Source organism: Capsicum annuum, chromosome 2 (assembly GCF_002878395.1).
Source record: "Capsicum annuum cultivar UCD-10X-F1 chromosome 2, UCD10Xv1.1, whole genome shotgun sequence".
Taxonomy (NCBI): Eukaryota; Viridiplantae; Streptophyta; class Magnoliopsida; order Solanales; family Solanaceae; genus Capsicum; species Capsicum annuum.
This window is the reverse complement of record NC_061112.1, coordinates 145,150,627-145,222,715: the sequence shown is the minus strand read 5'-3', so window position 1 is coordinate 145,222,715 and position 72,089 is coordinate 145,150,627. Positions and strand designations below refer to the sequence as shown.

At 34.1% G+C, this 72,089-nt stretch overlaps 5 protein-coding genes across 5 annotated transcripts; 1 reads left to right on the top strand and 4 right to left on the bottom strand.

Moving 5' to 3' along the window:
• Window positions 1-38,557: 38,557 nt before the first annotated feature.
• LOC107860245 (cyclin-D3-2) lies at window positions 38,558-40,672 on the top strand. Its single transcript, XM_016705522.2, has 4 exons — window positions 38,558-39,333; window positions 39,601-39,802; window positions 39,912-40,042; window positions 40,154-40,672. Exons 1-4 carry the CDS (start codon window positions 38,857-38,859, stop codon window positions 40,427-40,429), a joined length of 1,086 nt encoding a protein of 361 aa, XP_016561008.1. The 5' UTR covers window positions 38,558-38,856; the 3' UTR covers window positions 40,430-40,672.
• A 3,991-nt stretch (window positions 40,673-44,663) lies between these two features.
• On the bottom strand, window positions 44,664-46,334 carry LOC107860244 (ADP-ribosylation factor 2-B). The gene is made up of 6 exons (XM_016705521.2): window positions 46,090-46,334; window positions 45,900-45,970; window positions 45,690-45,809; window positions 45,412-45,530; window positions 44,957-45,038; window positions 44,664-44,870 (listed from the first exon to the last, which is right to left on the bottom strand). Exons 1-6 carry the CDS (start codon window positions 46,235-46,237, stop codon window positions 44,865-44,867), a joined length of 546 nt encoding a protein of 181 aa, XP_016561007.1. The 5' UTR covers window positions 46,238-46,334; the 3' UTR covers window positions 44,664-44,864.
• Window positions 46,335-47,896: 1,562 nt separating this feature from the next.
• Window positions 47,897-49,560, bottom strand: LOC107860243. The gene is made up of 2 exons (XM_016705518.2): window positions 49,375-49,560; window positions 47,897-48,519 (listed from the first exon to the last, which is right to left on the bottom strand). The coding sequence occupies exons 1-2, from the start codon at window positions 49,384-49,386 to the stop codon at window positions 48,037-48,039; spliced, it is 495 nt and encodes a 164-aa protein (XP_016561004.2). The 5' UTR covers window positions 49,387-49,560; the 3' UTR covers window positions 47,897-48,036.
• An 816-nt stretch (window positions 49,561-50,376) lies between these two features.
• LOC107860242 (microtubule-associated protein RP/EB family member 1C) lies at window positions 50,377-53,803 on the bottom strand. The gene is made up of 6 exons (XM_016705517.2): window positions 53,591-53,803; window positions 53,344-53,499; window positions 53,069-53,175; window positions 51,159-51,402; window positions 50,974-51,087; window positions 50,377-50,875 (listed from the first exon to the last, which is right to left on the bottom strand). Exons 1-6 carry the CDS (start codon window positions 53,696-53,698, stop codon window positions 50,603-50,605), a joined length of 1,002 nt encoding a protein of 333 aa, XP_016561003.1. The 5' UTR covers window positions 53,699-53,803; the 3' UTR covers window positions 50,377-50,602.
• Window positions 53,804-54,500: 697 nt separating this feature from the next.
• LOC107860241 (probable LRR receptor-like serine/threonine-protein kinase At4g37250) lies at window positions 54,501-58,149 on the bottom strand. The gene is made up of 2 exons (XM_016705516.2): window positions 56,239-58,149; window positions 54,501-55,424 (listed from the first exon to the last, which is right to left on the bottom strand). Exons 1-2 carry the CDS (start codon window positions 57,908-57,910, stop codon window positions 54,730-54,732), a joined length of 2,367 nt encoding a protein of 788 aa, XP_016561002.2. The 5' UTR covers window positions 57,911-58,149; the 3' UTR covers window positions 54,501-54,729.
• Window positions 58,150-72,089: the final 13,940 nt, after the last annotated feature.

Below are 72,089 nucleotides of genomic sequence, written 5' to 3'. Positions count from 1 at the left end.
ACAGTCCTTACACGAGTTTTGCCCCCTTGTACATGTCCCTAATCGAACGAATGTATGCCACAAGGACCCTCCTCACCTCCAAGCATCTCAAAATATGCCTTTTCTAAGTCAATAAACACCATGTGCAGGTCCCTCTTCCTTTCTCTATACTGCTTCACCAGTCTTCACACTAGGTGAATTGCCTCAGTCGTCGAGCGACCATGCATAAAACCAAACTGATTCTCTGAAATCGACACTATCTTCCTCAACCTCCACTCCACCACCCTCTCCCAAATCTTCATCGTGTGACTCAACAACTTAATACCTCGGTAGTTGTTGCAACTCTGAATATCACCTTTGTTCTTATAAAGAGGAATCATCGTGCTCCATCTTCACGCCTCGGGCATCTTAGCCGACTTAAAAATGTTGTTGAATAAGTTGGTCAACCACCTTAAACCCGTCCCGCTTGCTAACTTCTAAAAATCCACCGGAATCTCATCGGGCCCCGTCCCCCTGCCTCTTCGCATCTTGCGAATAGCCTCACAGACCTCCTCCACCTTAAAACGTCGATAATAGCCAAAATCTCGATATTCTTCGGTGTGCTCCAATCCCCCAGTACAATGCTTCTGTCCCCCTCATCATTTAGGAGCCTATGAAAATACGATTGTCATCTTTTCTTAATAAGAACGTCATCTACCAAAACTCTGTCATCCCCCCCTTAATGCACTTAACCTGGTCCAGATCCCGACCTTTACGCTTCCTAGCTTTGGCAAGCCTATACAACCTCTTCTCCCTGCCCTTCTCCTTTAGTCCCTCATACAATCTCTCAAACGTTGTTGTCTTAGCAGCGGTGACCGCTAACTTAGCCTCCTTCCTAGCTAACTTGTACTCTTCCCTATTCACCCGTCTTTCCTCTTCATCCTTACTCTGAACCAACTTTACGTAAGTTGTCTTCTTCGACTCCACCTTCTTGTTAACTTCTTCATTTCACCACCAATCTCCCCGATGCCGGCCAGACCAACCCCTCGAGGCACCCAAAACCTCTCTAATTGTCTCCTTGATGCAACTCACAGCCGTATCCCACATACTATCCACGTCCTCCCTACATTCCCAAGCTCCCATCCCCTCCAACCTCGCCCTTATCTCCAAAGCTGTATACTGCCGGGGTCAGGTCACCCCACCTGACTCTAGATCGATCCTCCCTACCCCTTCTCTTTTTTCCCTTCTTAATAATCAAGTCCATCACCAAAAATCTATACTGAGCCGAAAGGTTCTCACTCGGAAGGACCTTACAATCCTTACAAATAAATTCAGATTCTTAAAATTCTACTAAATAATACTCTCGTTATTAGTAGTTTTTACTTTTCACTTTTTGACATAACACACTTATTAAGATAATAATTATGGATATGACTATTTTATTATACTATCCTTATTAATTGATGTTTAGAGTAGTGTGTCGTGAAAATGGTTTGAAGAATACGCAATTAATGTTAAGGGTAATAGAGAAAAGGAAATTTCTCTTGATATGTCAAAAATGATAAATAAAAATAAAAATTAAATTAAAAAAATTATGAAAGATACTAATCCACTCTGTTACTATTAGTGAAAAAGTATCAAAGATTTTGCAATATTTCGGATATATTAAATATATCATACAAATTGAGATGAGTTGCGTATTTGGTGTGTTTACATAAAGGTAGGGGGAAAGCCTAATTGAACATCTGTGAGGCCATTGAAAATCGAAAATTTGTCATATTGCCATCGAAGCTGCAGCATCAATTCATAGTGCTGAATTATACCTAATAATAGTTTTATGTAGTTTTCCTTGGTGGAAGATCTTAAAAGTCATTTTCCACCTATTCTTCCTAATAATTAATTTGCTTTTGGAGAGGCACTAAATGGGCTGATCTAGTCCAGCTAGTGGTTAATGGCGTGTATTAAACAGTTTCTTTGATGATGTAAAGAAGGTTTAAGACAAGACAAGAAAAGAAATTCGTTTTTTTCATACAAAGAAATAAGAATCAAAAAAATAAGAGTTGATTTTCGGCGATGATGATTTGGTGAAGAATCTCAATAAAAGAAGGTCCTCGAATCGAGTTATGATCAAGCATATTATGAGATTTTAAATTTAAATTTAGAGAGATAAAAATATTTTTTTAAAAAAAAATTATCAAAAAAATTATAATAGATAAAATCATTATATGCTTATAATAATGAGAGATAATACATATCTCATTAAATTTGTTAAGTACTCTCTTGTTTCAAAATAGTTGACCCTTTTATGTTAAAATTTTGTTTCAATTTAGTTGTCTCATTTATGAAATCAAGAGAATTTTATTATGTTCTTTCAAGATTATCCCTATTATTAAATGCCTAAATAAATGAAGTGTATATACTCACATTTACATTTTCAAAGCATAATTAATAAGTAAAATTTGATATAATAAGCATCTAATTAATGTTTTCTTAAGGGAAGGATCAAATCGATAAAAGCCAATTATTTTGAAAAGGAGGATGTACAAGTGAGTATTGGGTTCGAAATCATCAAAGTGTCATCTGAAAGTTAAAAGTTACAAATAAATTATTGTGACGATAAATCAGAAAACACATAAAACTATACTAAAAACATAATATTGTTAATATGGTTTGGCAATTGACCTATACTAAAATTTAATATAAAAGAAATAATAAAACTAGAGAGAAAATTGGGGTGGAAATAATGAAAAATACCCTCCCCTCCCCCTCCCCCCCCCCATCAAAAAAAAAAAAACTAGAGAGAAAATCTCTCCATAAATAAATTTTATAACCACTATGAAACTATTGTGTTATGATATGAGAATAGGGATGTTTAATTTTTATAAATACAAATCATTTTCTATAAGAAAGAAGGTTAATCGAATATGGAAGAGTTTTATATTTTTTTTAAAAAAAGATAAATTAAAATAAGTATGATAATACTTTTACTTTTCTTCACAAAAATTCAAATATGACAGAAAAATCAAGACAAAAATGCTAATAATAATCTAGGCTGAATCCAACAATTATTAACTTGGTATTGAAGAGAAAATATTATCCACGAGGGGCGGAGTAATGCGCATATACAACAACAACAAACTCAGTTTATTCCCACATAGTGAGGTCTGGGAAGGGTAAGATGTACGTAGTCCATACCACTACCTCCGGAGAAGTAGCAACGCTGTGCAGAGTAATGTGCATATAAGAGTAAAATTATTTTTCCGTGTATATATACTATAGCAGATATTAAATTCTCCTTAGTAGTTATTCCTTCATATTTTAAATAATTTTTTAATGAAAAATTTAGGGTAAAAGATTAAAATCATCCTTCTATTTTCATTAATAAGCTAGATTTATCCTTAATCATATTTAGGACTAAATTTATCTCTACTATTAATAAACTTAGCAAAAATATCTTTTTAAATATTTTCCACGTGGATTAACATTTGATTGAAATGAATGTCACGTAGCATCCTCAACACATGATCTTAATTTTTATTTTTTTTCTCCCCTTTCTATTTATCTATTTACAAAATCTCAAATACAAAAATAAATTTTTCTTCCATCTTCTTTATCTTTCCCTCCTCAAATCTTGGCGATTGCTACTACCAGACCAATTCTTCTATTTTTTTTTTATTTTTCATTCGGTATTTGATGTTCGTATTGAAATCCCGACTAATCTGGATCGCACATTGCAGGATCTATTAAAATGACAGCGCTCCCAATAATTTTTTTTTCATACCCCAAATCGAACCCTCAACCTCTAATTAGAAGTGAAAGCAATCCCACCTACTACACCATAACTCATATTAGTACTAGACCAATTCTTCATTTCTTAATTAGAGCGGAGACCGGGGAGGTGGAGGATTCCTGATTTGCGGCCGGTACTTTGGGTGACTTGGCCACCTACTATTATTATTATTATTATATGGTGGGGGGATTAATACAACTTTAGGTATTATTGACTAGTTCCCCATGTATGCCATTACGTGTCTTTTTTGGGTGGACGGAACCCACAATTAACACACACCAGTGCATACATCATGCCCCTTTTTAATTTGTTTGTCCTCACCATAATGGACCAAGAAGCCTTATCTAGACTCTTAACACACTACAAACTAAATTCCTTTACGCATTTTCTATATCCTCATTCAATTAAATTAAACTTGCACCAAACAAATATATTACTAAGAATAAGTTGTTTCTTATTGAAAAAAATCAAATCCAAATATGAGGATCACAATAACTTGCATATTTTAAAAATAGATAGACTTATTGATTATAGGTATTAATTAATTTTGAAATTATTTTATTTCATTATACTAATTAAAGTGATGGTTCATATATATAGAAGGTCATGCTAATCCTATGAAATATTCGTAACGCATGAAATGAAAATGTGTCTATTCCATTTCTGGTACCAAGCGACCCCTAAATGTATCACAAAATTTATTTGTGGAGATCGTTTCTCTTGTCATTCTCTTTCTCGTTGGCACCATATGTTTTTTTTTTCCTTCAAGTTAGGCTATGAACCAGTCCACAGAGAACATCTCATTTTCTAACGCAACGTGATATTCACGTCTTTTCTAAATAAAAGAGAAAAACAAAGTGTACTACCTCCGTTTGGTTTACTATATACTCCCTCCGTTTCGAATTATTCGATCTTCTTTCTAAAAAAAAAAAAAAAATTATTTCAATTTACTTGTTCAACTTATCAAATCAAGATTATTTTACACAAATTCTTTTCATTCCACCCTTAATAGGTATTAAATATAACTACACTTTTCAAAATTTTTGAAAATAACACTTATATTTTCAATACAAACTTTATTAAACTTGACTTTTTTTCTTCTTTTCAAGGAGTACTACTAGTATTCCTATAAGATTTTCAATCCATGCATGATTATGCTACAATTTTTCATGTTTAATTAATTATTAAGTCCTACAATGTTAATAAGGGTAAAAAAGTAAAATATACTCCTAATTATTGGATTTTTTTAATGGATGTGTCAAGGTTGAAAGGGTCATCTAATTCGAAACAGAGGGAGTAGATGTCTTATAATTGGAATGAATTACTATGTTACGACTTTTACCATGGACTTTTTGAGAAAGATAATGAAGACAATATCATATACTAGTTGGATAAAATGAAGGGACACGCCCCCACTCTACTGTATTAAATCTGACCTAATAACTCTATATATTAATGAAGCCTTTCACAACGTGAACCTTGTTATCAGTGGACACGCCCCTCACTTTACATATCCATCCAATAATAATAGATAAATCGTGTTAATTTAAACCTCTAATTAACACGAAAAATATATCTCAACTCAACCTGATAACCACTTCCCTTTTTCTCCCCAATTACTATTTTTTCAGTACGTTTGACTAAAAGAAGAAGAATTAATAGGGCTAGAAAGAAAATAAGTATACGGAGACCATCTAGCTTAATTCCAATTCAGTGTTCTTGGACCATCTAGTAGTTGGAATATAAATATTACTCGTAGAACAGAATTAATTAATATATATGTCTCGAAGCAATCCACGATTTTGTTTAATAATGGTTTGAAGGCGTCGGACCAGAGAGAAAATTGTAATATATTGTCTGTTTGACGAAACTTTTAAAATAATTTATTTGAGAAGTGTTTCTTATCAAAAATATTTTCGGTGAAAAGTAGGTTATATTTGGTCAATTAATTTAAAAAGCGCTTCTGAATAGCAATTAATAGTTGACGACGCTTTTAAAATTATTTCTAATGTGTTTTCCCAAGAGTGTGTTTAAACTTTAAACAAAATACTTATTGGAGAAATTATTTACGCCGTTAGTGTACTGTATATGCGTTAACTCCTATTGTGAATATGACAAATATTGTAGGAAGGTAGCTTAGTCTTTGTAGCAAATAGTAGTACTTTTTAAGTTCTCGCATCGGCCCTATAGAGATGGAATGACCTATTTATAAAGGTCTTGAACATTAATCTTCATTCATGAGTAAGATTTTGTGGTTGAGTTAGATTTAAGAGTCGTTTAATTTCTTAATTATCAAATACACATCTCATATATGTATCTTATTCGGTGCAGTTAATTTAGATGTTAAATCTTGATTATACATGAAGTATCGGCATTATATCATTGTTTGATTATGATGGGTAGACATCACAGTTTCTTGTTTGACCACCCTTTATCCTAACAACATGTTTATGTGCTTGAGGTTGAAGGGAATACTTCTTGGTAGTACTTAAGTTGCCGGTTTGATATTTTCTTGCTTTTATTTAAACGATGAATATTGTATTTTGGTTTCAACATAAATTTGGTGGCAAAGTTTGGTCCCAAAATGTTGGGAAACAATAAGGGGTGTTTCCACCGACTTTTTTAAGTTTAGAGAAATGTCCTTTTCATCTCTTTGCATATTTTAGTTGTACCATATATATATATATATATGTTTTGAGTTTGATACCAGCTACGACTCAGTTAATTTGAATAAAAAAATATCCCATATGAAACTGTTCTTGGTGTTCATTATTAATTTATGTAGAGAAAATGTTTACATTAGTTACAGATTACTTAAATATTACCAAGTCACATACAATATCAAGTTGTCAATACATAATATATCAACATCGTTAAAAGAGACCACATAATAACAAAGTCAAATTCATCGGTACCTCATGAACTTTCACTTAGACACCTCAACTGGACATTGTTCGCTTTAGACACCTCAAGTAATCATAAATTGTGTCATTTTGACACCTTTGAACATCAGCACGGGTGCGTGTGTCTCACTCGCCGCCAGCATGAATAAAACGGTCAATTAATTTGTGTCAACTCATTTAAATTGCCACATCACTATATGCACCTAAGTTTTTTCTTTTTTGAAAAAAAGACTAAAACACATGAAAAGGGACCAATTATAAGAAGACATTTGTCATTTTTATAAAAAAAAAATTATATAATTAATTTAAATAAAAAAATATTAATAACCCCACCCCACCTTATATTATCTTTCTAATCACCCCACCCCACCCCATATCATCTTCCTTAACCCACGCCACCCCCAACGTCTTTTTTTCCTTTTTCTATTCATAAATTTTTCTTCCATACCCACTATCAAATTTTCATTACCACCATAGCATCACAATCACTAAATTCCACACAACCTTAATCTCCATTAATGGAGGTTGAATTTTTAAATCCATCGTTTTGCGCTCATTCTTTATAGAAATTTCTAGAAACTTAAATTCTTTGAATGATTTGAAAAATATAAATAATTTACTTATCTTCTTGAAGAAAGAAACAAATACACAGTGAAATTTTTGAATTCGTTTTAATTTTTTTCTTTTTTTTTGGCTTGTCTTTTTTGTTTATGAAACAGTAAAAGAGAGAGTGAAGGAGAGAGGATAAAGGAGAAGAGTGGAGTGGGGTAGGGTGGGGGCTGCCAAATAGAGAAGAGGACTTGGGGTGGGGTTGTCGGGGAGATGGGTGGTGTGGAGAAGATGTTTTGGGGTTTGGGGGTGGGGGTGGGAGTGGGAGGCCAAATAAAATTAAATAATTTTATAATTATTTTGGAAAATGCTACGTATCATCAATTAATTGGTTATTTTAATTTAATTGTGTATATATATTAATTAGTTGGATAATTATGTCATTAATTGCTATGTATATATATTGTTGCTGATTTGGAAACAATTTCAATAATTTAAAACAAATTAAAGATAAAAAATTATGAAAATACCCCTCAAAAATTATGAAAATACCCCTAAAACACGCCCAAAAGCGAGTGTAATACACTCTCTTTGCTGAATCAGCAAAAGGTGCCGAAATAACACAGTTTATGGCTATTTGAGGTGCCTAAAATAAACAACGTCCAGTTAAAGTGTCAAAGTAAAAGATCATGTTAAGTTTAGGGGGCTGTCGATGGGTTTGGCTTAATAACAAATACAAGTATATGTAGCCTTGGTTGAAGCTTCCTGTCAAATTGATAAATGCCCAATATGCATGTTGGGTTTATTACTACCAGACCTTATAGAATAGTAGTTAGGAGCTTGTTATCACCATTAAATTGGGCTTTTATCAGTTGGGTGCAAAATGACCACATGATCAGACAAAGTCCATCAAGGGCCCAATAGATTTACGAAGTCCATCAAGGGCCCAATAAGATGTTGGCAATTTGAGGAAAAATTATGTGGAGTAGAAAAGATCAAGTCACAATTACTCGACATAACTAATATTTAAAAGAATTATCATTTGCAGTTAAATTTTAAATTAAACATCTAAATATACATTTCTTTTGTATTTATAGATTTTGGGGGCTCATATACGTATCTCAAATTTCGCGCGGTGGTGGGGGGCGCTCTCTAATTTCGAGGTTCACGTACATTTGTGGATGAATTTCAGGGCTCAGATACAAATCTATAAAAGAGAATTTTGTACTGGTATGAACAATCTTTAATTTGTATATTTAAACTAAATTGTAAATGCGTCCTGTAATTGGGCAAACTATCGCTATGTCGCCTCATTTATTATCTAAATGTTAGCTTCTAAAATTTTGCCTTTTGTATTCCGAGGTTGTTATGTCCTATTGACTTCCTGCCTTACTAGAATATTTTTGTAGAAATAGCACTCACTGGTCTCTTTTTAGTCATGTCTTTGAAAAATATTTTTTATCATGAAATTTAAAAGATTCGTGAAACTTCATGACTGTATCATGAAGTATCCTGGCCTTGTGAAATTTGAAACTCCAGAACAAATGTTATTTTTTAATTATAGGGCTGAAAAATGGTTTAATTCGTGAATTTTTCCCATTATAAGTCTCATGTTCTTAATTCTTATTGGCCACATTGTATTCCAAAGCTATGTTCAATTGGCTTTTCCACCTTCCTAGCATGTATATGTATATTCTCTTTTGTCTTTTTTTCTGGCACATAATAATTAATCAAGGAAATGTCCAATTGACTGAATAATAATGAAGACTTGTACCACTTTCCCGTCACTGTAAACATGAGGTTTAATGTAGATGATGACCAAGTCTTTTTCTAATGAACACAATCTCTATTATCTTAAAATTAGGGATTAGAAAATTACTTAAAATTAATTAACGATCGATGAGAATTCGGACATATACAATCGCAAAAAAAAATAAAAAATAAAATCAATTGGCATTATATTTTCAAAGACTATAAATAATACTTATTATAAGTCATAAATAAGTATATAATTAATAATTCAAAATACTTTAAAAGTAAGGCAGACAATATTGCCCAAATAATAATTAAGGCACACAATATTGAAACCGAGGCAGGAAGTTTTTGTTTTATACTCTCGTTCGTTCGTCTCAGAAAAATATCATATTTTCTTATTTAATAACTATTTAAAGGTATCATTCTCATTTTATTCTTTTGGATTTTACTTAATAAGAAAAGACAACTAAAAAGTAAGTATTAAGAAGCAATTTTTTAAACTTTACAAAATTATCCATTTATTTCTTAAACTCCGGGTAAACGGCACATAAAATGAAACAAAGAGAGTAATAATTTTGTCATTTTTGTACGTGCAGTAGTTGCTTTATCAGCATGTATGGTAAAGAGTCCGAATCAAAAGCGTATTTGATGAGGTGCAGCTGCTTGCATATGAATTATGATGACCCTTTTTGCCAAAAATATGATTCCACTGTTATTGTAAAATTAATGGTCAGATTCTGACACTATTTTTTTTTTGACTAGGCATGCAAGGAATCATATCATATCATATCTCCTATTGCATGGAAAAAAATCCACTTTGTAACTCTTTTAAAAGATTAGAATAGTTAAACTCTGAAGGCAAAAACATGTAGAGTGTTTCAATAAAGCTATTTGCTTCGTGCTATAATTCAGACTAATTTGAGTAAAAAGTCATTTACAACTTGTTTTAAATTTGCATCTCTTTATTTTTCATGCTTCCCTCGAAAATCGAACCACTACACTATTACTAAAGCAGTGAAAAAATTTAAATAGCACTAATATTTGAAGAGAGGTCACTAATACTATTCCATTGAATGTATATCTGCAATTTTGCTTTCTGCATGCATGTTGCGTATCTGCATCTTTATATACTATACTGATGAATGAATCCCTTTCAGAAGATCGGTAAAATATAAAGAAGGAAATACAACTCCATCCAATCAATTTATCAGACTTAATTTAATTAGATACGGTGTTTAAGAAATAATCTTAGATTAAAGATATGTTTGTATTCTCTCTGTTTTAATTTGTTTGTCTATTTTTTAACTTGACAATGAGTTTAGATAAAGTAAAGAAGATTTTTGAATCTTGGGTGTTGAATTAAAGATACGTAGAATGTACCAAAATGCTCTTTAATTTTGTGATATTAAAACATTATTTATGTGGAAAGTTAGACGGCAAGAGTTTCCATAAAAACGTTTTTTTAAATGGATTAAAAAAACGTAAGACAAAAAAATTAAAACTGAGAGATTATCAAAATGCTTTTTAATCTTGTGATTTTAAATATGCCACATAAAAAGTTAGAATTAATGAGTTGTCAACAACAGGAAAAGAAGCATTCTCTTTGAAACGAAAAAAAAATAAATAAGACAAACTAATCAAAATGGGGTATTATTAAAATATTTTTTAATCTTATGATTTTACACATATCACATATGATATTGAAGTTAAAAAATTTCCAAATTAGGGAAGAAAAGTACATATAAACAAATTAAATGAGAGAGAGAGTAGTACGTACACTAGTAAAAAAGAGAAACGAGTGAGTAGGGAAAGCAGATGAAGTGTCTCTATTTCTGCATTTGTTATGTTGGTTCTCAATGTTGCAAATAGCTGGCAAATACAATGGGATGATGCCAGTAGCCAGTAACTTTATCGTACTCAGAGCAATGAAAATTAAAGACGACAATGCCTGTTGTTTATACAAAACAGTATAAGAATTTTATTTTTACCTATCAATAAATTTTATATTGTTAGAATTTACCATGAAATTGACAAATGAGCTTAACTAGAGTAATATGATTAGTTTGGATTCATATAAATAAATCTAACTTATTTGAGATTGTGAGGTAGTTATTGTTCTCACTGAACTTAAATTTGTTGTATAGCACGTCAATCGTCTTAATTTTCTATGTTATTAACGACGTTTTATAGTCGGCATATTTATGAAAAGAGGAAGTTAGGAGAGGATTCTAAGTAATTCCATCAAGCAGAAGCAGTACAACAAAAAAGAAAAGGTAGGATACTTTTCTTAGCTAGTCCAATGTGTTATATGCACCTATAAGTAACCATGGTAAAACATTCCTTTCATATATATAGGGTAATTAACCATATAGTGGGGGTAAAAAATCGATTAAGTTCACACGTTGAAAACTCAAATATGTTACAATAATCTCCTTGTCACAATTTATGATTCTGCTATTGGTTGATGTAATTAGTAGTTTCTTTAGAAGACTATTGTAATGACCCTTCGGTTCATTGGCTGCGTTTTGCTTATTTTCGTCGATAGAGCTTCTCCATAGCCGTCTTAAGTCATTAGAGACTTGTTGAAGCCGATAGTTCGATTACCTGACGGTTCGTTTGGTTTATAGAACCACTTTTTCAATTTGAGTCTTCGTCGATTCCACATGGTCGCCGAGCGAAAAATTCTATAAAATGACTTCGAATGCAAATTTTGACTGCACCAACAGCTATATAATATCGATTTTAGGATAGATATACCCTTGGTTTAGATCCCACAGCACTCGGGCTCATTTCGACCCATTAGTTGAAAAAGGTCAAAAATCAAAATATATGGGCATGGGACCCACAAGTGGTCTAAATGACCTCGGATGAAAAATTCAACTTTACCAATGCGTCCGGAATGTCGAATTTAGTGGGGTTACGTAATTTGTTTGCGGAAAACGGAGTCTGAATGAGTTCGAAAGGTCAAAAATAAATTTTGACCCTGCGAGCCCATTTAAAACCGTATAAAAGGGTTTTTTTTTGACAGATTTTGAGCATTCGTCACTCCTATTAGAACCCTAGCAGTCTTAAGGAGATTGGTAACAAAAAATGAGTCTCGTGGGTTGATTGGAAGCTTAACAACTTGTGTAATTCACCCTTTTTACTACAACTCCTAGGTAAGAATTCTTCCATTTTGATATTAACCTCATGGTTTCTTGACTCAAAACCCTAAATCATTGTGAGTAAATTGTAGCCCCAAAATTGAGTTATTGACTCAAATTACTTGAGGGTTTTATCTCCCTAAACATAATTAGGCTATGAATTGGTCTTGGAAACTCCTTTCCAAGGGTGAAATCCAATTGGAGTTTTGGTGTCCTTTTGAAACCCATGGCACAATGGTGCTATAATGGGTATTTTCATTCTTGTTGTGACGCTTAGGTTGTATGTTGATAGTATTGCTTGTGGAAGGGAAAGCTTCCCGGAAGGAAAAGAAAAAGCTCTTTGATTCGTGAGTTGCTTGTATTCAAGGTAGATTAGGCTTACCCGTAGTATAGATTGAGCTTGTTTGTAATGTAATCATTGATATCTTGCGAGATTGGGTGGGTAATTTAGATGATAGTTGATTAAATTATTACATTTGAGCTTCAAGGTTCCTGCTCCTTCCACTGGTTTGTTTTCCAGTAACAATGATTTAGATAAGCTGATGCGTTTTACCATTAATTAGCACAAAGTAATTATTAAAAACTTAGCTATCTCCTTGATGAAGAACCAGATAGAAAAGCCGCATACATAAATCATTTGTAAGGCTTCATATAGAGGTACATTTGCTAATAAACAACCAGTAGGAGACCAGAAATTTCTCCTTAATGAAAATCAATAAATTCAGTGACAGTTTTATGAATTTCTTTGAGTTTTTTCAAGGGTTGTGGTGTTGAAATGCCAATGCTCTTAGTGCTTGATAGCGCACACCTGTATGCTGTAACGCGAGTGCTTGAAATCTGCGTGGTAATGTTTGTGAAAAGAAAAAAGGGCTTAATTTATGTGTTTCCTTGTTATAAACATCTTGTTTCTCAGTTGCCTACTTCTTGGGTTATAAAATGTCTTAACTCATTTATGCTATATAAGAAAAAATACAAATACTTTCATCTGTGATAAATTAGATGTCACTAATTGGTGTACACGTAATTTAGATGTCACTAGTTGTTTTGTCAACCCCTCACATCAGTGAACATTGAAGCTGACCTGCAGTGGTAGTTTGTGAGATCTGATTCTCTTTTCTTGAGTGTCGAACTTGAACGTCCTAGCCTAATAAGACTCTTCCTCAGTTTGTTGTATAAGAACTGTTAGCATACCTGCTGCGATATCAACTATATCAATTGGTTCATAATTTAAGACTCCTCAAAAGTAGGTCGCCTCAGCTAGTGGTTGCTGTAGATTACTATGCACATATTTAGTAGATAAGATATTTCAAAGAACAAAGTCATTCAAATGATGTTGGACTATTATATATATATATATATATATATATATATATATATATATATATATATATGTATGTGAAACTTGAATTATTCTTGAAGATGCATATACAAGAACTCGTGAATGAAAGTACTGTGGTAGATATATAATATGATTCAATTCATATAGGGAAAAGCTTAGATGGACCATATGATTTATAAAGAAGAGGGGAATATTTTAGTGAAAATGGCATTTGATTCACATGAACAACTTTAAGCAGACGCAATTGACACTCAACATAAATTTTTGGCATACAATATTAATGATATACACAGACTATGTGCTATGTACTTGATCTTACTGTTTAAAGTGTAGGAACTTCATGCTAGTTGTACTGTTGCATGCAAATGTTTACTATGACATCTTCTTTGAGATTCCACTAAACTTTGTCGGCTGCTTTGCCAATAGTGAACTAATGTACAGTAATGTAATACCTCTAAAAGAGTGAAGTAGTTTGGTTGATATCTTCTTACGGGTTTAGTGATCATGACTCAAACACCCTTGTTAAGTGATTATTGTGCATGTTTGGTAAATGCTCATGCTCTTAGTGATGCTTATTTTACGTGTAAAGCTTATTAGTAAGGTAAAATGGCAAGTGTTATTTCCACATCCCTATTTCTCTATATATTGTGAGCTTTTGTGCATGCTTATTGGTTTGGCTATGCATGTGGATTTATGTTGTTGTATCCGGAGGAATATGTGATATTATAATAATGATTGGTTCGAGTTTGGAGGAATATGTGATATTATGATATTGCCCGATTCGAGTTCGGAGGAATATGTGATATTATAATAATGCCCGATTCGAGTCCGGAGGAATATGTGATATTATGATAATGCTGGTTCGAGTCCGGAGGAATATGTGATATTATGATGATGTCGGTTTGGGTCTGGAGGAATATGTGGTATGATGATGATGTCCGGTTCGAGTACGAAGGAAAATGTGATATTATGATGATGTCCGATTTGAGTTCGGAGGAATAGGTGATATTATAATGATGCCCGGTTCGAGTTTGGAGAAATATGAAATATTATGCTGATGCCCGATAAATCCAGAGGAATATGTTGATATTGTGATGATGCCCGATGAATTCGGAAGAGGTAAGGACATTATGAGGCCGTGTAGGGAAACTTTACCTATATGCATTGATATCTGTAAGGTTAGGCCGTGTGGGGACAACCACCTATGTGATTGACTTATGAGGTCTTTTTTTGGTAAATTGATGAAGAATTGTGCTTTATTTATTAGTAGTTGTGTTCTTTGGTGTACTCTCTAGTGGTATGGGACGCCGTGACAAGTTCTTTGTTGTGATCTCTTTCGTGTACTTCTCATCGGTATAGGACGTCGTGGTAAGTTCTTGTGTTTGTGTTCTAAAGGCGTTGATGACAATTATGGCTTTACATTTTCTAAATGATACTCAGTTGTTATGGAGATTATGAAGTATATAGAGATAGTATGTCATGTTATTGTTTTAGTAGCATAGATGTTGTTATAGTGGTATCAAAGCAGCTTCAGGTTCGATCCTATCCCTTGACTTTAAGATCATTGTCTTACTTTATATCGTTTTTACATTATATTTGATCTCAGTTGGCCGATGATGCCTACTAAGTACATACTACACTTCTGTACCTTTTTGGTGCAGACCCAGGTCCTAGTTGCCACCGTTGAGCTAGTTCGTGCGAGTTGACTATTCGGATCGAGTTGTACTCTTTCCCTTATATCATTATTTGTCTTTTGCTTTCGAGACAAATGTATGAGACTATTTAAGACATTTTAGGTTCTGAGATTGTAAATTCATTTTGTCAAATTTAGAAGCTCTTGTATTAATACTATCAGGTCGTGGGATTTGTGTTTGAATATCGGTTGTCCTTAGTTGTATAAATATTATTATATATTGTGTTTATACATAGAGTCCATGTTGGACGTTCTTACCGAGGTAACCCATTGCCATAGATCCGAGTTACGGTATCGGCTTACCTATCGGAGGGATGTGGTAGGTGCCATCATGACTCCAAATGGGGCCATGACAACTATAGGGTAACACGATATATAAAAATAAAACTCGAATATATATGAGATAAAAGTAACATCTACCATCACACACACACGTAGCTGAGCATAAATTTTATGTTGGTGTGACGTAGTGAGTAGTGTTTTTGTTTTCTATTTCTATACTTCGCAATTTTATATGGACTGACCCATTTTTGTAAAAATCCGATTTGGTACTAAGTCGGTGGATTTGGCCAACTATATAAGGGGCATTTTAGTGCACATTAGCTGGATTTTTTTGGATATTTTGGGAAATAAGAAATCGGTTTATTTCTCTCTTCTTCTTCACAGAACTGGTGTTGCATTCTACTCCTTTTCTCCATAATTTTGAAACTTTCACATGGTATCAGAGCGGAAATTCGCTAAATTCTAGTGATTTTGTTTTCTCCGATCCTACCCTCATGCATTTTCGATCGAATTTTGATCCTTCTTTGTTGATTTCTATCAGAATTTTGGCGGAAAATGGCAATATTTTGTTGATCTCTAGCGGAATTTGTGACAAAAAAGTACAATATATTTAAATTTAACGACATTTTTGTCCGATATCCTCGCATTTACACTTGTCTTCTCCGATCTAGGGTTCCGATCTTAAGGTATTTTTCTGGGTATTCTCAAATGTGAAGTCGACTTCTCCGGTAAAGTGTTTTTTTTCAGGTTGTGGATTTGTTTTGTACTCCATTTCCTTATCCGCTACGTCTTTCTTCGGTTTTTGAGGTGATTGTTTGTCGATTGGTTGAGTGTATTATCTACGATAAACACTGAGCGAGTAAATTTCTCTAGTCCTCTTTTTATTTACTCCTCTGATGTTCCTGGAATGTCTTTAGTACATGTACCTTTCTTCGATGTAGGCTTTGGCGGATGAAAAAGAGGAATAATTGTGTCTTTGACAGCCAAAAATAAGATAGCATTTATTGACGGATCCTGTCCTAAGCCACCTGAGGGTTCCGCTCATGCGCGACTATGGTATAGGTGTAATAACATGGTGATATCGTGGTTAACTACTTCCCTGTCACCAGAAATTGCTGCTAGTGTGCAGTATTCCGAGACAGCAAAGAGTATATGGGAACAAATTAACAAAAGATATGGCATTATAAATGGAACTAAAGTTTTTGAGCTTAAGAAAGAACTGGCTTCTATATCTCAAGGAGAACTTGACATAGCTTCTTATTTCACTAAGTTGAAAAAATTATGGGATAAGCTGGGTTGAATGTGTAAAAAACATAGTAATGAGTGCACATGTGCTGGAAAAGAAGGTTTAAAACAGGAAGATGAAGAAAACAAACTCTACTAGTTTCTCATGGGGCTTAATGATGCTTATGTTGGTGTGAGGAGCAACATGCTAATGATGAACCCCTTGCCTTCTCTTGATAGTTCTTATAATATTTTTTTACAAGATGAAACACAAGGGCAAGTCAGTATTTATGCTAAACCTCATTCCGAAATGGCTTTTTTCATGCAAACCTGAATTTCAAGTCGTTTCAACGTCCACAACCACCTCCAAGGCATTTTACTCCGAAGTACCACTCCGTCCATGATAAAACTCTTCTCACTTGCAAATACTACAAGAAACCTGGACATTCCATTGATCAGTGTTATAAATTGCATGGCTTTCCGCCCAACTTTAAGTTCACCAAAAATAGGAAGTTTGGGACTGTTGTTAATGTGGAGTCTAGATCTCTTCAAAATTCTGAGCATACTACATCTGCACCTTCTTCTTCTGATCAAGGTTGTTTGGTTCCTGGTTTGACAAAGGAACAATCTTCCCAGTTGTTTATGTTGTAGCAATAATGCAATTTTACCGATTCAAATGCTAGCCCTCAATCTGACTTCATGGGATCTGCTAACTTTGTTGGTAGTTCTTCTTACTTGCCTAATTTTAATGGTATTGCTTTGGATAGTAGATTCAGGAGCAACCGACCACATGATCTCTGATAAGAACCTTCTCTCTGACATTACACCCCTCTCAGTTCCCTACTTAGTTACATTACCTAATAGATAAAGGGTGAAGGTGACCTATACAGGTTGTCTCTCTCTATATTCAACTTTTACTCTTCATCGGATACTTTATATTCCTACATTCAAGTACAATCTGATTTTTGCGCATAGACTCATTCAACAATTTAATAGTATTGTTCTCTTCACTGCTTCTTCCTGCCTGATACAGGACCTTTCGAGGAAGAAACTTCTGGTACTTGGTAAGCTGCACCAAGGACTGTACCACCTTCAATACTTTCCCAACTCATTCTCATGCTCCTCCACTCTGGACACAAGTTTCTCAACTGGACATGGTCACTTTATTTCAGATTTGATCAATGTTGCACCATCTATGAATGTTGTTCCTTCCGTTCCTATAAACAAATCTGTAAATACTAGTTTGTTTCCTTCCTATGTTTCTGCTGCACAAGCTATGGAAAATGTAAACCATGTTGATGTACTTTGGCATTACAAGTTGGGACACATTCCTTTTGTAAAAATAAAGTGCATACCTTCTATATCCTCTGAATTGTCTTTGAAACAATCTTTTATTTGTCACATTTGCCCTTTGGCTAGACAAGCTAGATTACCATTCTCTGATAATTCATCAAAATCTACTTCTTTATTTCAACTTATCCACATTGACACTTGGGGGCCCTACCATACACAAACCTATCAGGTGCTAGGTATTTCCTGACTATAGTAGATGATTATAGTCGGGCTACTTGGACACATTTGTTAAATTCCTAAAGTGGTGCTTTTTCCAAATCTATTCTCATCTCTCGGGATGTTATTTTTCATGAGTCTATTTTTCCTTATTCTTTTTCTTTATCTTCTCCCACTACTTCCACATTTGGTTCTTCTCCTTGTCTTATACCTAACGATTTTATCTCTACTACTCCAGATCTGCCCTTTCCCAACTCCTCTAGTGTTTTTCCCTTGTTTCAACAGACTCTTTCCACCTTTGTGTCATTATCTCTACCTCCCTCATCTGATCTGTCCATCATTCCCCTCCCGCACCTAGGAAGAGTTATAGATACCACCAGGTTTCTTCTTATCTATAGGATTATATGGTTCAGCAATCCTCCTTCCAGCTCTAAATTCTTGATGTGTGAGTCAATGCTAACATATTTGAAGCTTTTAACTCTGAATAATTGCGAAGTCTTAAGAAACTTTTATTGTTTTTGATCTTTTTTTGTGTGTTAATGCAGATACAAGTGATCGGGGAGGAAACCAGAGGAAAAAAGAATAAAACAGTTGAAATCTGGTGAAAATAAGCTGAAATGTATCTGACGATCATTTTAAAGTGCCGTCATACATGGGACAGGCTGTCAAAGTCACCGCCAAGATTAGACAGAACCTGAGAAGATAGATGAACTGTGACGATAATTCAGAAGGGCCGTCAAATATTTGACATCTCGTCAAAATCGCCGTCAACCAGAGGGCAGAGTATATTGATTTCCAGTCAAGTGTGACGCCAGTTTGTAAGCACCGTCAAGATCTTTGACACGCCGTCAGGATTACCGTATGAAGAGTCACAAGATAATAATTCACTGGAATCTTTGACGACATCTCACACATGTCGTCAGGTGTCTGACGCACCGTCAAAAGCATCGTCGTCTAATCCGAAGAGAAAACTGAAACTTTAATTTTGTTTCCTTAATTAGGGTTGACTATTTAAAGACTTGTTTTAGGGTTTTTAAAGAGGATTTGTCATTATCTAGGAGACATTAACTCTGAGAAGAGAGGGACGTACATTGCTCTATTTCATCAATTATTCTTCTTGTTTCTTATCAACTATTTTTGGTCCTCCACCATGTGATTAAATTGAAGGAACTACTTGTTGTTTTTCATCCATTCGTAAGTTGATCCTTATCATCATGAATTCAACTTTTTATTTCATTCATCAAATCATGAGTGGCTAATTCCATTAGCCGGAGTTATGGGATCCATGGATTAGGGTTTGATATGATGCTAGGTGTTTAACGGATTCAAAGAGTAGTAGAAAATCTTGAAATTCTGTTGTTTTAACTGAAATCTAGTGGTTGCAAACATTAGATTATACCTTAGGTTTTATTTGCTTCTAATGGAGAAATAGACTAGAGGTCATGAATTATCAACAAACTCGGAAGCTACCAACCTTTTGTTTAATGATTGATGCCGTAACTGGATTAATCTACCTGAGATAACATCCTATTGGAAATAGATAAGTTATCTAAGTTTGAGAGAATTAGATAATAAATTGTCTGGTGAGGTCGAGATATAAGTCAGAAAGTATCATAGTCAAGGATAGTTTGTTGTTCTACGTACTTTAAGAATCCCAATCATTACCTAGTATCTGTCAACTCCCAAAAGCCATGGTGAACATTACACTGGTTTCTTATTTATATTGGTTAAAACACAAAAATATTGAAAGTGACAATTGACTCTCTGTGAAATTTAAACCCCCATTTTCGGAAACAGTACACTACCAGTAAAGTATTTCATAAACAAATTGAAGTTCACACCTTATTCCCTGTGGGATTCGACCCTAAACTATTTGGATTTTTTATTGACAACGATCGCTTACACCCATTCAAGAGTGTAATTTGAGCGTTATCAAAAATAGCACCGTTGCCAAGGAATACGGTTGTAGACTAAAAGTTCATACGCGAAAATTTGCTGATAGTAAAGTTTCCTTGATTTACATTTATTTGTTGTTTTTGTTTATTGTAGGTACTGTGTTGTTTATTCCAAACACAATAAGTTTCGGAGAACCACTATTACCAATTAATCCGGAACCTCAACTGATAGGAAAAATGGTTGAACAACAGGAAGCAGAAAGACTAGCAGATATGGCCAGGGCTCAGGTGAATGTGTAAAATTTGGATCAACAAGCACGTCACCAGAACTCTGATGATGTAGATTTGGGTGATGAGGAATTGCTTAATCCTCAAAACCCAAGGCGAGTTAAGCAAGTTGTTGCACCGGTGTAGTGAAACGTCAAAAAAAATCATTCAGTCCAAGGAAGATATGGGCAATAGCCTATAAAATATGAGGCTTATGAAGATGATGAAGGAATGGACGGAGCTGGTGCAACGGGTGCTATTATTCCTCCACCGTTGGCACCAGGTGCAAAATTCAGCATAACCAGTACCATGATCCAACTCCTGAAGCTAAAGGGGTTATTTGGAGGCTTGCCTGGTGATGATCCTAACATGCATTTGGTGAACTTCACCACCATTTTCAAATCCTTTGACAATCCGGGAGTGAGCCAGAATGCGATCAGGTTGAGATTGTTTCCTATGTCTCTGTCTGGGGAGGCAATAATATGGTTGAAAGAGTTAGATCCCGATTCTATAACCAACTAGAGAGAGTTGAAAGATACATTCCTTCTATAACCAACTGGAGACAGTTGAAACATACATTCCTAGAACAGTTCTTTCCACCCTCTAGAAGAGTATATTTGAGGGACAAAATTAGCAACTTCAGATAATTTTTGACTGAAGTACTACGCGAAACCTGGGAAAGATTTAAAAAAAAACTTGCACAATGTCCAAACCACAATATGATGGATTTGCACTTGATGGAGACTTTGTATAGAGCTTTTAACTCTGTGACGAAGCCTATTGTTAATAATGTTGCAGGTGGTTCGTTCGTTGACCTCTCTTTTCTAGATGCTTCTGACATGCTGAATAGAATGACCATACAGAGTCGGGCTTGGCACACTATAGATTCTGTAGTGGCTATCCCAACTGTTACGGGTGGTATTACTGCAGAGCAGCGTAGAAGGGGTGAGGAGCGAGATCAGGACATGGCCCATTTGAAAACGTAGATGGACTTGCTGGCCAAGCACTTGCTATCCGGCAAGACTGAAATGGTTAAGGCTATGGAATCTCAAGGTACTGTGTCTATAGGTCCTGATGCTGAGGCAAACTATGTGAGTAATCAGGGAGGTTTCTGAGGCAATAGCCAAGGGAACCAAGGTCGGACTTTCTATGAAAAGCCTGATTACAAAGATAGGGAGAAGGGATATTAGAGAAATAATAATGACATGAGTGGTTTGTATATTCCTCCTGAAAGTAGGGATGTTGCGACGACTAGTTCTGGCAAGATGTCCATGGAGGACATGATGGAAAAGTTGTTGAAGGGAGTTGAAGCTACCAACTCGGGGGTAACTACTATGAAAATTGAATTTTCTACCCTCAGTCAGTTGGTTAGCTCACACTCTGCTTCTATTAAGTAGTTGGAGCAACAGATGAGCCAACTGTCAGCTACTCTGAACCAGAGAAAAACTGGTACTTTACCTAGTGATACGGTTCAGAACCCGCGAACTGATGGCTCTTGTTTGGCAATTACCACTCAAAGTAGAAAGATGTTATCTGGCCCTTCTATGGGCAAAGCTGTAGAGAAGGAGGTAAGTGTTGATGAATCAGAAGGAAGCAATCTAGTGGAGTCTGAGAAGATGGATGGTTTTGTTGATATTTCAGAGAAAGAAGACAAAAAGAAAGGGGAAGTGGTATTGAAAGAAATTCCAATACCACCACCTCCCTTTCCTCAGAGATTGAAGAAGAAAGCAGACAACGAAAAATTTAGCAAGTTCATGGCAATAATGAAACAACTGATAGTGAATGTGCCATTGATGGAGGCACTTGAGCAAATACCAAACTATGCTAAATTTATGAAGGAATTGCTAACAAAGAAGCGAAAGGTAAGCTGTGAGATGGTGGACAATATACACCACTGTAGCATTGTTTCTTCACAATCCTTAGTCCAGAAAAAAACTGACCCTGGAGCATTTACCATACGGTGCACAGTTGGGTCTATGAAGTTTACTAAAGCTTTATGTGACTTAGGAGCAAGTATTAATCTGGTGCCCCTTGATATCTACAAGAATCTTGGACTGGGGGAACCTACCCCCGTAATGATGCGTCTTGTGATGGCAGACAGGTCGGTGAAACGACCGGCTGGTATATTGCATGATGTGTCGGTGAAGGTGGATGACTTTATTCTGCCTGTAGACTTCTTCGTGATATTGGATTGTGATGTTGATTTTGAGGTACCCATCATCTTAGGTAGACGATTATTAGCCACGGGAAGAGTGTTGGTTGATATGGAGCTCAATGAGCTAAAGTTCAGGTATGGAAAAAGAGAGGCCATATTTAAAATGCATTCTCCTATGAAGTAATTGAAGGAGATGAATATCTTCTCGGTCGTTGATGTTTTCCAGGAAGATGGTAATGAGGTAGTGATATGGCATCTTGACGAAGTCTGAGTAGTCGAGATAACCCAGTCGTGCCGCGACATTAAATCAGGCGCTGTTTGGGAAGCAACCCAATATTTTAATTTTATTGCACTTGTGTTTTTAATATTTATAGCTAAAAGTCGTACAAAGGAGGTAAACTGGTTTTAGTCAACTTGAGGAGGATTGACATCAATTTTGATGGGTTGTCACAAGTATAACAAGCCATGAGAAATAGCATCAAAATACTCAAGTCAAAGCCCTATTCTATTAAGGCTGACGACAATTTTGAAGCGTCGTCAGGTATCTGACGCGTCGTCAAAAATGTCATTAAAGGAGTTGAGTCCAGCTTAAAAATTTTGGGCTAACCCGGCCCAGTCACAACTGTTCACATTCCCGCGTACCATAGGTCTTTTCCTATTAGTTTTAATTTTCTTTCCTTAGAGAGTTATTTCCCTTTCTTTTTCAAATTTAATCCCTTCTAAGGCAAAATTTTAAGACTTTCCTTGTTGAAGCCGGAGAGTTAAGTCAAGAAATCTTCTCCCTCTATCATTTTATTCATGTCTCACACATAACTTTAGGTTCTCAGAGTACATCAACTAAGTGTCGACATCCAGGTATGAGAAAATCTTCAACTTCATCTTTCTTTGGATCAAGATGTGGGGGTGCAAAGCCCCAAAACTTTACCACTACCACCACCAGTACATTCAGCTCAAGCAGGTTCAATGCCTCAAAGTGAGCCGACTGCTTTAGTTCCTCCAACAGTAACAAGGTCGGTATTTCAGCTGATTGATACCAGGAAGGTGGCCAGGCAAGAGAATTGGTGCGAGGTGCAACTACAGGCCTTCGTCAAATAATTTATTGTCGCTGTAGACAAAAGATTCAAAGCTGTACTCGATACTGCACTAGAACCTTTCATGACCTTGCCTGGGCGGGTGGCAGATCTTGAGAATAGGTTCGATGTTCTGGCAAGAGAGATGACAGATGCTGATCTAGCTACTTTCAGGGCTGCATTGGACAAGGTGAAGGCTGAAGTTGGGATGCTGCAGTAGCAACAAATTATGGTGCCAACAGGATCAGCCATGCATGATGTAGAGGAAAACATTTCTATACTTGATCTTACTGCAAATTCCCTGAAGAAAAAAAAGAAAAAGGGGGAAAAGAAAGGCAAAAGAAAAAGAGATGAGTCTGATAGTAAAGAAAAGAGAAAGGCTAAAAAGAAAGCAAAAAAGAAGGCAAGGATAACTTGAAAAGGGTAAGACTGGAGTCTCTGGCTGACACAGAGAAATGGGAAGCAGCCATCAGAGCTAGAGCTGCAGGTGCTTCATCGAGCCAGGCTCCAGCTACTGCAAAGAAAAATGCTACGAGTGGGGAAAAGACAGCTGATGATGCAATGGAAGGGTCGGAGACCCAGGACCCACAGGTTTGACTGTTTTCAGGTATATCTTAACCCTTGGTGCTTTTTATTTCTTGATTTTAAGTTGAGGGTATAGGGAAACTGTTGTTGTAACACGTTCTATGGATAATTAGGAGTAGTGCAAATACTTGAGGCAGTTAGCTCATTTTGTGAATTTTGAGTACCTCTCCAGTGGTCTGATATGCTGTGAACTGTGTGAAGTGCATCTAGTGTGACCACTGTGTATTTGTTTGTGGCACTAGCGTGTCAAATAAATAACCTGTAGAAAACAAATGCACGAAACGGATGAGTAGTGATGTGTTATATACATGTGTGCCATATGTGTGTAAGGTCTTACTCAGTTCCCATTGTGCGTTAAATCTAGAACTTGCCCAGTTAGTCGTGCCATAGTGATAGGATAAGCATTTAGGAAAGGATCATAGGTCCTTTTTGCATGCTAACCCATCTTAGCTTAAATGACCGTCAAAATGTGAATAGTATCCCTTGATCCCTTTTTGAGCCTAAATAGCCTAATTCTTTCTTGTACATCTTTCACCTTCCTATTATATCACAATGAACCTGTTTTGGCCCTGGTCCTCCTTGGACACTGTGCACCTTGACTTAGGTAAATAGCCTAAGTTGAGGGTGGCTACTATAGGGGTGTGTGATGCATTATGAGTATGAAGAGAGGTAAAATAAGGAAAATGAATAACAAGTTGGGTGTAGTAAAAAAGCAAATAGAAAAGAGAAAACTAAAAAAGTTGATCTAATGTGTGAACAGACAGCACCCATCTTGAGAATACTTGACAAATAAAAGAGGGAAGAAAAGAAGATCAAAAGTTAAAACCCCGTGAGTTAATGTAGTGCCAAGAAGGTGTAGTCACTATGAAATACCCTTGAATGTCATACCAGCCCCTAGCCTATGCTACAAGCTTAGAAAACCCCTATAGTGATCCTAACTGACTTATCTGAAGACTTCAGTACTGACTATAAGGGCAAGCCTATGGCATTCGATGCGCAATGTTGGAACTTTGTTCTGAGAGTCAGTCTTACGTTCATCCCTATGTTAATACATGTAAATCTAAGTGAAAAGGGGATTTCTTTGTTGTGAGGGAACACCAGGTATGTTGTTATTAACAACTTTGTTTGGAGAATGTAATTTGGGTATGTGCTAGGTTGTTATTGTTGAGATTTTTGCCGTATCTAGATACTTGTGAGTTACATGGTTGTTTTTAAATATTAGACACAGTTGATTTTGTTTTGATTGATCATGGAGATGGTGAATGTATTCTGAACTGATAAGAGTAGTTAGCTGCCAAATTGTACTTTGTTTACTCCTAGTTATTTTTTGGTTGCCTGAGGACAAGCAATTGTTTAAAATGAGGGTGTTGATGTGTGAGCCGATGCTAACAAATTTGAAGCTTTTAACTCTGAATAATTGCAAAGTTTTAAGCAACTTTTGTTGTTTTTGATCGTTTTTGTGTGTTAATGCAGATACAACTGATCGGGGAGGAAACCAAATAAAAGAAGAGTAAAACAATTGAAATCTGGTAAAAATAAGTTGAAATGTATCTGACGATCATTTTGAAGCGTCGTCATACATGGGATAGGCTGTCGAAGTCACCGTCAAGATTAGACAGAATATGAGAAGATTAGATGAACTGTGATGATGATTTAGAAGGTCCGTCAAATATTTGACATCTCGTCAAAATCACCGTCAACCAGAGGGCAAAGTATGCTGATTTCCAGTGAAGTGTGACGCCAGTTTGCAAGCACCGTCAAGATCTTTGACACGCCATCAGGATTATCGTCTAAAGAGTCAGAAGATAATAATTCACTGGAATCTTTGACGATATCTCACACACATCGTCAGGTGTCTGATGCGCCGTCAAAAGCATCGTCGTCTAATCCAAAGAGAAAATTGAAACTTTAATTTTGTTTCCTTCCCTTGATAGTGCTTATAATATTCTTTTACAAAATGAAACACAATGACAAGTCAGTCTTTATGCTCAACCTCATTCTGAAATGGCTTCTTTTCATGCAAAACTGAACTTCAAGTCGTTCCAACGTCCACAATCACCTCTAAGGCATTTTACTATGAAGGACCACTCCGTCCATGATAAAACTCTTCCCACTTGCAAATACTACAAGAAACCTGGACATTCCATTGATTAGTGCTATAAATTGCATGGCTTTCCGCCCAACTTTAAGTTCACCAAAAATAGAAAGTTTGGGACTACTGTTAATGTAGAGTCCAGACCTCTTCAAAATTCTGAGCATACTACATATGCACCTTCTTCTTCTGATCAAGGTTGTTTGGTTCCTGGTTTGACAAAGGAACAATCTTCCCAATTTTTTATGTTGCTGCAATAATGCAATCTTGCCGATTCAAATTCTAGCCCTCAATCTGACTTCATGGGATCTGCTAACTTTGCTGGCAGTTCTTCTTACTTGCCTAATTTTAATGGTGTTTCTTATTCTGCCTGTATGTTGACTAGTGTAGCTAGAAATATTTGGATAGTAGATTCAGGAGCAACCGACCACATGACCTTTGATAATAACCTTCTCTCTGACATTACACCTCTCTCAGTTCCCTACTTAGTTACATTACCTAATGGATATAGGGTGAAGGTGACCTCTACAATTTCTCTCTCTCTATCTTCAACTTTTACTCTCCATCGGATACTTTATATTCCTACATTCAAGTACAATCTGATTTCTGTGCATAGACTCATTCAACAATTTAATAGTATTATTCGCTTCGTTGCTTCTTCCTGCCTGATACAGGACCTTTCCAAGAAGAAGCTTCTGGTACTTGGTAAGCTGCACCAAGGACTGTACCACCTTCAACATTTTCCCAACTCATTCTCATTATCCTCCACTCTGGACACAACTTTCTCAACTGGACATGGTCACTTTATTTCAGATTTGAATAATGTTGCACCATCTATGAATGTTGTTCCTTCCTTTCCTATAAACGAATCTTTAAATACTAGTTTGTTTCCTTTCTATGTTTCTGTTGCACAATCTATGAAAAATGTAAACCATGTTGATGTACTTTGGCATTACAAGTTGGGACACATTCCTTTTGTAAAAATAAAGTGCATACCTTCTATATCCTCTAAATTATCTTCGAAACAATCTTTTATTTGTTACATTTGCCCTTTGGCTAGACAAGCTAGATTACCATTCTCTGATAGTTCATCAAAATCTACTTCATTATTTCAACTTACCCACATTGAAACTTGGGGGCCCTACCATACACAAACATATTTTGGTGCTAGGTATTTCCTGACTATAGTAGATGATTATAGTCTGGCTACTTGGACACATTTGTTGAATTCCCAAAGTGGTTCTTTTTCTATGCTTAAAGCTTTCATTTCTATGGTTAAGACTCAATTTAATCTACCAGTCAAAACCATTAGAAGTGATAATGCCCTCGAGCTTGGTTCTTCTAATCTAGTAAAACAGTTTTTTTTGGATAATGGAATCATACACCAAATCAGTTGTCCTCATACACCTCAACAAAACGGTATTGTTGAGAGAAAACGCAAACACCTCCTGGAAAATTCAAGACCTCTACTTTTCCAATCGAATCTTCCTAAAAAATTTTGGGGAGATTGTTTATTAAGTGCCACTTACCTAATAAATAAATTTCCCTCTTCAATTCTTTCCAACAAGAAATCTTTTGAATTGTTATATGGAAAAGCCCCTTGCTATGACCACTTGAAACCCTTTGGTTGTTTATGTTATGGATCAGTGCCTAAATGTCAAAGAGATAAATTTCAGCCAAGGGTTGTCCCTTGTGTTTTTGTTGGGTATCCATTTGGCCAAAAGGGATATAAACTCTACAATTTGAAAACCAAATCTATTCTCATCTCCCGGGATGTTATTTTTCATGAGTCTGTTTTTCCTTATTCTTTTTCTTTATCTTCTCCCACTACTTCCACATTTGGTTCTTCTCCTTGTCTTATACCTGACGATTTTATCTCTACTGCTTCAGATTTTCCCTTTCCCCACTCCTCTAGTGTTTTTCCCTTGTTTCAACAGACTCTTTCCACCTCTGTGTCATTATCTCCACCTCCCTCATCTGTCCATCATTCCCCTCCCATACCTAGGAAGAGTTATAAACACCACCAGGTTCCTTCTTATCTATAGGATTATGTGGTTCAGCAATTCCTTCTTCCATCTCCAACTCCTCTACTATCTCTATTTCTGCTGCCTTGTCTTCTATAATAGTTGAGCCTCGCTCTTACACTCAGGCAGCTGCCAGTGAACCCTGGCAAGAGGCCACGAGTAAGGAGTTTGAGGCATTAAAAGCTAATCATACATGGGATATTGTAGAGTTACCTGTTGGAAAGAACCCTATCAGATATAAATGAGTTTATAAAATAAAACATAAAGTTGATGGGTCGGTGAAGAGGTACAAGGCTAGGTTAGTTGTTCGAAGTGACACTCAAATTGAAGGGGTTGACTTCCATGAAACATTCTCACCCGTAGTGAAGATGTGTACCATTCGGTGTCTTATTGTTTTTGCTATTAAGAAACATTGGTCTTTTTTTCAATTGGATGTCAATAACGCTTTCCTTCATGGGGATTTGAATGAGGAAGTTTACATGAAACTTCCACAAGGTCTTTCTGTTTCTTTCTCCTCACTTCCATCTGCAACTTTAGTTTGCAAGTTACAAAAATCATTATATGGACTTCGGCAAGCCTCTCCACAATGGTATGCCAAGTTGTACCAAGCTCTTTGTTCAAGAGGTTATACCCATTCTTTAAATGATTATTCACTCTTCTTCAAGAAATCAGCCAATTCCACTGTGTTCCTTGCTGTATATGTGGATGATATCATCCTTACCGGGGATGATTTGACTGAAATCAAGGCTTTAAAAACCTTCTTAGATGAGCAGTTTAAGATCAAGGATCTAGGGCTGCTCTATTATTTCTTGGGTATAGAGGTTTATTATCATCAGTCTGGAGTTTTGTTGTACCAAAAGAAATTTATTTCTGATTTACTTGTTGATTTTCACTGTTCCGAGGTTATGTCTGTGGTATCTCCTTTGGATTTAAGTGTCAAATTCAGTTTGATGTTTCTCTGTTGCCTCACCCAGACTCCTATAGAAGTCTTATTGGTAAGCTTATTTTTCTTACGCACACTAGACCTGACCTCTGTTTTACTGTACAACACCTTAGTCAATTTTTACAGTCTCCTCGAGTTCCTCGTATGGATGCTGCCTTGCGAGTTTTACAATACTTAAAAGAGACTCCTGATGTTGGGATCTATTTGAATAATTCTCCTGATTTCTCTCTGGTGGGTTGTTGTGATAGTGCTTGGGCTGCATGCCCTGATTCTCGTCGCCCCGTTACTGGTTTTTGTGTCTCTTTAGGGGGCAACCTTCTCAGTTGGAAATCGAAGAAGCAACCTGTGGTTTCTTTGTCCTTCGCGGAGGCCAAATATAGGGCTATGAGCAAGTTTGTTGCTGAGTTATCATGGCTGGTTCATTTGCTATTCGATTTTGGTTTAACTGTTGATCGAGGTATTCCTATTCTCTGTGACAGTCAGGCTGCTATACACACCGCCAAGAATCCTGTTTTTCATGAACGAACTAAACACATGGAGGTTGATTGTCATTTTATCCACACCAAGTTGGCTGAGGGTCTTATTTCTCTATCTCATGTGCATATTGCTTTCCAGCCAGCTGATATATTTACGGAGTCGTTGACTGGTTCTCAGCACCAGCTTTTACTTGGCAAGTTGGGTGTGTGTCCACCCTCCAACTTGAGGGGAGCTGTTGGCGTTACGTAGTGAGTAGTGTTTTTATTTTCTATTTCTATACTTCGCATTTTTATATGGACTGACCCATTTTTGTAACAACCCGATTTGGTACTAAGTTGGTGGACTTGCCCAACTATATAAGGGGCATTTTAGAGCACATTAGCTGGATTTTTTTGAATATTTTGAAAAATAAAAAGTCGGTTTCTTTCTCTCTTCTTCTTCACATAACTGTTGTTGCATTCTACTCCTTTTTCCTATATGAAACTTTCACATTTTATATACCATATCTGTGAAAAAAATTACTCCATGATCAATCACTTAAGAGAAATTACTGGCAATATTATGTACACAAAACATTTTTTTAATCCCACAATTATGTAGGTTTTGCATACACTATTTTTATCAAATGTCACTTGTGAAATCACATTGAATATATTGTAGTTAGGGTGTGGTTATAAGAAAATTTTAACTTAAAATTCTATATAGATCTACTTACATATATATATTCTTCGAAGTGTGTAAAGAAAGAGGAAGATGACCGTTTGAATATAAGAAGACATTGGAAAAGACATTAAAAGTATGACAAATGCGTAACAACTTTACATATATATATATATATATTGGCAAATGGAAGAGCAAAGAGAAAAGGTATCTAAAGGAAAGGAAAGAGACTACCTTTTTTCCTTCCCAAAAATCCTATATTTGTTTTTGTTAGCAGCACAGATCTGATCTCTCTGCTTCTTCAATACTAGCTAAGGACCACATAACACTACATTTTTCCCCCTTCTTTAACACCCATGCCCCCCATTGATCTGCTTGAATTTCCAATCCTACACATGCTTCCATCTTTTCATGTTCCTTTTTTAATATATTACAACTACATTATATGTGTATTTTGTATGTCACATTGTATTACTTTTTATATCTCTTTAGGCAATGTTTTCTATCATGAACTAATTTGTAGATTGATTTAGACTCAATGTTTATTTCTTTGATGTTATATCAAAGTGCTGCGACGAAGTCCTACATTGATAGTTGATGAGATAAGTGGTCTACTTATATGTCTTTGGGCATTCCTTAATTCATAAACTAACTTTGGAACTAAATAAATTATGTTTAATTCTTTAACCCAAATTTTCAAAGAATGACTTATTTTTCATAAAATATTATCTGTCATATAAAAGTTAAGAGTAAATACAAAGAAATGATGTATATTGCATCTTTACATGATCATAATTCATAGGTAACAAAGTACTATCATTATTTTGTTGATATAATAAAGAGGAAAAAGGGCAAATTTACACAGTAAGTTAATTTAATAATTTTGATTCAAAATTTATTCAGCATAAATTATCAATCTCAAATTTAGTAAATGTCATATTTTATAATTTTGAATGCATAGACTTAAAAGTTAAAATCATAGATCCACATACATTTTAGCTAGCACTGAAAAATTTACATGACTATTTTTTTTCCTATCTAGTACTGCGCATTGATCAGAAATTGTGCATTGCATGGCCTATTTTTGGGGCGCCACATTTAAATTTGAATTCAAGATCTTTAATTAAAGATATTAAGAGTGAAGAAATATGGACCATCCACCACAACTCATATTGGTTACCTCATTAAGATTTGTAAAATAAGATTTAGCCTTTCTTATTTATACTTATTTATTTATTAAATAAAAAACTACTAGACACTCGATGAAACAAATTTAATAAAAGAAATGGTCTACTTAATAAATTAACATGCTGGTTGACTAGAGAAGTCTACATTCTTGAAATGAGAACACCGTCTGCAGTACGTAATTCAAACTTTTATCCGGAAAACATTACTAAGTACTCCGTTTGTTTTAATTTGATTATTTCTTTTGGATTTGATACATAGTTTACGAAAATAAGTGATACTTCTAAATTTTATAGTATTAAGCTAAGAATGTACAAAATGTATCAAAATTATCTTTAATCTTATAAGACACGGAGGTTGAAGCATACTAAAAAGAAAAGAAAGACAAATAAATTGAAACGCGGGGAGTAGTATATCAAGAAACGGATAAAATATTGGAATGAAATGAATGAAATTTCGATCTTCACTCAAACAATAACTTATTTCAGAATCCTATGACAATGTTTAAGACAATACAACTTCTTCCATAATATTGTATTATTTGAGCATCCTATGACAATGTTCAATATTCAATTAGTAGTACAGTGTTATTGTCGTAACCTTCATTTTACTATTTTAGCATTATTTTTGGATTAGTATATACAAAGCTCCCTCAGCTCATTCTTTCACTTTTAGCCACTTTGGCTGAATTCAGAACATGCATGAGAAGAGCAAAAAAGAAAATGTCTAAATGTGTATTGTGCTGTGCTTCAGAAGGAATTATTATACCTCAAATTTGGTTGTATTTACTTAATGTAGTGCTTGCACTTCTTTAGTTAATTTATGTATATCAAATCTGTATATCAATTAATGACATTAGCAGGTTCAATAATTCATCATGCAAGTATGTAGGATATACATTTTTAGTAGGAAAGAAACTGAATTATATGGTTAATATGAGGATCGATGATGGTATATATTAAACTTAGTGCTTAGTTCAAATTTACACTCCTTCGCTTGAAAATTATATTGTTAGATAGATAATTTATATATATATATTGAACTCTCTTAAACTTCTCATGTGATTATTTCTTTATATTTTAACCTCGCTTCTCATGTGATTATTTCTTTATATTTTAACCTCTCTTGATGAATATTTCTAGCTACACCACTCGGCACATGCCAAAGAAATTTGCAGTTCTCTGGTTTAATGTGGCCTGGTTGCATGCCACTACATTTTATTTTAAGTTTTTAAAAATTAGAAATAGCAGTTGTCACTTTATTATTATTATTATTATTATTATTATTATTATTATTATTATTATTTTGGAATATTCGTGCAATTTTTATGTGTCTTTTCCATTTACTTTGGTTGAGCATCAAGGACTATAAACCTTTATCTTGGATTTTTGGTGATTCCCAATATGCCAGTATAGGGATCAATCATATCGTTTTGAGATCATACTCTGATTAAGAAAATATTTTAAAACTCTTGAAGAATTTCAGAACTTATCAGAAGTCAGTTTTTGTTCTTCGCAATTACATTTTGGCTGATTTTGAAATAGCATAAAGGAAAAAAAAAAAAAATGATGTGCAAGGGGATGAGATGATGGGAGTGAAGTGACCATTGTGGATATGGCAAGATTGAGAGTGGTTTATGAATTAATTTTTTATAGAGAGATCTAAAGATACAACGTACATTTTTCCCATTTTCACAATGAGATAGTAGGTGAGATCAGAAATATTGATTTAGTATTGGTTTTAGAAAACCGCTAATTAGTTTGGAAATTAGTTAATTTTTTGGAGTCTTAATTTGGAAAAGAAAAAACTTAGTTAATTTTTAAATCTAAATATTGAAAGAAAGTTAACACTTAACATATTCTATTTGCCTTTTCTTAATTTTATGATAAAATACATGATTGTATTATCCATTATTAAGATAAATTTACATGCCTTCAACAGAAGCTGTAATAAGGAAAAAAGATTTTCCTCATAGAGCAAAAGAGCTTCTCATGTGGGAGGCAAATAAATAAATTAGGCAATTACTTCTAAATTCCCCCATTTTCCTTCTAGACAAAGCAACTTCATGTGCCATATTGTATTTATTTATATATAGCAACTACATTTGTAAATTGTTTGATCCTTGCATAGAATTTGGTATGACGGGAATCAAGTTTTGAAAAATACCTTTTTAGTAAATGACTTGTTTTTTTAAAGATAGTTTTCAATATTTAGTTACTGAGTGAAAAATATTTATTAAAATGAATAAAATTGTTAGCAAATCAAATAGTATTTTGACAAATATTGTGAGTATTATAGTTAGATAATATAGTGTTTATGTATTGTCTGGAGACTTGGAGCAAAAATATGATGCTAAGAATTGAAATATTTACGAATGAAAACAATTCTGTTTATAAACAAGAAATGTCATTTATGCATTCTAGGAACAAAAATTATGGCAACCAAAAATAAAATAAAATAAGGACTTGAAAGACATTTTTTGTGAAGTCTCTTTAATATAATTTAGATAATAGTACTGCGCATCGTACGGTACGGTACGGTATGATAGTTTAAATTTTGGTACGGTAACTTTAATTTTTGATATTTAAAAGAATAGTACCATTACCATATCAAATTAGTTCGGTATTTTAAAATTCAGTTTTGATATTTTACTGTATGGTAATTCAGTAACCATACTTTATTTGATTTCGACTTACATATATTCATATAAGAAAAACTACAACTTTAAACTTTAAAAACTTCTCAATCATATCATACTAACAACTATATTTGTTAATCAATTACACAAAAAAGAACATTTCAATTATGATTGAATAGTCCGAGATGCAAACTCTAAACAACTTTACCTAAACTTAAGCATAGTACTCCTAAATAATAAGCTTTCCAAGAAAATTATTTCTGAATAAAAATTACTTTTATGTTCAATTGGCTAATGGATGATATATAAATATATTTAATAGTTTTAAATATAACATATATGGGTTTTATATATTATTAAAAAACTTCGTTGCGGTATACGGTATTTCGTTATTTATTGCATAAATACCAAATACCGTATCAAATATCAAAATAATTTAAAACTCCTACCAAATACCATAACATTCATACCGCGATAGAAAAAAAATCAATTTCGGTATAATATTCGGTATACCATACCATGTTCACCCCTAATAGTACTTATCTTTTGATCGAATTTTAAGATTGGGTTAGATTCAAGATAGATTTTTCATAGAGTATCATGTAGGACTCGTCTCAATTCTTATTTTCGATGTCAAACCCCTATAGTAAATTGCACATACATCATATGTCTTTTTATGTCTTTTAAGGAATAATGATCTCTTTAATATGACTTAAACAATCATTTCCTGTTATAGATTACTTTTAAAATTGAGTTAGACTCGAAATCAATGTTGCATGCTGCAACGGCAATTATTAGTCTACCACTTGTATGTACTAATCAAGATCTAATCAGCCACATTTCCTGAAAAAAAAATATTATGATATCTACAATAAAATCCTGAAATAACGTCTTAAACTTCACATGTTTAGATCTAAAAACGAAATTGAGAACCAATTTTTAGTAACGGTACTTATAGTAATCACATTGTGGCGTATCTTCCTGGTTAGGTGTGTATCTAGATTTTTGATACACAAATAAAAATTATCAGGATTTAGTATTTTTACAAAATCATATCAATTTTACTATAAAGTGAAATTAAGGTAAAAGCATGTATTAATTAATTATAAGGCCTTTAGTGATCAAAATAATGTAGTGTGTTGGAGACGTGTCATCAGTCATGTATTCATTGAGTTGATGTTAGTGGCTAAATCGAGTATTTTATCAAGAAGATTCGAAATGTGTTAAACACACAAAAAAATTTCGTAATTCAAAATATCAGTTTTGTGTATAAAATATAATTCTTCATCAAATAAATTTTCTGTCCCTGATTAATATAAATATTGAATGCGAGTTACGCTTGTTTGGCTAGCTTTTTGGAGATCAATTTACAACACCTTTGAAAAAAATAATTAGAAGCACTTTGTTTTTTAAGCACTTTTCAATAAGCTTGTTCAGACATCTAACCAAAAGTGTTTTTCAAAAATATTGATCAAATAAAAGTTTTTTTTTTTTAGTTTTTCATCCGGTGTCCGCATTGAAGTCCCGACTAATCCAGATCGCGCGTTGCAGGGCCCATTAAGGTGACAACGCTCTCAACAGAGTTTTCTCCATTTCCTGAAGTTAAGAGTGGAGCAGCCTCATCTATTGCACCACAACCCATATTGATAAATACTAAAACTTAACTTCTGCTGAAAATACTTTCTTAAAAGATACATTTTAAATAAATAAATTTTAGAATCTATTTGTATTTCTTCCTCAGTAGCATAGCACAAAAATAAAAATAAAGATATACAGACGAATTTGGAGTGAATGTGCGCCATTTTGGCTAGCGCGGCAAACACTCCCACCCAAAAAGCCCTTTGAAAAACAAACACGTTAAATAGTATACTCTATATATGACTATGAAAAAGATGTGCAGATTTTTTGGGGAAAAAAAGGACCGGCGTGAAAGACCTATCATGCTACCTCCGTTTCATTTTAATTGTCTTTTATTGATTTGATGCCTTTTTTAGAATTTTTCTAATAAAGAGTACATGTATTAATCTTAATAATAACAATTTAAAATGCAAATTTAAGTATTAATACTTTATATAGTTATTACATTATAAAAAATAAAAATAAAATCTTCTTAATTTTATAAAATAGATAAATAAATTAAAAATACTACTTTTAATACATGAAGGGATCATTTGATTGAGAAACAAGCTATTTCAGGATTAATCATTCCACGGGAAATAAAAATTAATCCCTTTATTATAATCTTATTTTAGTTGGGCATATTTCATTTGGATCAAAATAATTTTCCCTCCCCAACTTTTTCTTAAAAATCAAACTCCCCCCTCAACTTTAAACAATAATCATACTCCCCCTTTATTCTAATTAACTTTTTAAAATTCCTATTTTTACCCTGTATCATCAATTTTTTTTCCTTTTTTCTTTTACTTTTTTAAAATCATCATATTTTCATTTTTAAAAAAACCCATATAACAAATTTTTCATAAAAACATAAGCATTATCTTCTAGAAAATATATATATATATATAAGCTAATGATGATCTTTATGAAGTAAATTAGCATAGTAAGAAAATTAGTTTTATTAATAATAATCAAAATTATAATATTTATTTTAACAAGTGAAAATAATAAGTACTACTGATTTTATAAACATATTTCAATGCAAAAAATACAAACAATAAATGAAAGAGATAAGCGTCTAGTACCACCCCGAACTATGGTCAAAGTTGTTACGACATACTCCAACTTCACAGGGGTCCTATTATCCCCTGAACTCAAATTTAGCATATTTTTAGCATATTTTGTGTGCTAATGTGACACCTTTATTACATAAAATGGAGCCTATATCAAAAGTGTCACGCCATCTAAAACAACTGACAAAAGGTATCACGTTAGCTAAAAAGAGTGACAAAAATACGCTAAAATTTAGTTTAAGGGGTAATAGGACCCCCGTGAAGTTGACGTGTGTCGTAGCAAATTTGGTCATAGTTTGGGGATAGTAGATGTTCTTCTCGAATAAAAATAAGGTCAAATTTTAAAGATTATATAACAACAACAAACCCAGTAGATTTTCACATCGTGGGGTCTGGGGAGGGGAGAGAGTACGCAGACGATACCACTACCTCTAACGAAGTAGAGAGGCTGTTTCCGATAGACCCCCGGCTCAAGACAAAGGACAGTATATAAAAACATCAAAAGCATGGAAAATTTTAAAGATTATATTTATTTATATAAACTATAAAATATGTAATACTCTATTAATGATAATCACAACTTATTTACTGATATAGAAAATAGATAATATCGTTTCTTATCATTTGATCCTCATGCTAAAAATAAATGTTTTAGTTTATCTACTCAATTTGTGAAATCAAAAGAATTGTATTATGTTTTTTTCTACCATTTAGTGTTAAATAACCATATAAAGTATCAGTATAGATAAATTTAAAGTTTCAAATTATCATTAATAAGGTTAATTTAGAAAAATATATCTCTAAGTAAAATTTTCTTAAGGATTGTGTTATATCAACAAAAAGCTAAGTAATACGAAATAAATTTGGCAAGAGAGTGATAAAACACGAAAATATACACATATGCATATACATACATATGTCTATATACACACTTAGGGGTGGGTTGTTTGGAAACAAGTTATTCCGGGATTAGTTATTACAAAATAAGTTGTACTAACATGTATGTGTGATAACTTATCTCATCGCTGTGGTATAAATGGTGCGACAAATAATTTTGAGACTACCTAATATATTTAATTAAATACAAGATAAATAATCATGAACTTTATCTCTGAATTATTATAATCATACCTTACACCAAACGACTCTTTAATACATATAATACTAAAATAACTATCTTAAAAATAATATTGAATTTTGTTAAAAATTTATAAAATGTATTAATTTGCATATAAAGTTAATAAACTTAAATAAAATGCTATAAATATCCATGTTAAAAAAATATTCATTACATATAATATAAAAAGATATCACATAAATATAGAATTAAAATTGTAAAGACAAAATAGACATTACATGGGATAAAGGAAAAGTATAATTATTGTTCAATATTGAAGGGGAAATTTGATTTTGTAATTAAAGTTAGGAGGTGAAAATAATTTTCACCCTATTTCATTTTATGCGATGATTAAGATATTATAAATTGAATAATAAATTTTATTATTTTACCCTTTACAATATCAGATATCAGTGTTATTCATTGAGTATAAGAATGGAAATGTATGCAATTAATTAATAGTAGGGGTAAAATGGAAAAAGTATAATTAATTTCTGATTTAGTAAGTAATTAAATAATATTGAATATTATTTTTAGTCCGGACCAATTAAAATAAAATAAACAAAGTAATCAAACGAAATAAGCCTATTCTGAAATTAATTCTGAATTAATTATCGCTAATCTCGTGTACCAAACCAGACCGAAATGGAGAAAGTATAAAAGCCCCCCATCTGCTTACTTACTCTTGGTTACCTCCCCTCACTACTCTCTCCTCCTTTTGCCTCTTCCCATTCTCTCTCTAACTCTCTCTCTCCTTTTTCTCTGTCCTTTTAGAGAGAGAAAAATAAACCCATAAGCCAAAACAGCAGCAGATATGTTACTGGGTCCAAGATTGAGTTTTGGCTTACCTTAAAGATAATGAGTAGAGCCTTCATTGTCTTCTTCCCTTTTGAAGAAGAAGAAGAAGCAGCAAATGGGTTTCCCTCTTTATGCCCAGGTCCAAAATCATCCAATTTCTGTTCTTCTTGATGGGCTTTACTGTGAAGAAGATCAATTCTTGGATGATGGTGATTTAGAAGTTGAGAAACATGTTAAAAAGACTCTACCTTTATTTGAGTGTGACTTGTTTTGGGAAGATGAGGAACTTGCCACACTTTTAGCCAAGGAAAAAGAGTCCCATTTGGTTTTTGAATCTTTTGGTAGCTTAATGTCAAATGGGTTTTTAATGGAGGTTAGAAAAGAGGCATTGGATTGGATGTTGAGGGTTATTGGTTACTATGGGTTTACTGCTACTACTGCTGTTTTAGCTGTCAACTATTTTGATAGATTTATATCTGGATTTTGCATTCAGAAAGATAAGCCTTGGATGAGTCAGCTTTCTGCTGTTGCTTGTCTTTCTATTGCTGCTAAAATGGAGGAGACCCAAGTCCCCCTTTTGTTAGACCTTCAAGTATGTCTTGCTATTTTATTGCTTGAAATGTGCAATGCCGCTGTTTGTATAAATGCTGAAATTTGCAATGCTGGTGTTTGTATAAATGCCTGAATGACAACGCTGGGAGTATTTCATTGTTAATTAGAACATAAGAAGCTGTAGAGTTATAGAATCAGTCAATCGAAAAAACAGTTTAAGGCGGCATTATCAATACAATTTATCTCAGATTAGATGGTCTAGATTATGCCAACAAAATGTAAGTGCTGGTTCTGTTTTATTGTGTAGGTTGCTGATTCAAGATTTGTGTTTGAGGCAAAGACTATACAGAGAATGGAGCTTTTGGTGCTTTCCACTCTTAAGTGGAAAATGAATCTGGTGACACCGCTATCTTTCATTGATCATATTATGAGGAGATTTGGATTTATGAACAACCTGCATTTGGATTTTCTTAAGAAGTGTGAACGCCTCATTCTCGATATTATCGCTGGTGAGAAATCTACCTGGTTTTGATTCTGATGCTTTCTTTGAAGAAATAGAAATTTTGTTGTATAATTAATATAAGTGGTTGATCATCGAACTTGACGAATCGAACGCAGATTCTAGGCTCGTGCATTATCCTCCATCTGTTATTGCAACTGCAGCAATGTCTTTTGTGATCAATGAGATCGAGCTGTGTAATGCTATGGAATACCAGAATCAGCTCATGAGCGTTCTTAAAGTCGGAAAGGTCTGCTATCTTTCACATTTGAATTTTAAGTGGCCTCTTTTGTCGTCTTGACATGTAAATTTGATTAGCATTGAGTTTATTGTAACGATAAATTTCTTGATCAATAAGCAGGACAGCCTTGATCTTATCGTAGAGCTAATGGGCACTTCCCGCTACAAGTTCTGCCAAAGCCTCAAGCGCAAACATCAATCAGTACCTGGAAGTCCAAGTGGTGTCATTGATGCATATTTTAGTTGCGAGAGCTCGAATGATTCATGGTCAGTAGCATCTTCCATTTCCTCCTCACCTGAGCCTCAGTATAAGAGAAACAAAACTCAGGATCAGCGTATGAAACTGGCTCCGCTTGGTGGTACTGTTTCGGTTGTTGTGGGAAGTAATCCTCACTGATCAATGTCTTGTTCTCTAGATTATCTAATATTTCGGCAATGATTTACTATTTGATCTATCTTTTTTGGTATGTTCTCTTAAAATGCAATAGCACAATGCTCTGATGTTCCGTTAAGTTTCACTGGACTTTATTCGTCGGATGGTCTAAACAATGTGAACATCAACTCCACCCCCTCCTTCATTGGAAGTGGGATTGGTGGGGTTTTCCCTTGAGTTGAATCAATGCTGCTGAATTATGTTGAATATGATCATGATCATCGATGAATTATGATTACAAGCTATACGTCTTATCATTTATTATGGTTTTTATGTTGCCTATATGTCTAAGATGAATGTTACAGTAGCCATAACTTGATCTGATTCTTGAACATGGGATCATAGATAGAGATGGAGGCCCCATGTTTATGTGTTTTTTCAAGAAACGGATTATATGCACTGAGAAAGATTTTCAAAGTAGGACAGGTTGGCAGTGGACTATGTGCTTATGAAGTAGTGAGTATATTAAATTAGAATGTGGAGATATGTCTCGAGGGCAGGAATAGATTGTCGGCCAGTGGGATTTCAGTAGTTGTTGCATAGTCTTTTCTACTAAACTTAAGACCTTATTTTGAAAAACAAAGAAGCATTCATACTCCCTTGTTTACTTGTGAACAATCCAAAAGTACTAGTAGGTGGTACAGCATTTGAATTTACTGTCCCCTTTGATACTTGACCCTGGTTTTATACACTCTTGTTACTTGTAGCTAATCCAAAAGTATTAGTAGGTGATGCATCTTTGAATTTACTGTCCCTAAAATGGACACTTGCCCCTAGTGATGCATCAGTGCGAGTTTTGTGCGCGCTCTTAAGCTGTCCATCTACTAGGCACATAATTGATAGGAGAAAGTGAAACCGCTTGACGTTGTATGATAAAACACACAAGCCCTATATGCATCACTTAGCATTATCGTGTTATTTCAAAGTCGAATATGTATATTTGTCTATAGCAAGTGTGATTTATAATATACAAGAAGATGATTAAGACAGTCTAATAGATGGATTAGCAGAAGTTAGAGCAAACGAATGCATAAAATGATTGGCGTGAGTTGTGACTACTAAATGGATTTCTAGCTGCCATATGATAACATTTCATCTCTCCCTACACCCAACTTCATGGTACTACAAATGTACATTGGGTATATATTGTTGTATCTGATAACATTTTGAGGTACAGTAACGGAAGTAGAACGTGCAATTACCTCAAGCAGCAGAAGTACCTTAAATACATTTTTTCCAAGGGATGTACCAATATTTGGGTCCTGAGTGTGTTGGGCTTTTCGGCTTCAAGCTTAAAAAGTCGTTATGTTATGATACTCTTTAGGGGAAGAGCTAATTCAATTTGGGACCACCCAATTATTCTATAATAACAACACTATAATGCAACGTTAGAAAACTTGCAAGTTTGACCACAACTCTAGGAGTGAACCCCGCTGGCAATTAGACAACTCCTAGATAGTAGAGTTTCTTTTCTTTTTTTCATCTTTCCTTTTCTTTTTGTCTCTGTTCTACTCTGCAGTATTGACTTGAGTATTGTGCATAATTCTTTCACCTTAAAAAAAAAAAAGTTGGGATTTTGGGTTTGAATATAGGAGAAGCCCTTGAATGTATTCTTTAAAATTGGTGCGAGGCAAAGACAACTATAATAATTATGTCATAGCTTTGGAAGCAATGGTTCAATGTGGTGGTACCTACCATACAATATATATTGGCAAAACAGATGAGAATCTCGATACCCCAATATAGAGGATATTAAAATCATCAATAAATTATGCTATTTAATAACAACGAATTCGTGGTTATTAAAGGTTAGACAACTTCGTGACACTTTACTTTTTAGGCTGCTTAAAATTGATGACTCAGAAAATTAGTCTCATTTTAATCAAGTTTTTGTCTTGATCCACTTTAAGCTAACCTTCTATTTCAAGACTAGACTAGATGATTTTTGAAGAAAAAAAAAGTTGGACTATCAGAAACAGATGATGAAAAAGGCAAAACTACAGTATTCATCATGTGACCAAACAGAAGAGGAAATTCTGGTTGGGGAACAGCTAAGGTTGGAATTGTTTGTTATATCATTTTTGAAGAGAAATGATTTCCGTACTCTTATGTTCTATTAATGCTCTGATGAAATAGGTTGAGGACCAAACATGAATTCTCAGAGGAGCTGTCTGTTTTCACGTTGTGTGTACTATATAAGACCTTGCAGAAAACAAGACCAAACATATATAGCCAATATATTTGTTAGTAGGTTGTTTGCTACGACCAAACAAAGAGCATTAATTTTTTCCGTAGCACAAATGTCATACGACTAAAAAGTCATAACTAACTCCTTGAGGCATTCACCTGCTCCTCTGCCTCTTGCCACAATTTTTCTACACCATGTTTATATTCAGAGTGTATGAAATGTCTCATCATATGCGGACGATGAAAATCGACTAGTTAGATAAATATCATTGACATCGTAAACATGAAACAAAATTTAAAAAACTAAGGAAGATAATTGACAAGATATATATAGTGAAAGTAATAAGATGCAGTGACGGAGCTACCTATTGGAAGGGGGTGACAAGTGGTAAATGTTCCATTTTAGTGTTTTTTGAATTCACCAACTAAATTCCTAACTCCGTCAATGCAGTGTTAAATTGTGCGTCCAAGCAGCAAGTACAAGAGAAGAAAAAAAGAACTAGATTAAACTTAAAACAATATGTTGTTGTTGTTAAAGATGATCGTTACATTCGATTATAGTAGATAGACGTGTCTAATCTTCGATTATAGTAGATAGACGTGTCTAATCGGCAGGCGAACTCAAAGGAACTGGCTTAGATTTATGCTGGGTCATGTTCTTAGATATTACAGGCCTGCTGCAGAAATGTTATGACATGTTTATTGAAGTCTGACTTGATCTTAGCGCGTCTAAGGTAGAGTCTCGTGTCATCCAATTTGATGTTTCTAAATTGGATTGGATACCGGAAGTTAGTAGGTTTGGCCAAGTTAGATTTTAGGCCACATTAAATTTTCATTTAGTATGACATTATGGAAATAAATGATTTAGCAGCTTCCGTTAGATTTATGTCTCAGTTTGACATTTATGCATTGCATTGCAATCATTGGTGGTCAATAACTGCCCCTTATTCTTGTTCCTAAGGTAGTTTATAGTTAGGTCAATAAGACAGCTCACAGAAATGGCCTGGGTTTAAATAAAACATACTCAGCAGACAATTGATGTAAAAATGGGTGGCTGTATGGGCCTTCTTTGGTTTAAGGCTGTTTAAGGCTTCAGGTAGGAGTTCTTGAATTACAAATTAAAAAAAATCCAACCCATCAATTTCATTGGATACATCATGAAGTTTCATGCATTATTGATTATAAAGGTATGCTACTAGTTTCTCAAATTTATTCCCTAAACCACAACCATTAGCTCGTGTAGCATTTTAACTCAGTAAACGTATAGTATCATTGATCTTCCTTAGCCAGAAAAAATACGGTCACGCAGACATCCTCTATCTCTGTGGAGGTAGAGAGGTTGTTCCCGGAGATCCTCGACTCAAGTGCAACAGATCAAAGTATTTATGAAAAACAATATGTCAGTGGAGAAAACATGTCAATTAATAAGGCATTACAACGCATACAGAGAAATGAAACAACAACAACAACAACAATGAAATATTGCGGTAACTAAAAAAGGAAATACATGTATAAGACTAGTATTATAATAAATACAGTGCACCTAGGCTCCCACCAAGCCTAGACCCGCCAAAAAGCGAGTCAAAACTCAACTACCTACTGCTCTTCTATCCTAATCCGCGACTTCCATACACTCCTATCTAAAGCCATGTCTTTAGTAAGCTAGAGCTGCATCATGTCATGTACAACTACCTCTCTCCAAAATTGATTTGGCGATAGAGTCGTTAAAACATTTTATTTCTTTCAAATTTTGGGCCTTAGCTCTATGCAAAAATATGTTACTGCTAAAACTCAAAAGAGTTGAAATCTCAGATCAAAGTACTATGTGTGTGGATGATATGAACTTCCTAAATAATTAATCTTGATCATAAAATAACCTGTTTAGATATTCACGATCAAGAATTACTGGATTCTCTTTCGGATAAGCCTCAAAAGGAGAAAGAAGACTTGAGCCCCACGAGTGTTGTATCATATTGTATTTACCCGATAGTCCACATTATGGGAAGTCCAGTGACTTTAATTTTTCAACCATATATATAAATTATGAGCGAAAAGTTCATTCATACACAGATAAGCAAATATATGGGATTTAACACTAAAGTTTACAATAATGATACTTGCATCACAATATACTTATAACCACAGCTTCTGTAAAATCAACGCGTTTGGGTTTCAAGACCAAGATTTTCTTGAGCTGGATATAGCTCTGAATTTATGCCTGCAATTATGATTCAACCAAATAAAATTCAAGTTAGCTAGACCTTTTTTTGGTGAGAAAAGATGTAAAAACCATAATGTTCTTGCCTTGCCAGTGATATTATGTGATAGCCAATCAAGACCTTCATAAAGCCCCTGTCCAGATGTTGCACAAGCACTCTGGATGTACCTAACAAACGTATCGAGTCATACTCCTCAGTTATTTTAGCAGAAAATATAAAATTTAATTGGTGTATAATCAATGTATAATAATGCATAATCACTAATACTTAATCAATGTATAATCACTACATAATCGTGTATATTCTTATATAATACATTGTGTATACATCAAATTAATATGACTTTTAACTATTACGGCCAGCTAGGCAGGTGATTTTAATCGGCCGGCTAAAAATATTAAAACCCCTAGAAAAATTGTACTACCTATTAGCGTAATTTCACTTGTAATAACTCTTACAATAATACTAATTGAGATAATTTGACTGAGCAGAAATTCTTTTGAACTTTCAGTATAATGTAATATTAAAGCTGTGGTTTACCAGCGTCTTTGACGGAGTGAATGCAGACCAAGTTTATCAGTGATTTCTGCAACATTCATAGCATTTGGAAGGTCTTGTTTATTAGCAAATACAAGAATTGTGGCACCTCGTAGTTCTTCCTGCACAAATCATGTCATGTACTCCATTGATACATTAATTATTTTTTTTTAAATGATTATTGAAGAGACTTGTTGAATCATTCATCATTTAATTCATTCCACTCTACTTGATAACTAATGATTTTACATAGTATCAGTTTACTACTATAGTATTTTTACCTCGTTAATCATGCGATGGAGCTCATCTCTAGCTTCTGAAATTCGATCTCTATCATTACTATCTACCACAAATATTAGACCCTGTGTGTTCTGAAAATAATGCCTCCATAGAGGCCGGATCTGTACAATTATTAAATACAAATTAGTCACAATCTTCATTAATTAACTTTGATTGTGATTTTTGAATGTTAATGTACTCCTATTAAATACCTTATCTTGTCCACCCACATCCCATACTGTAAAGCTCGAATTCTTGTATTCCACTGTCTCCACGTTAAATCCTGGCATTAATGAAGATTTTTTTTTTTTTAAAAAAAAAAATTGTTCAAGATTGAGCAAATGTCAAGTTTTCTCTTTTGCGTAGTAATTAAATGTATCATAAAGATGAGATAGCACATACCAATGGTAGGAATGGTATTAACAATTTCCCCAAGTTTCAACTTGTACAAGATAGTTGTCTTGCCAGCGGCATCGAGTCCTACCATCAAAATTCTCATATCTTTCTTTGCAAATAGCATTTTTACAAACTTGGATATTGACAAACCCATTATATTGATCGATGGATACAAGTGGCGCAACACACAATAACTAACTTCTTCTGAGAATTCACTTAGTTTTGCGGTATTTGCCAATAGCCTTTAAGTTTTTAAATACAAATAGTTAATCACATTTCTTCGAATCTTAACGGGGAAACTAAGGGTATATGATTCTTGATAAGGTTTGAGGATAATAAAGTGAAGAAAGTCAAACTTATTTCAACTTTTTGGCTAAGAAAGCATCTGTCTTTTAACCATAATTTCAACCCACTGGCGATTCTTGTCCTAAAAGCAGGTTCCCTTTTGTTTTTAAGCTTGCAACCAGACGTAAAGAATCGTACACCTTTAATTGTCCACCTATTGTGTGGCAAAGCAATGCATCAACTTTTTTACCTTTTGTACAAAGATTTTCGAGCCGGGGTCTATCGGAAACAATCTTTCAACTTCTCCGGAGGTAGTGGTATGGACTACGTACATTTTACCCTCCCCAGACCCCATTATGTGGGAATACACTGGGCTTGTTGTTATTGTTGTAAGATTTTAAAAAAGAATGATAATATAGGCGCATCATCTAGCAACCAACAATCATCAATCTTGTAATTAAGAACTGTCGTCGTATGTTTGATTCTGATTTATGAAAATGGGAAAGGAAATACATTAAACAGATCCATATGTATATATATATATATATTTACTACAACAGACAGAGTGCTAAACAAATATTAATAGACAACAAATCCTCAAGTTTCTTGATACAAACTATGGACACATCAAACCTGTTATGTTTCCCTTGGAGGATTCACGGTAGAAACAAACATGTAGTAAAAAATTGCAACAAAATTACACAACATATTATTATGGATTTATTTCCGTGAAATAGCTCTCTTAGCAGACTCAAGGGTCGACGCAACAGATGCAGCAGCATTAGCTAATACACCTCCGCTAGTGTTTGATTGAGGGGTGCTAACTTGTGTCTGCTGCTGGTGAATGATTTCCACAGGCCTTTGTTCTTGTCCTTGTCCCACTGACGACTGGTAATCCAGAGTCTCCACCCTCGTTTCCATTTGTTTTTGCGCGTTCAAATCTTGTGTACCCTGTGAATCAATATCTTTCAAATAAGAACTGTGAAAGAAAAATATGATCTAGAATTTCCATTTTCTGACTGACAATACAAGAAAGAGTAATTTGAATCTTCAAATCATACCTTATTGGCGGATGAATTCATATTGAAGCTCTTCCAGAATTCTTGCTCAGGAATAACAATAGTAACTAACTTGTAAATCTGGATATATGAAAGGGAAAGGACTTTTAAATAAGTGATTGGTCCTAACTTTAAGGTCGTGTAAGTGAGAACTGGTGGTTACCCAGAGATTGTATTCGCACACTTGGTTTCAGTTGGGGAAGACTTTTTCTCTCCATTTCTATCTTAGTAATCCATCCATATATAGTAATTTCTTTTCTTTTTTCTTTTTTTCATCACGTGGGCTAAGGCACAAACAAAAAAGCATGTTGGGTATATCACGTTCGTATTTTGGTTAGTTTTAAAGGTGTCTCAATAAAATTAAGAGAAGTCACATATATTCACAATTTTTTAATTGTAGCAAATAGCTTTGGCATTATTAGCCTTCCATCTTGAGAAATTTCACTGAGACTCACCAAGGACACTTGAAGTTCACAAAGGAGAATTCATTCAAACAGCTGTTGAGCTACATAAAAAGTTTAACTTCAATTGAAGCCATTGAACTACAACAATATTTAATAGCTTGCGCAATAAATAGAACTGAGAAATGTATGGCTCCCTTAACATCCTGCTACAAGGATTCATCAGCATATGGTAACTTGCAGGGAGCAGCCCCGTCCTTTGACTTATATTGTCCTAGAACTTCAGCAACAGTTCTACAACGACATTGCTTTCCAGGTCGGATAACATCCCCATAAACAGCCATTTCAATTAGATCTAGCTCCTTATCAGTGAACTTGATATCACAGGAGTAGCTTTTTAATCGACTAATATCAATCTCATCCTTGTTGGATTTGAGCCTGTTTACCCTTGTCTGAAGGATCTGGCAATTCTCTGCTATGGACTCACCCCCTTTGGAGAAGGGAATAATGTGGTCATACTCAAAGCAAAGACATCCTTGACAATTGAAGAGGCGTTTGCAGACAATGTTTCCAGCGGAATCTTTCCGCCAGCGTTCAGGATGTCGACTGGGTACAGTTTCGGCCTTCGCCCAGCACATCCTCTTGGCTTCAAAGTCAAAACTCCTTGCCCTCTGCTCTCCCACTTGTTTTGGCTAAATTGACATAGTAACATTATTCTTTATAAAATTAAAAGATTAATTCTAGTTCATCATGTAATTAGTTATGTGTTTGTAATACGTTATGTTGGATATTGTTGTAATCAGTAGTAGAGCCAGGATTTCCAGCAAAGGGGTCCAAAAGAAATGCTAATAGTGCTGGCAAAATAAACATGTCAAATCACATAAAAACGGATAGGGCTAAATATGAACGAGTCGAATCAAATATGAGCTGTCTAAACAAAGTTCAACTCTACCTCAAAGGACAAAATAACAGAGGTCATAAATTCTGGCATATATATATATATATTGCCAGAAGCCCAATGTCAAGAGGAAGAATACATATTCTAAGATAATGCTGGGTGGCTGGTAGATGCACAAAAGAGGTGGGAAGGGAGATTGCAAGATAATCCTGGGTGGCTGGTAGATGCACAAAAGAGGTGGGAAGGGAGATTGCAAGTGCAGTTCAAGCAATATGGGTAGATAACTAGGCATGTTCACTTGATAAATGCAGCAAGAAAATGATGGAACATCAATTTAATTTAAATCCAATTCAATAACAGAACTTCAAATTTCCAAGCATTCACAACTCTTTTGTCCTGTAAAGTGTAAACTTGTCTCCAATTAGTAACAAGCATAAGCTTATTCAATTACTAGTATCCAGTTTCCAAATCTTTAATACTTACTTCCTCTAGTATACGATCCGCAAGATAGGGTCATAGGGATGTACGTAGGACAGGTTAGGCGGGGCAAGCCAAAAAAAAAGTAAAAATGGGAGCTTTTATACAGATAAACAAGTATATAGAATTTCTGGAAAAGAAGAATAGAAAAGGAAGGGAACTAAGAGCTTACAGAGGAAGCCATGACAGAGAGCGGAGGACGACAGCCGAGCACTTCAACAACAAGGACAATCCAAAGTGAAACAGAAAAGAGAGCAAAAAAGGGGAAAGAGGATAAGGACGGGTAATGGGTCCAAGCCCAAATGAATGTTTGCAGGCCTGGCTGAGAAACAAATGGAGGGCCCAAATCTGTACCCCTTTATTATGACACGTGGACTAGATAAGTTTTCCCCACTATTATACAATGACATGTTTTGTATGTTATACAGAGTTGCATACAGAATTAGATCTCTTCAATACACCTTACGTGCAGGTCTGATTACTTTTCCTCGGCCAATTAAGTAAAGTTACTCCCACCGTCCCATTTTATCCGTTTCAAATTTTCTCAATTGATGTCCCATTTTACTTGTCCTACTTTACTTATCAAGATAAGATAATTTTTTTTCTCATTATACCGTTAGTGTAATTGATTACTCCTTATTATTAGCATTCTTGAAAAATGTTGCAAAGAGAAGTACCATTAAAAATATAAATGATGTTTTGATATTAGTCATCCATCAATATTGAAACTAACAACAAGACACAATTAAGAGAGGCAAAATGGTAAGTTATATTATCAATCATTATTTTCTTAATAGCTGTGTCATCCCAATTTGGGATGGATAAAATGAGACGAGGGAGTAAATGTTTGAGAAGAAAGTTGACAGCATGAACCAATAATCGCTCTATGATATTCAATCAATTGTGCAGCAACTTAAACTTTGAACAGTTTGCAGTAATGACCTATGTATTTAATTCCTCATACACTCCCTGGTCATGCTAGTAATAAAACTAAGCTAAAGCCACAGGATAAAAAAAGAAAATCGATAGGCGAAAAAATCAAAGCAATAGAATACCAGGATTTTACTGTCCATACTAAGTTGTGTGAAGACTGTCAATTTACCTTATGCTTGATCTCAAGATATTTTCCAAAATAAAAACCACTACTAATGCTAACCAACTTTAGAATCCATCATAAGCAAAATGATCCAATAACATCAGGCAATGTTGTACATAAAGACAATCAGACAAACCATATAGGCTCTTGTATTCACTACTTCTATACTGACAGGATTCCTCAAACAGTTTGCTTCAAAATGAAGTATGCGCTGACAACATATAACTAGAGTAATAAAGATGGTAGCTGGAAATATTCAACAACCCATATAAGAACTAGCCATTTATCCAGGAGACAAAGTTGATCAATATGTCACAAGTGATCCACTGCAATGGACATCAGAAGCATCAGAAATCCTTTGTCTTGGAGACAATGTGTTGCTGGCAGCAAGGTCAACGTCAATATTGACAATGTTTTTTCTCTTTTGAGTGTCTACCCTTAGCCTTTCTTCTGCCTCTTCAGATGTGCAACTCAATGTCTCTACTTGCTGGTGTTGCTCAGATATCATGGCTTCAGTATCTACAAGTGATGCATCATCATCCATAGCATACAGAATCCTCTTCACTGCCTCAACCACCTATAAGATATAAGTTGAAACAAAATTGAATATGCTTGTGCTGCTGCTAAAAAAAAATTGTATCAACTATTCTGATAAGAGAATAGAAAGAGTAGTACAGGTAGGTTTTCAATCTCTGGACATTGGCACAGCATTTCAATGTCCCTCAACTTTGAAAAGTAGAAGTCCCTTTCCTTTTCAAGGCTATCCACTGATAACTTCAACTCCGTAATCTGAATTGAAAATAGTAATAAGCCTTCAGCAGTTCAAACAAACAAAACCATTTCTGATCATTTAGTACTACCTGCTGTTCATGTGCAGTACGTTCTGTTTCAGAATAGGTTGACGTTCCTCCACTTGAAGAAGGCCTGGAGATCTTACCAGATAGACTTGTGCTGCTTACATGAGGCACATCATTTCTTCTAGTGTTATGGGGGACATGCTTTGAAGCAGTTGAGGCATTTTTGGTCGCATTTTGTGATGGAGCAGATCTTTTATTCACTTCTTTGGCACCCTTGGAGCCTTCCCTTCTTTCAAGAGCATTATAACTAATATTGATATTAAAAAAAAGAAACAACAGCTCTCCATTAGGCAAGTTTGCATGTCAATTTAATACTCCTAGTTGAAAACGAAGGTATAACCCTCGCACTAAAGCACATGCTTCATTACAACTTCAAGCCAGTAAAACAAGGCATCCTTAATGCAGGTTAACTTGCAGAAAAACAATTTCCGAAGTTTGAGCTAATACTCAATAATACATTGCAGGCAGAACCATAAATATAAAAGGTCTTACAGTAATTTTACACAAGTAGCAGCACAAGGCTACCTTGCAATTAATAGAATAAATCAACCAACTATGAACTATTTTTCAAACCTAAAACTAGTTAGGGCTGGGTTCTATAATTCCTCCATATCTGTTCTGCCTTATTTAAATACATTTCATTCCAAACCCTCACCCATTTAACACACTATACTCGAGTGGTGGTGTAACACAAGCTGAACAGAGCACAACCAGACGCACTCATTATCACAGAGATTCATTATAAATCAACTATTTTTGTCGTGGTTTTTAACATACCACAACCTTCTTCTTCTATTTGGACTTGGGACTCGCCATGCTTTGCAAGCATTGGTGGAGTTTGCTATTCCTATATATTGTCAAGCTAAAATCCTTGAAACAATAACAACAAAGAGAAATGAGCAGAAAATTGTGATGAGTAGAATAGAGCAAAAGCAAAAGTTACTTGAGAACTCTGACTCTTTGGCTTCTTGTCAAAGCAAGTAAAGATTGTCTACAAACAATGATGATGGACGTGGTTGGTGAAAGAGCGATCTAATCACTCAAGAGTTACGATTGATGTAGCTTAAATCCACCAATCCAAAATATTGGGTCAGTTTAGACTAAAGGGCAGTCCGGTGCACCAAAGCTACCGCTATGCGCAGTGTCCGGGGAAAGGCCCCACCACAAGGGTGTATCGTACGCAACCTTACCTTGCATTTCTGTCAGAGGTTGTTTCCAAGGCTACATCATTCAGACTACGTTACAAAAAGACAAATCAATACGTCAGAAAGCTTTATTAAAAATAAATGAGAAGAAAATGAAAACAAGAGTGAAAACATAACCCTAAATGCTGATGCATGTGAAGGCATCCTATGTTGATCAAATCCTCCAAAATGTTGTCAAACCCATGGCGGATCATCAAAAAAGTATAGCATTTGAAGGATTCGACAAACAACCCGCCCTCCTTTTTAAGAGACTGAGCAACACAGATAGCTTCAGTGCAGTTATTTAACAACACAGATCGCGTAGCTACAAACTAGGAAAACTTTATAAACAGAACAAATCAAGAAAAACAAGTTAAATATGAGTTCTGCAGGCTGGGATAGGATGTGAAACACAATTCATTTTGACCCAAGCAAATGCGCCAGTTCGGTTCATAACCTTTTCATAGACTCAGCCCGATTTTACTCTACAAATTTTCCCCAATTTACCGACTCAACACTCCTAGGTACTATATTCAACTCTCTTTGCTGGACATTTTATTTGTTATTCTGCTTTTGTGCACAATTCCTGTGCCCTAATTTCCAGTTTTCACCTTTCCTATTAACAGGAAATCCATGTCTCAGCACAACCATACACAGACGATAAATAAGGATGTTGAAAAGAATTAAATCGACGAATTGCAACAGAGAAACGTAAGTTGAAAAGTTTACTTGTGAATATTGCCTCTATTAACAGAATCACAGTATCTCTTCATCCATTGCATGAATTCCAGGTTATCAAGAGGTCTTCCTTTCACCAGTTTGCTGACCTCAATGTGCTAATACGACAAACACAGAATCAAACATCAATTCACTATGAAAAAACTAGCACATCCAATAATGTAAACTCCTGGTCACTCAGAAATCATACAAAATCATTTCTCAAAAGAGATTAACAAGGTTAAAACTGAATCGAACAAAAACAGAACTTCACAAAATTGATTAACCTTAGTGATTTTGAGTTTGGTGAATACATCCTGAAGAACCTTATAGTTCTGGATCATCTCATACTCATTCTTAGCATCGAAATTGACCTTGTGCATAGGTACTAGCCCAGGGTGAGCGGCATCCATCAGCTGGCAATGAACCGCACCGGAACACGCCTGTGCTTGCATCAAAAGTGCATCAATTTAAAAGAGAAATAACGAATTAGAATTTCAACTGATGTCAGGACAAAAGAGAGAGATCGAATACCTCTTCGACTTTGGAGAGGCTGAGATGAAGTGTAGAGTTGATCCAGGACAGGATTTCCGATCTGCCAACGAAGTATGCACCATCCATCATTCCTATGTGTGCCGCCATTTTTCCTCGTCGGAGAAGATCTCTAGAAGGCTCTTTAGAGTTTAGAGAGAGAGGGGGGGCGGAGAGAGAGAGAGAATTTGAAATGAGGGTTTGAGCGGGATGTCTTGCCCAGCTATAGGTTTTCAACTGAAACGGGTGGATGATTAGTGGATTCGGAGCGTAGCCCAATGGGCCAATTTACGTGGGCCCAAATGTGATGACCCAAGAACTCGTTTCCTTTCAACGCTCCGGAGAAAGATTTCATGTAAGATCTTTTTTATCTTCTTACAAAATTTAACGTGATGGATAAGTTAAACCTTATATGTGTGTGAGGATTTTAACCAAGTAAATACAAAGATTAAATTTTAATTCAGTTATTAGCACTTCAGGTTGCTGTCTTATAGTTTCTAACCCATTAAGTTCAAATTCTCCATCAGTCTCTAAAAGCCAAAATATTATTCGTCTCTTTTACGCCTAGCAAGAGTAAAGTTTTGCTTCCACATTTGATTTTTTGTTCTCGTTTTTGCATTGATTTGGTTGATCAATTTGAGGAAAAAATAATTTTCGTTTTTGTTTCCCCTTATTCCACATGCAGTCAATCACCATCCATGAATAAGTGTTCCAATTCTCTAAAGTCCAAACAAAATCAATCAGCTTCAAGACATAATATCTTTGTCCAACGAAAGGAAATATAGAATATATCAGAAATTAATTTGCTGATGTTAGTGCGTGTAATGTTTAGTGTCTTGTATTTGTGCTTTAAATATCAACAGCGGAATCATGTCAAATACTAAGATTAAAAAAATGAAAGACAAGAAAGAGCTACGCAAACACAGAATAAGTTGTCAGATATTGATAATTCAAAGTCACCATACCTTAAGAAAAATACAGCACAAAACCTATGAGGATAATCACTATTAAAAAGAAAACCAATGGCTAATACTATATTAGAAGGACAAACCAAAATAAATGGAAAAAAAAGAAAAAAACAAGAAGTTGTCAGTCTCATTACATACAAGGTCTCTACAATTGTGTCCCTCATTTAATCATTGCTACGGACCATAATAATATGGTGAGGTGGTTAAATTAGTTGGAAATTTTTCCAGTGCTTGAACCACATCTCTCATGCCTGGTCTCTTCTGAGGGGTTGGTGATATACAACTATACCCTACCTTCATCAGTGCCAACAAGGCATCCTCTTTCCCTTCCACGTCAGCACGTATCGCCACATCAGCCAGACGCAACACTTTACTCTTCTCTTCCCCTCCTGACGTGGCAGCCCCGATGACCGCAGCAGGTCCCATCTCATCCGTAACAATCACCTTCCCAGTTAGCAACTCCAGCAACACCACCCCAAATGAGAAAACATCCCACTTCGGGTTGGGCTTGAGGCTACGAAGCGACTCGGGTGCATGGTAAGGAGATATGCCCAATGCACTTGGACTTGGGCTTGGAGTAGGCCCAGATGTAAAGTCCTGGAAGCTCTCACGGGAAGCTGTGGACCTTTTGCTACCAAAATTACGAGCTGATCCATACGTCTTATGACTGCTATCTCCTGTTACAAGTCTTTCAATTCCAAAATCACCAATCTTTGGCTCCATATCTGCCCCCAGTAAAATGTTACTCGGCTTCAAATTGCCGTGGACATGTTTCTTTTCATGAATGTAAGCGAGCCCACGAGCCACGCCCTTAGCAATCTTTAGCCGGATTACCCACGGTACGTGGCATGGCGAAGAACCAGCTTTTCCTGAAACCACACGAACGCACATAATTTACACTAGGTAAAGTAAATAACATACTCACATTATTGGTGGTGGACAAAAGGAAAATGCCTAATTTTGACACAACAAAAAATGATACGCATGGCCTACAGAGTAATAAAAAGGATTGTCATTGTCCATGTAAGTGACAGTAGTAGAGGGGGCGTTTGGCGGTATTTATGAAATTGTGGGACGCCCATTTAGAAACAGACACGGTTGACTTGCAGTGAGCAAACAACCGCTATTTCTACATTAAAAACAAAGGCTAAAGTTTCAACTACTCCACATCAAGGTCCACTGCCTCATTTACTCCCGCGCATTTTAGCATCAATTCATAATGTTTTTCTAAGTTGCCCTCAATTTTACGAATTCTTTAACAATTTGAATGACTCATTCTGTTTTTCTTTTGAATATTTTACTTACCAAATGTCTAAAAAGACAAACCAACTCCAAACTTTAATATTGCGAAATGTTAAAGGACTACAACTAAGAATCAAAGATGATTAGGTAAGTATAGTACTAGTTATATAATTACGGCTGTTTTTCAATTTTTGTAGTGTGCTGCTGAATTTTGGTTTTTCAATTTCAATTTTGAAAGTTCTACTTTCCTAACACTTGTACAATGTGCACACAAATTTTTCCCCTCCTAAGACGCAACGACAAGTCAATTTATTCTCAACAGTAAAACAAACACGATAGGAGCAAAATTGTGAACACTATTAACTCTTAACAGTACGTATAATAAGTTAATAACAACAAACAACATATACGGAGACTATTAGATGGGAAAAGAGGACTTACTGTAACGTGCATTGGCAAGGCTACCATTAGGAACAAAATCGTAAATGACCAATTTCTCTTCAGCACCCCAATAGAAGCCACGAATTTTAACCAAATTTGGGTGCACCAATTTAGCAATTATCTTCACCTGATTCTCAAAATCTTTAAACCTTTCCATGCCACTTTCTCCAATTCGTCGCACTGCCAGTGTTGTACCATCTTCTAACACCGCCTTGTACATTATACTTGAACCACTAGCACCCAAAATGTAAGCAGATGCCTTAAGCAAAGTCTCTAATTCGAGTTCCCTTTCTCCATCAACCGTTACTAACTCACCTGTTTTTTGTTCTGTTGTATTCACGTGATTCTGCTGATGACCCAATTGGGATTTTTCTTCACTTTCTTCACTTTCTGAACTGGAAGCTTCAGATAATTCGTCGCCATCTCCTTGCCTTTGTTTTCTCAAACAAGTCCATGACCTTAACCAGTTGTATTCTTCCGATGATGCTGACGATGCCCAGTCAAAATCTTTAGCGGTTTCGGCTTCTTGTTTTATGCTGTTTTCAATGTTCTTTTTCTTCTTTTTTGCACGATATACGTACATGAAAATCAGTGCTAAAACAACTACTGCTGCAATATCCCCTGCTATTATACCAATAATTGTACCTGTTTTCAGCCCACTTTTGCCTTCTTTTGAAGAGCCGGATGCTGAATCTGCGGATTCGGCTGCCCGGTTTGAGTCTATGGTCTTGGGAATAGCTGCAATTGCTGGAGAAGAAGTTGGCTCAGAGGAACCTGGCAGAGTTGTTCTTGTGGATGGAATTGGACACAAATTTTTCAGCGGGGCACCACATAATTCAGGATTCCCATAAAAAGATTTTCTACTTTGGTTAATGAAAACACTTGACTCGGGAATTGCACCACTAAAATTGTTATACGAAAGATCTAAAGTTGCATTTGGAGGTATATTGCTGGCAAATTCAGGTGGGATATCTCCAGAAAGTCTATTAAAAGAAACATTAAAGTAACGAAGATTTCTACCTCCAAAATTAGGAGGCAATGACCCATTAATCAAATTAGAAGACAGATCTAAAACTTCAACTGAATTAAACCCAAACGGAACAGCACCAAAAAAGTAATTATCTTTCAAAGAAACAACAGTTAGATTACGAAGCCTAGTAAGATTTGCCGGTAAGTTTCCCGCCAAAGAGTTGCCGGATAAATTAAGAAACTGAAGATTCTTTAAACGTCCGACAATCTCAGGCAACTCACCAGAGATTCTGTTGTTAGAAAAATCAAGTCTTTGGAGCTCAGGGGCACTAAAAAGAGTAAGAGGAATAGACCCATTGATAGAATTATTAGAAAGATCAAGATTTGTAAGATACTGAATCATACCAAGACTAGAAGGAATAGAACCAAGAAGCTGTGCATTAGGAAGAGACAAATTTGTTACTCGAAGGTTTGGGTCCGAAGCATTTGGGTTTCCACAGGCTACTCCTTTCCATGAACAAGGCGTTTCATCCCAAGAATTCCAGTTCTGTAGAACACTTAAAGGGTCACTCAGAATATTGTACTTGAATGTCAGTAACAAAACTCCATCAGTGTTAAGCCCAGAAGCTTGAAATCCGAACAGAAAAAGAAAAACAAGAATCCTCCACCACCATGAATGGAGATTAAAGATTTGGAATTTCATGGTGTCTCAAAATGTTCCCACATCTCCATAGAGAGAAAAAAATAATAATAACAAGTTGAAATAGAGAAGAGAAAAAAGAAGTTAGAAGAATGAGTGTGATTTATGATACAAAGGGGACCATATGAAGGGAAGGTCTTTTAAAATATTGAGAGGAGAACACACAGCTCAGCGAAAACCAACCTTCCTCACCAAAATGCTCTGTTCAGACCATAGTATTAAATACTTCAGAAAATGGATTAACTTAGTTTTATTTCTCAATAAAGGATAATTTATTGAAAAACAGATGAAAATAAAATAGTCAAACGTACTTTTTACTTGTACTACTGCTTTTGTTCTAACAAACATTGCAGTTTTCTTTCATAAAGCAAATAATATGAATTTTGATCGATATTTTTAGATATATTTTGTTATTATAGTTAGGAGAACATTTTTTATTTATAATATTTATATATTTTTGAATATTTAAAATTTCAATTTTAAAATATCAAATTAATCTACTAGTATACTTTAGCTTTGAAAATTAATTATATTGACTCTCAAAAAATAAAATATGACACTATTCGAAAATAAAGGAAGTATTTCTTCCGTTTCATAATAAATGAATTGTTGAATTTTGGCACACAGATTAAGAAAAAAGAATCAAAGACATAAATTTAACATAATTTTCTATTTTTACCTTTGTTCAAAGTACAGAATCATATTTATTTTATTCTTTTTCAGTTGATGGACCCCTTGGTTGTCAAATCCTAAGGGTAAATTTGAAAAAAAAATCAATGATTCACTTATTTTGAAACACCAAAAATACTCTAATAATTCATTTATTATGAAACGAAGAGTGTAACTTTTAAGAAACATGAAAACAAATGCGATAATTACTCCCTACATTTAAAAAAGAATGACCTAATTTAACTTAGCACAGACTTTAAGAAAATAAATAAGACTTTTGAATCTTGTCGTGTTAAATTAAAGATATGTCAAATGTACCAAAATATCCTTCAATCTTGTGGTCTTAAACATGCCATGTGAAAAGTTAAAATTAGAAAGTTATTATCTTGTGATCTTAAACATGTCATGTGCAAAGTTAAAATTAGAAAGTTGCTAAAAAAAAAGTAATTATTCTTTTTTAAATGAACTTAAAAGAAAAGTATATCATTCTTTTTTAAATAGAGGGAGTAAACATAACAAATAGTGGCCAATAATAAAATATTTAGTAAAAATTTTACACAATAAATTAGTAAGGATAAAATTTACTCGATCTTACTCTTGTGTAAGCAGAGAGAGATTATCCGAAAGACCCTCGACTCTAATAGTAGTAAACTTCACCATTTATTGTTTTCACCATCTAAGCTCTGTAATTTCCTTTTTCCAAAGCTTACCTATATGCTAACGTTTGCCAACACACACTTTTTTTTTTTGCACTGCACTCTCTCCATTTCGTTTTAGTTGGTTTTTTTTTTAAAAATATTTATTTTAATTTAGTTGCCCTTTTGATGAAATCTAAGAGTATTTTATTATATTCTTTCAATATTACCCTCAACATTAAATGACTAAACAAAATATATTTACTTAAATTTATATTTTCAAAGCATAATTAATTATACTAATTTGATAAAATAAACTCCTAATAAATACTTTCATAAGAGGAGTATCAAGTCAAAAGGAGCCAACTATTTTGAAACGGATGAAGTATATTTTTGTTCTAAAATGCAAAGACTTAATTAATTAAGTTAAATAGGGAATAGCATCTTTGGTAGCTAGGTGACACCAAGGTAGAGTTAGATTTTGCAGAACTACTCATTTACAAATGGACTTTCTTCTTATATAAATGTATTTATTATAAACATTATTGCTGTCTTATTTAACATTTTCCATGTGACGAACAGAGATTTTTCCTGCAGACTATGTTGAGACTTTTTAATGCTGGACTATGATTTGTTAAGCTGGATCTGAAAGTATTAGTACAATATTTAGTTGAATTTAAGGAATCCTCCAGTGAATTTTTCACGGGACACAAGTTGTATGGTATGCTAACGTTGGATTTATTAAAACCAAAAGTTTCAGATTATTCACCTACTATAAAACATAAGATATTAATAAAAAAGGAAATAAAAAGGGAAAAACATGAAGTCATCTGGTGGGGTTGGGCAGTAATTGTACTTTCATGAAATATCAGTAAATCAATTCTTGATAGGGAGTACTGTGGTAGACTTTATATATCTCGATTTTGAATAAATTGCATTAACTTATTATTTTTAGGAATGGTTCAAAACATATTGAAAAATTCATGGAAACGATATATTATTACCGCTGGTGAAGTTTAAACATGAAAATAGTCTTTTAGATCTCTTATGTATAAAAATAAAGAACTTTTACTTATAAAAATGGCGATCTCTTATAAAAATAACGTAAAATTAACATTAAATTTGTAAAGAACTATAAAGTCTAATCACCCTTGAAATTCAAATAATGACCTTTTGATCATTGCTCAATTTGATTGTCTTTGAGAACTTTAATTTGCATTTCCCATGAAATTAATATACATGATCTGTAAGACATGTAATCCACGCGAGAGTAAACTAAGAAATGTCTAATAAATCTATCATATAGATACCTAGTTAAGATAATATATTAATCAATTGATCAAAAATTGAGTATAAGGTTAAGAAATCCCAAGTCACATGATATAGATCTTCAGATTAATTAAATCTGCTCCAATGCAGTTTAATTGGTTGAAAAGAATGATAAGTAGCACTGATTAAATTCAATGGAGAACTTTGGTTGAGTATTGATAAACCCCTGAGACTATAAGTTGGACATTCTTACCAAAAGTCCATGTACCAAAAAAGAAGTATGGCAATAAATTTGGTAGAAATAGTCCCAACTAACCACAACAAATGACAAGAATTGTTTTCTGATTGATAGACTAGAATTATTAGATCTTAAATTGTTACAGTTATTACGCTCAACAAGAATTAACTTACTTATTGCATATAAGATGAAAATCCCAACTCCCAAGAAATTAATTAATGAGTCTTCCACTTAAAAGCTGAATTGAAAATGATTATAGTCATTCCATTATAATTTTCTCATGGTGGAAACATAATATGGACCACTTTAAAATCTTTAGGAATTAGCAGTAAATTACTATCAAAATAATAATGTTGTGAGGATATATGTTGGCTTCATTGGAGCAACCCACACTCACACACTCTGGAGTTGCTTACCAGCAAAGATTTCTTTGTTCTCCAGTCAACTTCCTAGAACCAAATTACTCCTAGACATGTACATGTGTAGTGTATGAACTTTTTCTTTTGATGAGATCTAATCTTCTGTTAATCACTGATGGGATTGGGAATCCAATAAAATTGTTTTAATTAATTCTGGGAACCTTTTTTGGTGTTCCTTTGCACTTTCTAAAATGGTTGTGGCAGCTTTATCTACTTTTAATTATAAATCAACAAAAAAGAGGTAGGGTAACTCCTCCCCACCAAAATTAATTTAGCTAATCCAATCTGTTAACCAAACTTAATTAATATTGGTGGACCATTCCTTTTGGGGTTTGCCTGCATAATTGGTAGCATTAGAAAAATAATCAGCGTCCATAACAAGAAAAAGTAATGAAAAGGCAAAAGGAAGAAAAAGATTTCTTTTTCTGGATTTGAAAATATAATTAAAAATGATTACTCTCTTCCATCCACTGACATGGTTCGTGGTGATCTGGTGGATGTTATATTCGTGGACAACCTTGCTTTATCCGCGATATAAGTTCAGGTTAATCGAGGTCTGAAAATGAATATCATAGGATATAATTAAGATCGAAAAAGGAAGATTCAAAATTCACTAATTTAAGTTCACGTTGCATATGATTCTTAAAAGGAAAAGTGTTCTTTGTGAGAGATTTTCCAATTCACAAATATTAAACTCGAATTTCTTTTAATTAAAGATAAAAAATTTCATTCATTACACTGTACTTTATTATTATACCCGACTTAAGAAAACAATAAGGCAAAATCTAGTCTCCTCTGCTTATATTTGTCAATATTGAGAATTTTATTTTATTATTAATAGAGTATCACTATATACTTTATCTAGTACTCCCTCTATTTAAAAAGAATGATTCATTTTAATTTGACACGAAATTTTAAAATAGAAAGAAAACTTTTTCATTTTGTGATGACAAAATAAAATTATGTCAAAATATCCTTTAATCTTATGGTATTAAACATGTCACATAAAATACTAAAATTAATTATTATTAAAAAAAATTGAAAGAGACTAAAAAAAATAAAAATTGTCATTTTTTTTAAACAGGGGAGGAGTAATATAATTCAGCGGGAAAGAAAAAGTAGTGTGGGCCAATTGCTTCTTACTTTGCAAGGAAAATTGGAGTGACCGGAGAGTGAATTTAGTCATTGTCAAAACGACACAGCTATTGCCCAACCCCTTTTCGTACGTAAGACTTTAGAAATGAAACAAATTGTTTTACTACTGACATCAACTCAAGTTCACTATCTTTAATTGGACATAGTTTTCTCTTTTATTTTTCTTATAGTAACGAATAGAACTTTTTTTGTGTGTTCGCGTTTGTGTTTCTCTGTTAACTAAAAATGAATCCATAATTTGAAGCATGACGAATAGATTATTTAATTATGTTGGTCTGTGATATTTCGAGCTAATAAATATCTCATATTTACAATAATATACTATGAGTTTCATTTATCCATTTGACATATTCAACATTTCACCACATCCTGTTCAGTGAAAACTTATAAGATCGATACAGTAGTTAAGACGTTGGTCCCTTATAAGGATCATGAGAAGTTAAATTGGCTGGCCATCCAAACATGGACACTCTAGCTACGTACGTACCTACAAATTACTGTAATACAAGTCGTTGGACACCTCATGTTCATTTTCTATACAGATAACTTCAAATTGGAGTAATTTTGCAAGTATTTGGTCTTTGTGCATGTGATATGGCTTCATAAAGTTACAATTCCTTAATGAAGGGATACTGTCTTGGCGCGATTCGAAACAAAGAGTGACCCATAGGTCGAGTTAATAACTCAAATGTCACTCAACTTTGAACTTTTATCGTAAAAAGTCACTCAACTTTGATCTTTAGTCACTCCACTTTTACATTTTTACTCAGAAAGTCACTCAAATTATTAATCATTTTCTTAAATAACATTTGTTTATGTGAAATTATTATTTAAATGAAAAATTCAGAAAAATAAAAAATTATCTCTTAATGACTCTTTTATCCTCATTCCCATAAATTTAGTATCTCCCCTCCTCTTTCTCATTTTTCTTCTCTTTCTTGCACATTGTAATTGATTCAACATTAAATACGTTTAATAAAATATCAAAGGATCACATTAAAATTTAACAATAACCAAATAATTAAAATTATAATTATTTTGCTCTGTCTTTTTAATCCCTATTTCAACTTCTTCTTTTTTTCATCTGATATTGGTATTTGTATTGAAATTTAACTAAATTTAAATTTGCACATTATATAGGTTATTATAAATGTGACGCTCTCAACGATACAATTCCCCACCCCCTCTCCCCCCTCCTGTTTTCACTCTAAAGATGCCCTTTTTTTTATTAATGTATGTATTATATGTATAAAAAAGAATATTATACTATATCTATATGTATGATGAATTAGGGACTTTATATCCATAACAAAATATTATGATAATATACCTACGTTATAGGGATTCACTATATGTATGTAATAACTACATACATGTGACTTTAATAATAAATGAGTTAAATTACGTATTATTTAGTTATATTTCATCGTATTAATAAGGTTTTCCCCGCCGTATCTTAAAAATGTGATATTCGCCTAAACTCAGTTGAACACTGAAGTTTTACCAACAATCACCCAAGGTTGCATGTTGAATCTCTCTAATATTATTTATACACCAACCCACTAAGGATGATGTTGTCCCTTTTTTACTTAGGCTCCACAATTTTAAAATGTATTACTAGAATATAAGACTCGTTTTTTATATACCCAACATTTCTTTAATATTTTGCTAATATTGAATTTGTTTAGGTGTCACAATTGCGTTAAACCCCATCACCTAATAAAAATAATAATAATTTATATTAATAATTTTTTATCGTTCGATTATTGTTAAATTTAATTTGATTTTTTATATTTTATTATGCATATTTAATATTGGATCAATTACAATATGTGAGAAGGAAAAGAAAAATTAGAAAGGAAAATTAATTTATGGGAAGAAGGATAAAAAAGTCATTAATAGATGATTTTTTATTTTTCTGAATTTTGCATTTAAATAATAATTTCACATAAGCAAATGTTATTTAAAAAAATGATTAAATAGTTTGAGTTACTTTCTGAGTAAAAATGTAAAAGTTAAGTGACTTTTGAAGTAAAAATCAAAGTTGAGTGAATTTCTAAGATAAAAGTCCAAAGTTGAGTGACCATTTGAGTTATTAACTTCCCGTGGGTCCATTGCTTCACTTAATGCCAAATTTACTTAAAAATTCATCATTCCAATTTTGACCTTAAACGGAGAGCAGTTAGGTTCACTTGAACCCACATATTACACTGTGGATCCGCCTCTGAGTCCGAGAATGCAGTGATTGGTTTTGTTCAATTGCAAGGCTCGATCGTCACATAGAGCTAGGTTATTTCGGACTATTGCTGTGACATAGGTTTTGTTAACCTGTTTAAAAAGCTATAATCTAGATTAATGTATGGGGACCTAGCTAGCTGTGTCTCAATTCCTTTTGATATTATGTAGCTCAAATGTGTGTGTATACTATATATGTTTTGATAATGAAAATGAGATACAGCGATAATGACTTAATTCCTAACTGTAAATTAGAATACGAAGAAGAAGACCTTTATTGGTCCACGTACAAATTAACATGTAGATATTTAATTATGCACTATTTGAACGTTGATTGCTATCCTCCGTCTCAATTTATATGACACCGTTTGACTCGGCAAAACGTTTAAGAAATTAAACAAATGAAGACTAAAATAATTAAACATTTGTATGACTATATAACAGGTTATTAAAGATAAAAGAAGAAATTTAAAATTAAATTATTTTAAAATCTAAAAAAAATCGACATTCTTTTAAAAACATAGCAATAAAAGAGAAAATGTGTCAAGAAAATTATGAGTAGATGAATACTTATAAAACACCTCTCTAAACGTAAAAGAGATGTTGACTTTTTCACCTCTCGTTCTATTGGTAACAAGTTAGCTTGTCAATTCTAGCACTGCTATATAGAGTATCTATTTGCTTAATTAGGTACCTATATTGACCAGCCAATTTTTATTACATTGGGCTACGAACATGCATTTGCGTAGGTAGTTAGGGTTGACCAAAACTTTTTCTAGAGAGTCTACTCGTCTAGACGTGAACCAAATTCATATTTGGAACTATAATACTTGACACCAAATTATAATTTTAATTTTAAATTTTGATAGAATACATTTATTATTATTATTATCAGTAGTGGTAGTGTTATTATTATTATTATTATAAGAACTTTTTTATTTATTTCTATAATAGCAGCACCTAATTTTTTTTTAATTTAAAAAAATTATTATTATTATTTTATTTATTTCTATAGCAGCAGCACTTAGGTTTTTTATAATTTTTTTAAAAAAACAGCCAGTAACAGGGATCAAACCCGCATAATAATATGAAGGAAGCGCCCAAGAAAAGCAAATAACACCACTGGACTATCTAAGTGTCTTGTTTCATGTGGTTCAACATTAATATACGTACATAAATATATATTTTCTATCTTATATATATACAACGTAATTTTTTTTACCGAGGGGGTTCGGGTGAACCCCATGACAACCACGTAGGTCCGTCCCTCGTTAATTTAATAACGTTTTAATAACGTTAATTTAATAACATTTTAATTACGTTAATTTGATAACGTTAATTTAATATACTACTAATACTATCCTTAATAACATTAATTTAATAACGTTTTATTAAAATTATAATTTTTTTATTATTAGTACAGTTTCATCTTTAATTTAATAGTTAAATAAATAATATTTAGATATATTATATAACTTAAATTCGTCCTCTGCTTTATAATATATATTTATACATACCCGCTCGATTTTTTCATATGAGGCTGACCCACCTAATTAATAAATCTTCAATATTGCTCTTCTTCCGCAATGACAAAAGAAATTAAATGTCATTTTCATCTTTGAGCCAAAAATAATGAAAAAATAATAGTAAAGAGTCATTTAAAAGTCATATTTGTACAGTTTTGCATAGTTAAAGGTCATATTTATACACTGTCAAAGTTTAAGGTAATATTTATGTATTATGCCCTTAGATTTTAAGCTAGATGCGCCCAGTTTTGCGTGTTGAACACGCGTTTTGCCACGTAGGATTGGAGATGATATTTGTGCAGTTTTGAATAGTTAAAGGTCATATTTGTGCACTGTCAAAGTTATAATTTGGTGTCAAATTTAGGGTCATTTTTATGTATTAACTAGGAGTATTAAGTTGGTAATCTTTGAAAAGTAAAGTTATGTTTTGATTTAAAACCAAACATGCATGGTGGAGTTTTGAGAGTGTAGTTGAAAAACTCGTAAAATTTATTTCTCAAACTTCAAATTTCACATTCCTAGTTTGAAATTGATATAATGTGCAGGTTTAATAAACAAACACTTATTTGAAATAATCTCTAAATTATACTATACTCCATATATTTGAAACAAAATGTATGAAAAAATGGCTCCTTACTCCTGAATGACAAAATGGTATTTCTCCTTTCATTATTTAATAAAACAGCCCATAAGTCTTTTATATACTCACTAGACAAAAGAACAGGCAAAAAAATAAATAAAGAAAATAAGGTGTTGCAAAGTGGGAGCAGTGAAGCATCATTGTACGTTGAAGATAAGATTATAAGATCAATAGAAGCATTTGGAATCTAATTCTTGTATGTTAGCATGGGAATATTGGGCCATAAATGGGGGTTAAGATTCGAGTAAGAGGGACATCAAAAACACATTGAATGAACTAGCCATACCCCCCAATTAAAAGAACAAAAATACCTCATGACTTGGGACAAATAATTTCCACAAAACATGTACATGACATGTTAGTGTGTTGCTACTTTTGTTTTAGTGGGAGTAAAAAAGCGACAAGCACCGCTCTCAAGTATTATTGCAAGACAAGATGCTTCATGATAACATCAGCTTAAAGTTGGAAGGGCCTTTGCTTATTTTAGTTTCCATATACACATCACTAGCTTAGCACAAACTTTAGCAAAAGAGAGTCCACTTTTTATGGGACGTTTTTGTATGTATACTAATTAAAGACTAGTAATATACTATTTGTATAGTCGAAGAAATGTTTTAGTCAAAGGAAATCAGCTGTAAGTGCACGTGGTCATGTTTAGGAGGATGATTAAATTAATTGAAAAGTGTAAGTGATTAGAAAGGTGGGACGCAAAGAGAGACGAAGAAGACTTATGGGATGGAAAATTCCTGCTTCGATAATTGGAGTCGACCCCGTGAACTACAAGACATTAGACATGTATGCACCATTAATTACTCTTTATCTTTTCATTTTCCTCAAGGATGTCTTCTTTTTTTTCCGGTTTCTTTTGTAAACTTTTTGCAGTTGCAGTGCTCAGATGGTGAAAAGACATCATTATCACCCCAAATTATATTCGAAAAATCAAAGTCACATCTAAATTATACTAGTGACCTATTACACACATAAACTATAAAAAAGTAAAACTATTTACATCCTGTCAGGCTACCACCACTTGCATGTAGTGTAGTGTTTTACACGCGCTGCCACGTCAGTAAAAAGTGTCACTTTTTTATAGTTAAGGTGTGTAATAGGTCACTTATATAGTTTAGGTGTGGATTCGACTTTTCGACTATAGTTTGGGGTGGAAACGATGTCTTTTTCCTTAATGTTTTTAGTCGTTTACTTTTGTTATTTAATAGGCTGGACACGCCTAAAATAAGTGTAACACACGCGCCTTAGAATGGAAGTCGCAGGAAGGTAATAATATCACTTTTATATAGTTAAGGTGTGTAAGAAGTTACTTATATAATTTAGGTGTGACTTGAACTTTTCTTATATAGTATGAAGTAGAAATGATGTCTTTTTCCGCTCAAATGAATAATGAATGTGGAAAAGATAAAGAGTCTTTAATGAAATTGAAAGTTCACATGTAAATTTTGTATGAAACTATATCTACTGTGTACTTCTTTCGTCCATCTTTACGTATTCATGTTTGACTTGACCCACTTATTAAGTAATAATAGATAAGAAAGTAATTTTACTATATCACGTCTATTAATTATAAGTCATCTAAATATTGAAAAATGAATATGATATACAAGTAAAGATAAACAGAGGGGATATATATTAATGTTGGTAGAGTGTCCCACATTATTAGTTGATGATTTTGTCTCACTGTATGGCATAGTAGTAATTCTTACCTCATAAGCTAATTGTTCAATAAGGATGAAATAAAGGGATGCACAGGGTTCATTCAATATTCTCCACGGAAAAATTATATTAGATATATATAAGGTTAGATTATTTATGTATATTACATGTCAAAATATTCATTTGACTTATTCGTCTGTTTATTTCTTTATGTGATTTGAATCTAAACTTGGAGAAATATCTTAACTTCTTCTCGGGTTAAGTTATGAGTTCTATTTCTAATTACATAGTATTAGAATCAGTTTCTTCCTCATTCTTGGTTTAAAATATTGGATGCTCAACATTGTTTGACATTTTGTATGTATATGCTTTTAGACAATTACACTTGATGATCTAATTAACGTTCATAATATTGGTGAGACCCGACATCCTTTTCTTTACAAATTTCGATCATCACATGAAGGAATGAAATCCTTCCATGTCTGGTTAATTATTAGCCCAATAAGTGGGAATCTCTCTTATTTTTTCTTTTATTATAAAGTCTGTACATTCAAATGATGCTGGTCATCCAACAATACTAAGTACACTTATACTAATTGACAGAGATTAATTTGTCTCAAGTATTGTTTTCATAGTAGTGCTGCATGTTATTATTAGTACAACTTTAGTGGAGTAATAATCTGCAGATCTTATCTGGAGCAGCTAGAAATGGAATCTGAAAATTTAATTACTACTACTTGTAAGGTATCAATTGCAATTCCTGCTGCCAACTGTTTTAGTTATTACTGTAGGGTCAAAATCATAACCAATAAACAGTACACACACCTGGCACAACATTGATTTATGTATATGCAGATTTCTGGAAATAATTTTAATACTATATGGAATAATTTTGATATTTTTAGTCCAAGAAAGAAGCTGGAATGCCTTTGATGAGACAAAATTTGCAAAATATTTTTAGTACTCCCAATGTCCCGTATTTATGGTTGGTCACATCGTAAATTTTTTATTTTTTATTTTTAATTTCTTTTCTGAGTTAAACATAATATATCAACATAATATATCCCCTCCCCCTCTTGAGTGAATCATAAAGTGCATATTTTAGGGAGGAAGTGAGATTTTGGCTTATTTACCAATTGAATAGAAAAAAATAAATTATTTATTTTCGTATTTCATATATGTAAAGATGAAGATCTGTTATGTGCAAAAATAAAGATCCCATAAAAGAAATCATAAAATTAAAACAACTAACTCTTTATCCTCCTAAAACGCAAATAACTTTTAATAACACTCTAATTAAAGCCAAAAAGACGACCCTTTTTCTCAATGAATCTAAATAACTGTTTTAAAAGTGTAAATCTCTTTAAAATTGGATAAAAAGACAGTAATGTTATAAAACAATAAAGAATAAAAAAGAAGATATTAGAGCTACATAGCTCGAGATCGCCATCAAAATGCAACACCAAAACCTAGCTATCATATACGGAAAAGGGAAAGAGAAACAATGGAAAATATCTTCTTACATTTCCCAAAAACTGAACCGTCTAGAAGGACCCTTGTCCTTTTATATTTACACATTAATGAAATTGAAAAATGCAATTGGGCCTCCGATTTCTAACTGCTATTAGGCTTGGGTATTAGTGAGTGGGCCTCCGTTAACACCCCTCCTCAAGCTGGAGGGTGTGTGCACGCCCAACTTGGACAGAAAATGATGATGAAGAGGGCCGCTGAGAGACTTGGTCATGATATCAGCAACCTGATCAGAAGAATGAACATGATGTAAGGAAATAAGCCCAGCAACAAGACAATCATGAACATAGTGACAATCGATCTCAATGTGCTTCATCCGTTCATGGAAAACAGGGTTCTTGGCAATATGAAGAGCAGCCTAGCTGTCACAGTAACTAGGAACAGGAGAAGAAATATGAAGACCCAAATCAACAAACAAACATATAAGCCAAACAACCTCAGCAACCACTTTGCGTAATGCTCGATATTCAGCCTCAGCTGAAGAAAGGGCAATGGTGGGTTGTTTCTTACTTTTCCAAGAGATGGGACACCCACCAAAAAACACATAATAATCAGTGACAGGTCCCCGCGAAAGAAGACAAGCAGCCCAGTCAGAGTCAGTGAAAGCAGAAATAGAGAAAGTGGGGGAAGCTCGAAAAAAATGTCATGATCTGGGGCGTTAAGCAAATACCGAAAAACATAGATCCCGACTTTCATATGAGCTATACAAAGGAACTGCAAGAATTGACTTAGATGTTGTACAACAAAAGAAATATCAGGTCTAGTGTGTTGTCAAAAATTGAGTTTGTCAACCAGTCTCCTGTACACAGAAGGATCAGGTAAAAGATCACCCATATCAGGAACCAGCTTTACTGAGGGTTCCAAAGAGGAAGTAATAGGAGTGAAGTGGGAGTAGTGGAACTCATCAAGCAGGTCAGAAGTGAACCATCATCATGAGAAATGATTTTCAGCCGCAGAAAATAGTGAACGAGGCCTAAGTCTTTAATCTTGAATTGATGATCAAGGAAAGACATTAGACTGTTCATTTATCAAGATTCGACCCAACCAACAGAATATCATCAACATAAACCACTGGAATAACCAAAGAAACATCAACAGATTTAGTGAAAAGAGAATAATCATTTTTCCTAGTAATGTAGCCTTTAGACAATAAGGCTTCAGACAGCTTTGAGAACCACTGTCTAGATGCTTGTTTAAGGCAATATACAAATTTCTTGAGTTTCCAAGCCAAAGAAGTTGCACAAAAAGAAGTGGAATAAACAACAAGGCCAGGGGGAACTTTCATGTATACAACTTCATGGAGATCACCATGAAGAAAAACATTATTGACATCCAACTGAAAAACAGTACAGTGATGCTTAGGAACAAGAGATAAGAGATATTTAACAATGGTAAGTTTGACCACAGGAAAGAAAGTATCATGACAATCAATGCCTTCATTTTTAGTATCACCCCTTATAATAAGCCTAGCTTTATACCTCTCAACAGTAGCATCAGACCTTTGCTTGATCTTGTACATCTATTTTCAAGGAATAACCTTCTTGTTAGAAGGTAGAGGAACAATATTTCAAATATGGTTGTCCTCAAGAGCCTTAAATTCTTGTAGCATGGCCTCTTACTAAGCAGGACTAGAAGCAGATTTCTGGTAGAAAAGAGGTTCATGCATGTGTATGTCAGCACTAGACACCTTGGAGGGAACTAGCAGAGGAGAGGAAATGACAGAGGAGCAAACATAGTCCTGAAGGTGAACAAAAGGATGAGTTGATCTAGAACTCCTCCTAGGGGGAGGGTGAGAAGAAAAAGAAGGAGTAGGAGCATAAATAGGTATAGGAGAGAGAGGACAATCAGCAAAATCAGGAGGTGGAGGAAAAAGAAAAAATGGGAAGAAGTGGGGTAAGGTAATATATGTTCATGAAAGTGAACATCTCTAGAGTAAAAAATAGGAAAAGTTGAAAGATTTAAAAGCTTATAACCTTTCTTACCAAAAGGATAACCTAAAAATAAGCTAGTAATAGACCTAGGTTTAAGTTTATCTCTAAGAGGAGCAGGGGTGGCTGCATAAGTAAGACATCCAAAACTTCTCAAATGATCATAAGATGGAGGGTATCCATGAAATTTTTCAAAAGGAGAGACATGATTTAAAGGTACAACAGGGAATCTGTTGATCAGATATGTAGCAGTTAAAACACACTTACCCC

Coding starts and splice junctions, on each gene's coding strand:
- LOC107860245 (XM_016705522.2), top strand. CDS start 38,857: ATGGGTTTCCCTCTTTATGCCCAGGTCCAAAATCATCCAATTTCTGTT. Junction 39,334..39,600: donor CCCTTTTGTTAGACCTTCAA/GTATGTCTTGCT, acceptor TTTATTGTGTAG/GTTGCTGATTCAAGATTTGT. Junction 40,043..40,153: donor GCGTTCTTAAAGTCGGAAAG/GTCTGCTATCTT, acceptor ATCAATAAGCAG/GACAGCCTTGATCTTATCGT.
- LOC107860244 (XM_016705521.2), bottom strand. CDS start 46,237: ATGGGTTTGTCAATATCCAAGTTTGTAAAAATGCTATTTGCAAAGAAA. Junction 45,971..46,089: donor TAATACCATTCCTACCATTG/GTATGTGCTATC, acceptor CATTAATGCCAG/GATTTAACGTGGAGACAGTG. Junction 45,810..45,899: donor ATGTGGGTGGACAAGATAAG/GTATTTAATAGG, acceptor ATAATTGTACAG/ATCCGGCCTCTATGGAGGCA.
- LOC107860242 (XM_016705517.2), bottom strand. CDS start 53,698: ATGGCGGCACACATAGGAATGATGGATGGTGCATACTTCGTTGGCAGA. Junction 51,403..53,068: donor AATAGAGGCAATATTCACAA/GTAAACTTTTCA, acceptor TATCAATATTAG/TTATAATGCTCTTGAAAGAA. Junction 50,876..50,973: donor CAGAGATTGAAAACCTACCT/GTACTACTCTTT, acceptor TATATCTTATAG/GTGGTTGAGGCAGTGAAGAG.
- LOC107860241 (XM_016705516.2), bottom strand. CDS start 57,910: ATGAAATTCCAAATCTTTAATCTCCATTCATGGTGGTGGAGGATTCTT. Junction 55,425..56,238: donor CCTTGCCAATGCACGTTACA/GTAAGTCCTCTT, acceptor GTGTGGTTTCAG/GAAAAGCTGGTTCTTCGCCA.